At 51.3% G+C, this 57,894-nt stretch overlaps 1 protein-coding gene across 2 annotated transcripts; it reads right to left on the bottom strand.

Annotated features, from left to right (window-relative positions):
• Window positions 1-29,406: 29,406 nt before the first annotated feature.
• Window positions 29,407-56,265, bottom strand: SLC49A3 (solute carrier family 49 member 3). 2 transcript variants are annotated; one of them, XM_054810397.1, is made up of 10 exons: window positions 56,090-56,265; window positions 45,853-46,011; window positions 44,673-44,892; window positions 38,616-38,692; window positions 38,361-38,498; window positions 37,676-37,792; window positions 35,939-36,091; window positions 33,962-34,119; window positions 32,819-32,931; window positions 29,407-31,346 (listed from the first exon to the last, which is right to left on the bottom strand). In XM_054810397.1, exons 1-10 carry the CDS (start codon window positions 56,216-56,218, stop codon window positions 31,192-31,194), a joined length of 1,419 nt encoding a protein of 472 aa, XP_054666372.1. In that variant the 5' UTR covers window positions 56,219-56,265; the 3' UTR covers window positions 29,407-31,191. The 2 variants fall into 2 exon arrangements, with proteins under 2 accessions (XP_054666372.1, XP_054666373.1); XM_054810398.1 differs by lacking the exon at window positions 38,616-38,692 and having other exon boundaries at window positions 38,361-38,476; window positions 56,090-56,248.
• Window positions 56,266-57,894: the final 1,629 nt, after the last annotated feature.

Raw genomic sequence — 57,894 nt, 5'->3', positions numbered from 1 at the left:
TCGCGCAATGAGGTCACAGTCCATCTCTCGGTGGCATCAGAACCCGTCGCTCGGTGACGTCACCGTCCATCATGCAGGCACATCTCAATGGGCTGTCCTCACCTGCGACACTGCCCCTGGCAGCAGTCTGGCCGCAACACATGCGTCTTGGGTTACCACAATGACACCGCCCACTCCATCCCCACATCTCCAGTCTCATGCTCGGCATCGGTGTCTCACGCCAGTCACCGAGGCCTCGGCCGTGTCTTCCCAGCGCCATGTCAGGTCATGCTGGCCGTGGCAGATGACTCCAGGCACGTGCGGCAAGAGGCTTCATTCGATAACACCTCGTGCCTCCCTTGGAGGCTTCAGGACAAAGTCACACGGGCTCGCCCCACACTCCAGAACTGCTGGCCAGCCCTTTGGCCTCCCCTGTCCAGCCCCAAGCTCTGGCTGTCTGTTTGATGGAGGTGGTTGCACCCCTCACCCCACTGTGGAGCCACCACAGGAGGCGCGCACTTCTCCGAATGGGTTTTTGTGTTCAGGTCCTGAGGCCCCTTGGGCTGGGGGGGACGTAGTGCTTGGGCCCCAGATCCGATGTGGGGCAGGATGGGGCCCAGCATCCCCCGCTTGCAGTCTGCAGGGTGATGGGGCGATCACTGATGAAAATGATAATGCTGATAGACCTTGGGCTGCCTGGGCCTCTGAGCTGGAGGACCACAACTGCGGGAACAGTGACTTTCCATTTGTGGACACTGAAATTGTAAGGGACCGGTTGTATCAGTTGAATGTTTGTAAGTCCGCGTGGCCAGATGGGAGTCATCCCAGAGTACCGAAGGAGCTAGCGGATGTTGCGGCAGGACTCCTCTCGATCACCTACCAAAGGTCTTGGGAGTCTGGCGAGGTCCCTGCTGCCTGGAAGCTAGTCAGCGTTTTTCCTGTTTTCAAGAAGGGCATGAGGGAAGACCCAGGAAACTACAGACCTGTTAGTCTAACCTCAGTACCTGGAGAAATGATGGCGAAGATCATACTGGGTGCTGTTGAAAGGCATTTAAAGGACAACGCAATCGTCAGGCACGGCCAACGTGGGTTCACAAAAGGAAAGTCCCGTTTCATTCATTTGGTATCCTTCTACAATAATGTCGCCTGCCTAGACGATGAAGAGAAGGTGGTGGGTGTAGTTTTTCTGGTTTATAGGAAGGCTTTTGATACTGTCCCTCACAGCATCCCTCTGGACAAGTTGTCCAGCTGTGAGATGAGCAGGTACAGGCTGCGCGGGGTGAAGAACTGGCTGAACGGCAGGGCTCAAAGGGCTGTAGTGAACGGGGCTACATCTGGCTGGCGACCAGCCACCAGCAGTGCTCCTCAGGGCTCAGTTCTAGGGCCAGTCCTGGTCAATATCTTTATCAGTGATCTGCAGGCAGGAGTTGAATGCATCATTAGCAAGTTTGTCAATGATACCAAACTGGGAGGTGCTGTTGACTCTCTCGAGGGACAAGAGGCCTTGCAGAGGGATCTAGAGAGGTCGGAGCATTTGGCAGTGATTAATGGGATGAAATTTAACAAGTCCAAATGCCGGATTCTGCACCTGGGACAGGGGAATGCCGCACACAAGTATAAATTGGGAGAGGAGTGGCTGGAGGGCCGCCCTGCAGAAAGGGATCTGGGGGTGCTGGTCAACAGCAGCTCAACATGGGTCAGCAGTGTGTCCTGGCCGCCACGAGGGCAATCCGCATCCTGGGGGACATCAAACGCAGCGTAGCCAGCTGGTCAAAAGAAGGGATTATCCCGCTGTATTCAGCGTTGGTGCGGCTTCACCTTGGATACTGTGTGTGGTTCTGGGCCCCACAATTCAAGAAGGATGTTAAGGTACGTGAGTGTGTCCAGAGGAGGGCAACAGAGCTGGTGGAAGGGCTGGAAGGCATGTCCTGTGCGGAGTGGCTGAGGACACGGGGTTTGTCTAGACACCAGCAGGCTGAGGGGCGACCTCATTGCTCTCTGCAGCTTCCTGAGGAGGGGACGTGGAGAGGGAGGTGCTGATCTCTTCTCCCTGGGACCCAGGGACAGGCTGTGTGGGAACGGTTCAAAGTTCTGTCAGAGGTGGTTGTGACTGGACATGAGGAAACACTTTTTTACCAAGAGGGAGGTCAAACACAGAACAAGCTTCCTGGAGAGGTGGCCGATGCCCCGTGCCTGTCGGCGTTTATGATTCATTTGGACAATGTCTTAATAACATGCTTTAATTTCTGGACAGCCCACAACTGGTCAGGCAGTTGGACTAGATGATCATTGTAGGTCCATTGCAACGGAACTATGCTATGCTTTGCTATGCTATGCTATGCTATGCTACGCTACGCTACGCTACGCTAAGCTATGCTAAGCTATGCTATGCTATGCTATTAATTGCTATGAGCTCCCATGGGAGGTGGAAGGCAGCATTTGGCTTGCTGTCTGGGATTTCTCTTATTTTTCTCCCCTAGCCCGTACTGGCAGGGTGATGCCCTCTCTTCAGCACCCATCAGGCCTCATCTAGGCTCTGTGTCCTGTTTGGGGTCTCGGTCAGGAGAGACGTCAATAACAGCACACCCTGCTGCTTGTGGGGAAGAGACCAAGGGGATAGGGACAGAGTCTTCCCAGCAGTGCCTGCCTGGCAGGAGGGTTGAGAGGCAGTGGCATCAGCTGAAACTACAGAGCTTCAGGCTGGAGATAGGGGTGGTGGGGAGGATATCACCGTGAGGATCATTAAGCAGTGGAGTGGGTTGCCCAAGAAGGCTGCGGGATGCCCTGGGACCCTGGAGGTCCTCAACAGCGGAGCGGGCACAACCCAGAGCACAGCTGTCACAAGCCTGTGAAGGGATGCCCTGTGAAGTCCGGGAAGAGAAAGCACTGCCAGTGGGAAATGTGCGAAAGGTTTCCAAATGTGCAACCACTTCTAGGAGGTGCAATGTCAGAAAACCACTTTTTTCATTTGGTTCAACAGCTTTGGAGAGAATCTTTCAAATTTGGGAGGGAGAGGAGGTGTGGTGTGGTTGAGTATTTGCTCGTTCTGATTTGCTTTTTAAACAAATTTCTGCAGCCAAAACATATGTTTGGCAGACTACCTAGATTTGACGGAGGGAAAGTGGTAGAAGTCACAAAAGAGATTCGGGTTGATTTCTGGCACTATTTAGTAGCTGACTGCGGTTATCTTGATCTTTCCCACAATACTCAGAAGGAAACTGGGAGGGCGAGAGGCTACGGACAGTAAGCAAAAACCCAGAGGGAAATAAAGGGGGAGAAAAACCCTTCAAAAAGAAGTCATTGATTTGTGTCAGACTGCTGCAGCCGCTTGCATGAGAGCAAATATGAATTCTTCCTGAGCCTGAGGAGTGCGGGAAGACCCCATGACACTTCCCTGAAGGCGGCTGCTCTCATGCATCGTGTGGTCTCCAGAGAGAGCCCGTGTCTTGCAGCTGGGTTCTCCTCCCAGGGCAGACCTCTGGCCCTCTGTGCAGCCCCAGAGCGGTGGGGCCTGGCCTGCTCTCGCTGTTTTCTGCCTGCCTGCCCGCAGAGCTTCACCCCGCTCCGCTTCTCCCCAGGTTCCTGCTGCGTGCCCCAGGCATGCAGAATCACCTGTGGGCCTGGCATTGGGACCCGGGTCTTGATTTGGCAGCAGCTCTTGGTGCCAAAGGCAGTGGCCGTCTTCTGTCTCTCCCCTCATCTTGCGTGGCTGGCTTGGCTGCAGAAGGGCTCAGGGAGCGGTGTGAAAGAGGCGGGCAAGGGGCCCGGGAGAGCACGGAGAAGGTCCACTGTCATTTCTACAGGGTTCACTCACAGCAGGGAGGAGCTGTGCTGGGGGAAGTCCTGCAGAGAGCATGCAATGGGGAGCGGGGGTGGGGGGGTGGGGGGGTGGTGCGTGGCGCTGGGGAAGTGACAGTGCCCATCTGCTGAAGAATGGTCCTTTCCAAGTGGGGGAGCAGAAATGCCAGTGCCGTGGCTGGAGCTGGGAGAGCGGAAAGAAAGCCTGTGACTGAGAGCAGCAGCATGGTTCATCTTCTCAGCTTGTGCAGAGCCCCTTTGCTCTGAGCTGAGCGCCATGGGGCCCGGCCCTCTGCTCTCTCAGTGCCTCTTCTGTGCCTGCCTTCCTGCCCTGCCCTCCAGCACTCTGCCCACAGACAGTCAGCGACAGAGATGTTTTGGGACGGGCAGAGGAAGGGAAACTCGACAGCCCTTGAGGGTAATGCCTGTATCACAAAATCACCGAATCACAGACTGGCTGAGGTTGGAAGGGACCTCTGGAAGTCACTTTGTCCAACCCTTCTCCTCAAGCAGGGCCACCTAGCGTCGGTTGCCCAGGACCAAGCTGAGGCTGCTTTGGAAGATCCTCCACCACCTGTCTGGGTGACCTGTGCCAGCGCTCGGTCACCCTCACAGTGAAAAAGTGTTTCCATGTGTTCAGAGGGAAGGGTCCGTGTTTCAGCGCTTCCCCTTGTTGAACTTCTTGTTGGTGCTCCTGCCTCGGCAGGGTACATCCCTAGGCGGATGCAGAGAGCAGCGCCAAGTTGCGACTCTGCGCAGGAGGGATTTGGGCGCTGCCGTAGCGAGGCCGCACCGGGCAGTGCAGGCTGGAAGGAGAGCAGAGCCCCAGGGGGGACGTGGGGGCAGAGGGTGCGGTGAGGAGGAGGAGGAGGAGGACAGGCCTGGGGTGATGGGCGATGGGGCACGGGCTGGCCCTGGAGATCCCCCCGGCTCCAGGAAACATCTGCCCGGGGGCCAGCTGCAGAGATGCAGGCCTGGAGCTGGGCAGCACTTGCCTTTGGGGGCAACAGCAAGATAGTACGCGGTACATGTAGAAGGACCCGTCCGCATCCACGTCCCACTCCTCCTGGCCAGGGGCTGCATTGCTGCACCCCCTCTCCCGCCAGGCTGACCCCAGTAGCTGTAGCACCCGGGGCACACGTGAGGAAAGGGTGGCCGCAGCGCCAGGGGAAGGGGCAGAAAGCAGCACAGGCGGCGATAGCAACGCCAACGGGATTGATAGTAATCCTGAGAGCTTCCCTGCAGTTTTCAGGCTTTTGTTTTCTTTTATTAAAGGCCACGAGGGGCTGGTGTGTGCCCCAGCGGTGGCCTGGCCCTGGATTAGCCGGCCCCTGAGGCAGCCCCCCAGTGTCAGCGATGACGGCGTGGCTTCCTGGGGGGCTGTGAAGGGTCCTGGGAGCTGCTGGCCCTTCTCCTTGGGGCTCGCCGGGGCCCCCCAGGGGAGCGTTGGCTGCCCCGGCTGCGAGTGGAGGGCCCGGGCACAGCCTCCTCTGGGTCCTGCTGGGCCTCTTCTTGCTCCCCGCGGGTGGGAACGGGGGCAGAGGGGGTGCTGCCGGGACCCCCACGAAGGGCTGGGCTGGGGGCCGGAGGCCCCCCTCGGGAGGCAGCGGGCCCAGGGGCAGCTGCGGGGCTGTCCTCCCGTCCCCCAGCAGCACGGCCGTCCTCCAGGCCCATCCGACGTCGGGCCTCCCCGCCGCACCGGTCCACGATGGTGTTGATGAGCTGGTGGACAAAGCTCCTCGTGTGCCTGCCCAGGGAGGCCTGCAGCAGCTGGATCAGAGCCTCCTCATCCAGCCCAAAGTAGCGCAGGCTGGATGTGATGAGGCTCTGCGCTGCTGCTGCTTCCTGGGCATCCTCAAAGAGCTGCCCCAGCTCCTGCTGCAGCCAGGGCAGCAGGGGCTGGAGGACAGCGGGGTAGATGCGGAAGAGGGATGCCCAGAAGTAGGCATGGAAGCCGCCCACTGGAGCCCTGGGCAGCGGCCCCGCGGCTGCTGGCCGGGGTGCTGCAGGGTGATGGAGGCTGCGGGCGGCCGGGTGTCCAGGACCTCCTCCCGTCAGGTGGACGACGACTGAGGGTGCCGCAGGTGGTGGGATGACGTGCTCCTCAAAGTCGTCGTCCTTCCGCACCGAGTGCAAGATGGAGCTCACCCTCCTTTTGCAGAGGGGGCACTCGGGCTTGCTCTCAGCCCACCGCAGGATGCAGGTGTAACAGAACTGGTGGAGGCATGGCATCACGTAGCTGGCCTCCTCCCAGCTGTCCAGGCATATTGGACAGCGGTCCTCCAGCTCCGTGGCCATGGCCTCCATGTTCTGCGGTGGGCTGGGGGGAGCTGGCGATGACAAGACGCTCCCTCTCGCTGCCGCTGCAGCAGCGGGTCTTGCGCTAGAAAGGGAAGAGAGGCCACGGTCATTCGCTGCTCCAGGGAGGGGTGGAAGAAATGCCCCGGTGCCTCAAGGAGGAAACCCTGCCAGCTCGCCACCCCAGGGTGAGGCGCCCCCTCCCAGCTCACCTCTGCTGCTGCGAGCGTGCCTCCTGGCTGCCCCGGCTGCCTGCACCTGTCAGGGCCGGGGAAAATCCTCCAATGGCTCTGGGGTCGGGCACCGAGAGCTGCAGAGAACAACTCCCCGAGCACGACACCAGCACCAGACGACAGCCTTGCACGACACCCCAAACCTCGCGTACTCGCTCAGCCGGAGTGCAGGCACGAGCCGGCTGGGTGAGACTCGGCGCCCGGATATAAGCAGCGAGGGACGTGCGGTCACAATGCATGGCTCGGTGACGTCACAGTCCATCGCTTGGAGATGTGGCAGTCCCTCCCTCGGTGACATCAGAACCCATCGCTCGGTGATGTTGCCCTCCATCGCTCGGTGATGTCACCCTCCATCGCGCAATGAGGTCACAGTCCATCTCTCGGTGGCATCAGAACCCGTCGCTCGGTGACGTCACCGTCCATCATGCAGGCACATCTCAATGGGCTGTCCTCACCTGCGACACTGCCCCTGGCAGCAGTCTGGCCACAACACATGCGTCTTGGGTTACCACAATGACACCGCCCACTCCATCCCCACATCTCCAGTCTCATGCTCGGCATCGGTGTCTCACGCCAGTCACCGAGGCCTCGGCTGTGTCTTCCCAGCGCCACGTCAGGTCTTTTTCAGCAAGAGGGACGTCAAACACAGAAGAAGCTTCTTAGACTGGTGGTTAATGCAACATGCGTTTTAGTGTTCAAGATTCATTTGGACAATGCCTTAATAATATACTTTAACTTTTGGTTAGCCTACAAGTTGTCAGGCAGCTGGACCAGATGATCATTTTAAGTCCCTTGCCTTGCCTTGCCTCGCCTCGCCTCCCCTCCCCCTCTCTCCCCTCACCCCTCCCCTCCCCCCTCTCCCCCTCCCTTGCCCTCCCCTCCCCCTCTCTCCCCTCCCTATCCCCTCCCCTCCCTATCCCCTCCCCTCCCTATCCCCTCCCCTTCCCTTCCCTTCCCTTCCCTTCCATCTTCTGTTTTATTCAATGTGGTCACCATGAGTTGCGTAGCAATGAGAGTGTTATTGCCTGAAATGGTAGGGGCTTTTCAGCTCCAAAAACACTTTCAAGGACACATCACACAAAGGTTACAAATGGAAACAGGATTTTATTTTATTTTCCTGAATCTTTTTAGACTCAGTGCTCACAATCATGAAGACAATGCACGTGTGTATCCAGGAGCAGGCTTATGCATTCTTCCATTTAGAAAAAACATCTCTTGCAGTCTGGCAAAGGGAAGTTACAGAGCTGTAGAAAGGAGCAGCAGGAATACAGGCCAAGCAGTCTCTGTTTCCTGAAGACTGAGAGTGTGAAGAATGAGAATCAGAACCAACCACACACAAAAGAAGAAGTAGTAGAAGAAGAAGAGGAGGTGGTGTGTGGTACTATGGGATATTTTCCAAAGTGTGGCACCTAGTGATGAGAAAAGCATACTTTTTGCATTCCAAAGCTTGCTGCACTGTGTTTCTTGGCCAGTGATGCGTGAAAAGTGCTCCTGTGCCTGCCCTGCGCTTGTATTGCCTGCAGGGAGAGCTGCGAAGTGGCCGGTGGTGATGGTGCAGCAAGGCTGGAGCCCTTCCAAGCACAGGCTGTTTTGCAGAAGCAAGAACCCCTGGGGAAAGGGAGCCAAGGGAAGAGAAGAGCTTGCTCCCGCTACAAAGCTGCACCGGGCCAGAGAGCCCAAGAGAGCCAGGTCCTGAAAGAGTGGCACCTTGGAGGTGCAAAAGCAGCAGGCAAGACCCTAGCTGAAAGGGCCCAGAGAAGCCCCACCAAGGGGCTGTGCTCAGTGCTACAGAGGACAAGAAGGAACCCCTGGGGTCCTCCCTTGGGGTCCACCCTGGGGGTCTAGAAAGCTTCCTCCCCCCTGGATGTGGGGCACGAGAGCCACCTTCGTGGAGCATGAGCAGCAGGCACCTTGCCAAAATGGCCCAAAGCAGCCTTGGCAAGGGGCCGGTGCTCAAAGCCACAGAGGAAGGCAAAAAACCCCCAGGGATACTTGCTAGCCCACTGGGCGGGAAAAAAAGCCTTCCTCCCCCCAGCTGCAGGGCACGAGAGGCCATCTTTGTGGTGCATGAGCAGCAGGCAGTAACCAAGCCAAAATGGAACAGAGGAGCCCTGACAAGTGGTCCTGCTCAGTGCTGCAGAGGAAGGCAAAAAACCCCCGGGGACCAGTGCCAATCTGCCCAGGGGAAAATTCCTTCCTGACCCCAGCGGTGCTGGTGATCAGCTATTCCCTGAGCATGTGAGCAAGACTGGCCTCCTCCTCCTCAACAGGCAGGCTGGTCATGCCTCCCAGGAGATAGATGCCCAAGCCCTGTTCTCCCTCAGCCTGCAGCCACCTCAGGGGCTTCCCAGAGTGGCCAAGTGCCGCCAGCCTGATTGACCTTGGGGGCAAGAATCTTTCCCATGGGTGTCTGGCAGGACACCACCGGGTGCTCCAAAGCAACATCTCTGCATCCTCCCATTTCATACGGCTGCTGCCCCTAGCTCCATGGGGGATGAGGATGGCGAGCTCTGCAGTGCTTCTCAAGAAGGCATTCCCTTGCTCTGGCCATGGCTATCCAGTGGAAAAGCCCTGATAGCCTTGGGCACCTCCAGGGGTTGGTGGTGGTTCTCATCTTCTGGGGGGCTTGCATCTGTTCGCTCAAGGCTGAAGCAGGATTTCCATCCATCCATCCATCCATCCATCCATCCATCCATCCATCGGATGGGCTTTGAAGGTGGCCCCACCAGAAGCTGGCCTTGCAGTGGAGAATCTCCATCCAGCAGGCTTGTCCAGCCTCCATTCTTCCTCAGCCTCCACCTAGGAATTCCACTGGCTCCTCAAGGACTTCCTCTTGCATGCCTTCAAGCTGCCCCCAGGCCAGCTCTGGCAGCGGCACATGAGAGGACGCTCCATTTATCCTGTCCCGGGACATTGTGACTGCTGCATTGCTGGGCAGTAGCACCGTGACATGGCGGTGACAGGGCCCCCATGTGCATCCCCACCTGCCACAGCCCCGCCCACTGCCCCTCCACCCAGCATCCTTTGGAGAGAGGGAGGAAGGGAGGAAGGAAGGCCTTTGGGGTGCAGCCTCTGAGGCGGTGCCTGTACCCAGGAGGCCCAGGGGGCTATCCCTGCCCTTGGTGGCCATGGACTGGGCACAGCTGCTGAGCATTCCTGGAAATTCATCTGTACCTTCAGGCTATGTCAATAAAGAAGGGCGTTCGTACCACAGGCATTCGCTTGGTCACGGTGATGCTAAAGGTGAAAGAAAGGGCTTTGGTTCCCTCTGCATGAACTCTGCAGAGACATAGACAGCGTGCGTGATTTCCTCAGCATTCCCTACCAATGCGCCAAGGGACCGTTGCTACTACGCTCTTTACGGTGAGGTCCTCTTCTGGGAAAGGTGAGGTTTGTTGCTATTTGTAAACCATATTATGATCAGAAACTTCAGAAACTTGCTTTCCTTTCTCTGCTAGTCTAGTTCAGAGACATCTGATCATTTCCCTTGCCCTTGGGCTTTCACTCTGCAAGAAATTGTAATGTGACCACTTCGCAGTTCTAAACAGTTATAACAGTCTGGATAATCTGTAAGTTGCAAGGTGGAAGACAAATAAATAGGCCAGATGGAGGGCGGATGGAGCAGCTGAAAGGCTGTTGGTTCTCCATACAAACATTTCCAAAAGTCATAACTAGGAAATTGTACCTTGACTGATTCCTATGATTTGATTGCCTCCTTTGAAGCTGAGTCACTTGCTTTGACAGCCCGTTTAGTTTTAGTCACTACTTCTACATCCAGCACCAGCCAAACTCAAAATGCTGATGAAATGCAAGAATCAGATCAGGTGAGGACATCTGCTCTGTCTGCAGGCAAGTGCAGCAGATGGGCAGCCTTACTTGTTCATAAGACTATTTAAAACCAAGTTACAACATGTAACAGGCTCTCTAGTTCATAGAATCATAGAATCATAGAATCACAGAATCACAGAATCACAGAATGGTTTGGGTTGGAAGGGACCTTTAAATATCATCTAGGTCCAACCCCCTGCCATGGGCAGGGACACCTTCCACTAGACCAGGTTGCCCAAAGCCCCATCCAACCTGGCCTTGAACATTTCCAGGGAGGGGACATCCACAACTTCTCTGGAAAACCTGTTCCAGTGTCTCTCCACCCTCATCATAAAAAAATTCTTCCATATATCTAATCTAAACCCACCCTCTTTTAGTTTAAAACCATTGCCCCTTACCTTTCTGGACTGACAGTTCTCTGAAATGTTTTGACCTTTCTTCTTAGGTGGGATTGGTACTGAACTACTACAGCCTGAACACTACAGAGTTTTGTGTGGTTTAAGTCCTCCTTCTTCTCCTCCCCCGATGTAACATCCTATGAATCGGCTGCATAGAGCCCTGCAGAACACACAGCCACATCCATGGACCTCTGCACAGGATGACTCAACTGTGGTGCAACATGAGGGACATTGGTCTGCTGAAGAGCAAGGTTCAGGGAGAAGAGTGGAAGTATAAGGTGCTGGAAGGTCTGTCTATGTGACAGACTAATGTATCTGTGCATGCAAATAGCCAGCCCTACCAACAATAACAAGACAGAAACATGAAAAATGGTAGAAAGGAGAAACACCAAAAAGGACAGTACTAGTTTAAAGAAGCTGCTGAGCAATGACGGGTGTTACAAAGACAACCACATCATGAGTACCAAGTAAAGTTATAAAGTCAGCAAACCCATGACCACTGGGGAATGAGTCAGCATGGTGGACTGCTTATTTGGAAGACGATAAAGATGTTAAAAAGAACATAGCAAGAAGGGGGAAAAGAGGATATAAGGAGAAGCAAATCACGTGGGTGAAGCTGAACATGGAAGCAACTTCTCTGCGCAACCTATTCCAGTGCCTCTCCACCCTCATCATATGAAATGTCTTCCATATATCTAATCTAAATCTACCCTCTTTCAGTTTAAAGTCATTACCCCTTGTCCTATCACTACATGCCCTTGTCAACAGTCCCTCTCCAGATTTCTTGTAGACCCCCTTCAGGTATTGGAAGGCTGCTACAAGGTCTCCCCGGAGCCTCCTCTTCTCCAGGCTGAACAACTCCAACTCTCTCAGCCTGTCCTCACAGGAGAGGTGCTCCATCCCTCTGACCATTTTTGTGGCCCTCCTCTGGACCCACTCCAACAGGTCCATGTCTTTCTTGGACTGGGGGACAGAAAGCTGGACACAGTGCTTCAGGTGGGGTCTCATGAGAGCAGAGTGTAGGGAGGATCACCTCCCTTGGTCTGCTGGCTGTGCTTCTTTCAGGCAGCCCAGGTTACAGTTGGGCTTTCTGAGCTGCAAGTGCACATTGCTGGCTCATACCTAGTTTTTCATCTACCAATATCCCCAACTCCTTCTCAATCCATTCATCCTCCAGTCTGTATTGACAGTGGGCATTGCCCCCAGGTGCAGGACCTTGCACTTGGGCTTGTTGAATTTCACAAGGTTTACACTGGCCCACTCCTCAAGCCTGTCATGGTCCCTCTGGATGGCATCCCTTTAGCATATCAACTGCACCACGCAGCTTGGTGTCATCCACAAACTTGCTGAGGGTGTCTATGCTATTAATAAATTTATTGAACAGTACCGGTCCCAGTGCACACCCCTGAGGGACCCCACTTGTTACTGGTCTCCATTTGGACATTGAGCCATTGACTGCAACTCTTTGGATGCAGCCATCCAGCCAATTCCTTATCCATGGAACAGTCCATCCATCAAATCCATATCTCTCCAATTTAGAGGCAAGAATGTTGTGGAAGATCTTATCAGAAGTCCAGGTAGATGACATCTGTAGCTCTTCCCTTGTCCACTGATACAGTCACTCCATCGTAGAAGGCCACTAGATTAATCAGACACAATTTACCCATGGTGAAGCCATGTTGGCTGTTATGCCATGCACTCTGGACAAAGCCCTTGTGCTGCTGCTTGCAGCAGAAAATGCCATGTTTGGGGGGTCAGATCCAGAGAGTGATGTCATTACCACAGGACTGCAGATTAGCAAGACAGTTTTCTGGACATGAAAAAAGCAACCCCTAAATTTCATATTCAGACCAATGGCTGAAAGGATCACAGTGTATTTTTTACCACATCTGTATCTGGAGGGAATGGACTCCTTTGCAATGTGACATGCTGAGCAATCCCAACACTGCTAATGGAGGTGGAAGACAAAGGATTTTTGCCACTTTAGGAGAGACACCCTGCTCCATTCATCCAGCCAAGACTCCCGAAGTACATTTGACTTCTACTACAGCTTTGGACAAGGCCACATCTCTTTCCTCCCAACCTCATCATTGGCCTTTAAGTTGCTGAGTGTGGTGGATGGTGTAAATCTGCAGCACATTTCCTCCCATGGAGGCTGGGGGACCTTGTCATGGTTTAACCCTGGCTGGCAGCTAAGCCCCACGCAACCTGGCAGGATGGGTGAGAGAATTGGAAGAGCAAAAGTGAGAAAACTTGTGGGTTGAGAGAGAGACAGTTTAATAGGTAAAGCAAAAGCCGCACGTGCAAGCAAAGCAAAGCAAGGAATTCATTCACCACTTCCCATGGGCAGGCAGGTGTTCAGCCATCTCCAGGAAAGCAGGGCTCCATCACATGTAACGGTGACTTGGGAAGACAAACACCATCACTCCCAACGTTCCCCCCCTTCCTCCTCCTTCCCTCAGCTTTATATGTTGAGCATGACGTCATATGGTACAGAACATCCATTTGGTCAGTTGGGGTCAGCTGTCCTGGCTGTGTGCCCTCCCAACTCCTTGTGCAGCCCTAGCTACTCACTGGTGGGGTGGTGTGAGAGGCAGAAAAGGCCTTGACTCTGTGTAAGCACTGCTCAGAAATAGCAAAAACATCTCTGTATTATCAACTCTGTTTTCAGCACAAATCTAAAACACAGCGCTGTACTAGCTACTATGAAGAAAATTAACTCTATCCCAGCCCAAACCAGCACATTCCTGTTGGTGCCATGCATCCATGACTTATTTGAACACTTAAATTATTTTGCCAGGGCAATGAGTTGTCAAAAAGCTGTGCTTTCAGCCACTCCCAACTCATTGATTTCACCCATTTTGATCTGGGCTTCCTCATCTGCTCCTTTTTCAGTAACTCTACATCCCTGGACAGAAGGCCATGAGTTTAACGAGCAGCCTAGGGCGATGCACCTTTCAGGGACAGCCATTGTAAAATGTGAAGACTTACTTGTGCATCAAGATGTCAGACCTGGTCCTTGAGTGTTTACAGCTTGGGGATGTTAGAAACAGGCCCATACCTGGCCACAAACCCAAATCTTCAAGGGCTTTCTTCACCAGGAGTAGCACTATATAGTGACAGGGTAAGATGTCCCCTAAGACAAGCCGAAGCAGGCGCAAACACGGTTACAGGCCAGGACACATGTTCTCCCTGGGGTAACCACAGCCCTCAATAACACTGCACCATGAAATGATGCTAATTGAACTGCCATCCCTGCCCAGAGCTGCTCGCAATTCTGATTCCTCCACTGTCACAGGGGAACGGTGCTCAACTCACGTGGCTTAAAACCAGCCAGAATCAAAGAGGTTTACTGGTTTCTCAATTACATGCCAATAGCTGTCAATCAGCTTGTACTTCTTGTCTCCTAAAAGGTCTTGGGCTGCAACCAGGGAGGGAAGTTGGGACTTTACCATAATTTGGGTCCCAGAGCTCTGCCAGAGGGCATCAGCACTCAAGGCAGAGCAGGAAGGGAAAAGGCAGCTGCAATTGCTCCCTGCAGCAGGAAATGAACAGCCTCATCACCATCCTGACCCAGGGTTAGGTACCCCCAAGCCACAGCGAGAGAGAAAAACACAGCCCTGGAGCATTATTTCCCTTCCAGGTTTAGGGCCACAACGTGTGACAACTCTGTGTTCCAGGCACATCTGCCTCCAGTCCTGAAAATGAGAGTCTTGAGATGCTGCCTGCTCATGGGGGATGGGAAACGTCCACTGTGTGTTAGAGCAGTGGCAAATGCAGGCTCCTGCACTCACAGCAGGCATGCAGGTGACGAGCCCTGAGGACTACCAGGAGAGGTAGGCAGCAGAGATGAGCAATTCACTGAGGACAGGGAGGATGCAAGGGGCTGGTGGGGACAGACAGAACTAGCCCTGAGGCTCTGCCCACGTAGGGGGCATCTATTCCTCTCCCCTGCCCCACAGCAATCAGGCTTTTCTTTGTAGGCAGGGCTGGGGCATGCAGGCACTGCAGAGCCCCAGTGAGGTCCCTGGGATCGGAAGGGCTGGGAGCTGGATGGTGGCCCTGGAGAAAATCCCCAGCACCGGGATGCTGAGCTTGCAGGTGCCCCCTCAGCTGATATGGGAGGCAGCTCGGCACAGCCCCAGCAAGCACCACATATTGCCTTGCCTTTGACCATGTAAGCTCAGGGATCCTCTGGCTCTGGTGAGATATGCAGGGACCTGCTGGCCCCTGGAAGTGTGGGATTCTGCAGGAGCTTTCATTTCAGACCTGTTGGGACACTCAGCAGGAGGCAGCAACCCTCACAGCAGTGCTGAGAGCACCAGCCAGCCTTGGGCCTGGGACCCTGCTGCTGAGCACAGGCTGGGGCACGGGAGGCATTTTGTAGCTGGAGCCAGAGCCCTGATACATGCCTGGTGGCAGAACAGACTTTTTGTGCACCACAGCCAGGCATTCGGTGCTTGCAAGCATGAGAGCTTTCATTTGAAATTAAATCAACTTCCCCTCCTGTTTGCCACCCTCCACCCCCAAATAGGTATTTGCTATGCTGTGGCTTTGCAGTGACCGTCCTTCCTACCCCCTGCACTCTGCTACTGCAAGGTATTCTTCCTGCTGTTGTGGCCAACGGTCGCTACAGTTCACCTGGAAGAGTTTGTGATCCTTCATGCTGCCCTGTCTGCCCACAGCCTTAGCTGCATGAAGGATTCCCCTTGCTTTTGATAGCTTTCCGCATCTTGTGAACAGGAGCCATTGCTAAACCTCTTTTCCTATGCTATGAGCCTTTCATCTCATATGTCTGCACCGTGCTTCCAGCACGGGGTTGTCCACTCCTCAGGACAGGGCTGGAAAACACTTTTCCTCTCCAAGAGCCAGGAAGCCCCAGTTTGAAACTGACTCACCCAGGGCCAGGCTGAAGGAGTGGTTGGTCCCCTGAGGATGGCAAATCTCCCTACGTTACAGCTCCCTGCAGGTGGGAGACCTGGTGCTACATTTTCCCACTTTAAGCCTGCAAATGCACTCAGCTGGGATCCTGGGGATTTGCAGTCCAGCTGCTTTCTGCATTCCTCAGCCCTTAATCATGTTCCAAAATTACGCTACAAGTGAATCCTTAGAAATGCCTGGGTTGCTTTGCCCCACTGTCATTTAACCATGCCAGGCAGCAGAAACAAACATGTCTTACTACCAAATACACACCCTGGAGCCTAGAAAATCACACTGAAAAACCATCCTTTCTGACTCTGGTCCTGGGAGGCGGTGGTGGACAGGTACCTATGGATGCTTTTTGAATCACGTGCTTGGGGAGAGGGAAGCTGGGGGCCAGTTCTGGTGCCCTGGAGTCAGGCTGTGAGCAGCAATGACCAGCTTCAGCACAGGGATCGTGGCAGGCCAGGCAGGTGGAGATTGAGGATAAAGCATGAACAAGTTTTCTCTTTTGAAAATCATGAGAAGGCACTGGTGCTACAAGGCAGAGCACATACTGCACTGCCAAGCTGGAGCTTGGCTTCTTGTCAGGCTCATTGCTCACATAGGCTTGGTCATCAGTGTAGAGGCCTGGAGGTGCAGTTCCCTGCTTACAGGCTGCTGACAAGAAAGGAAACAGCAAGAGCAAACCCTCTGTGCATGTCTGTTGCTCCTTCTCTCTCTTGTTCATCTGAACTGTGCTGCCATCGCAAAAGGCTTTGCAGGAGATGATAAAAACAGGGTCTTCTGGCTGAGATCCTACAGGAAGGATGCATACCTGCCCCTTAGTCCTGGCTAGGTTCATTGGTTGTCCTCCCTCTCCTACAGAAGCAGATGAAATTAATACAGAAACCAAGAGCTGTGAGGCAAACATTTTTTTTTTGCTGCCACTTCCCTCTGTCAAAAACTGGGAGATACCACTGCAGACAGGGGCTTGTTGAGAAGGTCCATATCAAAGCTTTACCTACAGGTCCAGGCTGTGCTCTGACCTCATGAAGTTATGTGACTTGTTCCTCCTCTTCATGGAGTCTTCTCCTGCTGCTCACGGCACTGCACCTCAGCAAACTCAGCAGTGGGCATCCCTCCCCTACAGATGGGTGTGCCTGCAGGTGGGCCAGCTTTGCTTCTTCCACCACCTCTCCCAAAGCTTGCTGCTGAGTTTCCCCAGTCAGTCCCTTCCAGCATTGGCTTGACTTCCAAGCCAAACTGCAGCACCTGAGGCTGGGAGTCAACACAGATATAGGGTGGTCGGCCACAGTCATACTTAACAGCAAGGAGAAAAGGGGGACGAAGAAAGCACTTGTACTGAAAGCAGCACTGCAAAGTGCAGCTGCTGGCTTTTGTCAGGAACTGCAGCCTCCAGGGAAGAGCAGAGGCACAAGATCCTATGCTTTGATTCCCTGGAAAAGACGTGGGACTGTCTTGAATCTTCAAGAGAGCCTTTGATTTTCAAAAAGCTGTTTTTCCCCAGGAGAGGTTTAAGTGTGTTATGAGTGGTTTTGGGAAGTCTGGCAAAGGTGTCAAGTGCTGGCGTGGATGTGCTCTGCAGTGCATTGGTCATCAGTAACATTGCCAAGGTTTCCCCCTGCATGTCAAGCTGCACAATCCACTCACTGGGTTCAGCTCCTCTGCAAGGATGGCAGATGGCAGGGCAGTGCTGAGATCCCTCTGGCACACCAGAGCATGCCTGCACAGGCTGAGCGGCCTTGCTGGTGGGGCTGGAGATGCTGGAGGAGGACAGGAAAGCGCTGCAGGATGCCAATGCCTGGCTGGTGGAGCAGGGAGCCAGCTGGGGTGATCCCACTGCTGCTGGGTGCGGGGACGGAGGAGGCTGGGGAAGTGTGTGATGGGGGAGCCCCAGTGCTGGTGCGAAGGGAGGCAGATGGTGGAAGGAGGGTAGGCATGAACTGGGGATCTCACTGCTCCCCATTCCTGCAGGCAGCAGAGGCCCCAGTGGGCGGCCAACGTGGCAGTGGAGCTGCTGCCTGAGCTCTGCATGCTCCAACAGCAGATGAAGCAGAGCTGCATGATAAAAGCAGGGAGCAAGGAGCTCCAGCAGTGCCAGACAGGTGTGCAGCTGCCTCCCCATCCCTGGAGGGTGAGGCTCTGACACTTCAGCCCCTGCTCCATCCTTTCCCCATAGAGGAGAAAGAGAAGCAAGAGGTGCCACAGCACCACACCAGAGTTCAGCTGGGAGGCTGAGGTGCCCTCTCAGGCATCAGGAGCTCTGGAAGCTGGAAGATCTGCTGTCACAGCCACAGCTGGAGGTAAGGGCCACCCCTGTGCCCAGGGTCCTTCTCCCTGTCCCCCAGTGCTTGCAGAGCTGTCTGGGAGAGGGGACCCAAGTGTGAGGGCAATGCCCAAAAGGATGCAGGAGGGGAAACGCCAGGACCTCCTCCTAGGCAGAAGTGTCACAGGAGTGCCACCGCCTCTCCTTCACTTCCCCCATGCCCTGCTTGGTGCTCCAGTTGCCTCTCTCTCCTGCAGAAGCACTTGCAGACAGTGAAGGAGGAGAGAGCCACAAGGCTGGAAGAGCTGGATGAGGTACAGGGGTGAAGTGGATGGATCCTGGCAGTGCCAGGGATGGTGTCTCAGTGCTCGGGCCATGCGCTCCAGCACTTGCAGCCAGCAGACGGGGATGACATCAGTCCCAGGGTCCGTCACTTCCCTGTGTCTTGTGTGTCAACACCAGGTATCCCTGAGCCCTGGAGCAGGGGGCAGGTAGTGAGTGGGTGCAGTGCCAGGGTTGGAGAGGGTCGGCTGTCGGGTACTCATCCAATCAAGCCCTGTGGACTGTGGCAAGCAGCAGAGCAGGAAGCCAAGGTGCTGAGGTCTGTGCCGCTGGGGATGGTGGAAGTGCAGATGGTGAGGGGGCACTGCCAGCCCCTGCCCCAGCTGGCAGGGCCTCAATGGGGACAGGGGCCTGAGCTCCTGTGCAGTGCAGAGGCAGAGGGCTCGTCCTGGAGTCAGCTCTTGCTGTCCTGGCTAAGTGGCAGGGTCCAAAACGCATCCCTGCTCTCTGTTGACCTGTGGTAGAGGGACACACTGCTCAAGATGCAGCACCACTTTCTGCCGCATCAGTGCTGGCCCTGAGCTCCATCCCTCCCTCCTGGCCTTGCCTGCCAGGGGCAGCTGGAGAGACAGTTTCCCCAATGCCTGTGTGGGGTGGTGAGGAGGGAAGGGAGTCCTTTCCCTGGTTTGGAGGGGAAACAAGTGATGAATCCCAGGACACAGCCCTGGAACATGTGCTCCAGAGGACTGTGGATCTCCTTATGTGTCCTGTTCCCCATCTCTGTATTTCCTTCCCCATCTCAGTGTCCATCTCTTTCTTTCCCTCTGTCCCTTTCCTGCTCTGCATCCCCTTTATTCTCTGTCCCACTCCCTGTTTTTCTCTCTCTGCCCCTCTGTTCTGGTCACATCCCAATTTCTCGCTTTCCCCCTGTGCCCCGCCTCCAGACCTTCTTCATCCTTTTGTTTGGTGCCTCATCCCTATTCTTCTGCCTCCACCCACCTTTCTCTATCCCCATCGCTCTTTCGCTCTCCCCACCCCCTCCATTCCTGGCCCCATTTCATTCTCTCTATCCCACTTTTGGTGTCCCCATCCTTCTTCCTCTCTCGGTCCCAGGGTCCTCACTCCGCGCGCATTTCCCACTCCTCTGTCCCTTCCCCGATCCCTCTCTCTCCCGCTCCGCTGCTCCTGCCCTCTCACTCTGCCTGCTCCCCGTCAGGCAGTCCTACTCCGCGGCAGTGTTTCTCCTTCTCTCCATCCCGCCGCGCCTCCCCTCCCCCCGTGCTGGGGCCGCCGCCGCCGCCCCCCTGCTGCTACCGCAGCCGCCTCAGTCCCGCGCACAGCTCCCCCCCTCTCCGCACGCACGCAGACTTAGCCGCATGCGCGCTACCCCTCTTGCCTTCAGTCCGCCAGACTGAGGGCACAGCCATGCGCATGCCCCCACCTTCCCCTCAGCACTGCGGGCAAAGTCGTGCGCATGCGCACTGTCCACCTTGCTGCCCACTGCAGTACTGCGGGCAGATCCCTGCGCATGCGCACTGCCTCCCCTTGCCCGCAGCACTGCGGGCGTAGCGCTGCGCATGCGCACTGGTCCTCCTGCCTTCAGCCCGTAATATGCGGACACAACACTGCGCATGCGCGCTGTCCCGCCTGCCTTCAGCCCGAGGTCTACCGGCACAGCACTGCGCATGCGCACTGTCCAGCCCGCCCTCAGCCCTCGGTATGCAGGCACAGCACTGCGCATGGGCAGCGCGGAAATCGGCGCCCGCCAGGACAGCCTCGCCGATCGCCACCCTGCCCCGGCGCCATGGTGCAGCACAGCCGCCAACCCCTCAAGGCGCGGCCGTACCGGGCATGCTTACTGCTTCCCCGCGCCTTGGGGAAAAAAACCAAATTGACTGGGCGCAGCGGCCGTCGTCGCCGCTGCTCACTAGCAGGCAGCACTGCATTCCTGGGGATCATTGTCACCGGGGGGGGGTGAGCGCAGCCCAGAGCTGCTCCGCCGTGTCCGTGCACCACGACTGCCTCTCTGCGGCCACTCAGCCCCCCGGGGACGTACAGCGCTACGGCTCCTCAACGCAGTTCCAGCGTGTCATCGCTGAGGGCCGCGTGGCCGACGGAAGTGCGCATGCCTGCAGGCCGTGCCTGCGCAGATTCAGGAGCCGTGACCTACGCTCCGGCGCGCTCCCACAGCGGCGCAGGCGCGGGTGTCGCGTCGGGGTGTTCTCTGCTCGCGGGGACTGGCACCACCCCGTCACCCAGCCGGCCCTTTAAAATGGACTCCCGCGCCTGCCTCAGGGCGCTCGGCGGCCCCTGAACGCACCTAAACCGGCCCGATTGCCCCCAGAAAAACCCAAGCCAGCCTCAGGGCCCCCGAAACCCAAAGCTCTGCTTGAGACACCCGGAGACTTCAGGGCCTTGAATCCCTGCCTGACTAACCCCAAAGACACAAAAGTTGCCCCAGGACCCCCAAATACCCCCCAACTCTGCTTCAGCCCTGACCCAAACCTTTCTTAACAGTTCTTGGCTCCCCCCTCACTGCCCCACACCCTGCTTAAATGTCCCCAAACACCCCCATCCCTATGCTGGCAGCCCAAAACACCCTGAACGCTGCTCCAGGGTGCCCCCATTTACCCCCACATCCTGCCTGAGTATCCTCGCTATTCAAAACTCCTGTCCCAGTACACTCCCAAAAACCCATTTCAAGGACCCCAAACACCTCCGAGCGCTCCTCAGAGAATGCTGTACAGATGTCATGAATACCTGCAAACTCTACCTGAATACCCGCTAAATCCCCCAAACCTGCCTCACAGCCCCAAAAAATCCCAAACCCTGTTTCTTAGCCCCTGAAAGTCCTCCTCCAAAGACCTTCAGACCCTAATTTCCCACAGAGATCGCACAAGCCTTTCTTTCAGGCCTCAAAACACCCACAGGTCCTTTCCAGGAGCCACCAAACAACCCCAAACTTGTCCTAGGGCCCCCAGAGTCCCCAAACCCCACCTCCAAAGACTTCCCCCAAACACCCTGAAACCTTGTTCTTGGGCCAGGAAAACATGTCTAATACAAGTGCCCCCAAAGACCCGCATAATATGGCCCAAGCGGCCGCAAACACCCTAAACCCTGCTCCCAAGCTTCTCAGACCTTACCCAGGCCATGCCAAAGGGTCTAAACACCGTCCCGAAGCTCCCGCCAAACCGAAAATATCCCCAAATGTGCCATAGTTCTTGCTAGCTCCAAGAGACCGTGTACCCTGCCCATTTTTATTTTTTTTTTCCCAGGCCCCCAGCCAAACCTTGCCCTGCTTCAAGACACTGAGAAAGAAACCTGCCCAAAATCCTACTACAAGACACCAAATGCTGCCACAAAAATTCCTGGCAATGCTGAAAGCCCCACACCCTCCCCAGTGACCCTATAAACTCCAAGTCTGCCTCATGCTCCAAAGCCCCCAAAGTGTGCCCCAGGAACACAAAAATACCTTCAGTTGACCCTCTCCAAACCAGGGCTACTGAAGACCCTCAAACCCTGACCAATAGTCCCCAAAGTTCTCCAAACCTGCACTAGGGCCCCCAAACACCCCAAAGCCTGCTTCAGGTCCTCCAGAGATGTTTCCCAACCCCCAAATCCTGTTCCAGGTTCCCCAAAAGCCTGCCAAAATGCCCAAAAGACCCTACAACCTGGCCCAGTGCTGGGAAAAAAAAAGCCCAAAACAGTTTCACAGGCTCCTAAGATCTCTCCCAAACACTGCTGAATCCTGTCTCAGCATTCCCAGTCCCCACAAACTCTGTGCAAGTTCTCCCAAAGACCACTGCACCCTTCCTCAGGTCACTGTAAGACTTCCCCAAAACCCTACCAAACTGTGCTTCATGTACCCGATTTGCTTCACACAGTGCCCAAATATTCCCAATGTCCCACGGTCCTGCCCAAGAACTCCAAACCACCACCAAACCTGCTTCAGGACCCTCAAAGACCCAAAACCCTATCTCAGAGCTGTCATTGGAACACGCACACCCCCAAACCCTGTCTGCATGCCCTCACAATCCCCAAAATCCTACTCCCAGGCCACAACACAAACCCTTCTTCTAAGCTTCCCTACCCCAAAGACTCCCAGACTCTGCCCCAGAGCCATAAAATCCCCAGAATCCCAGGCCCAAGTGCCCCCAAAGACCTCCAGACCCTGTTTCATGTCCCCTTAAAGCCCTCCTGCAACCCAACCCACATCCTGCCCCAGGGCTCCCAAAGGACCCCCCCAACCTGCCCAGGTACCCTCAACCCCTCCCAAGCCAGCATCAGGGTCCTGAAACACCCTGATAACTTGCTTCAGGACCCTCAAAGACCTCAAAATCATCAGTCCCTAGACTCGGTCTAACTGCCACCAATGACCTCCAAACGCTACCTCAGAGCTCCCCAAACACTAGCAAACCCTTTCCAAGAGACACCAAACACCCCCAAGCCTGCCCCCAAACCCCAGAACACCCAACCCTGCTTCACAGCCTCAGACCTGTCCAAGCCATATCCCAGACCCTGCAAAGATCCTAAACCACGCCCAAGTGCCTCCAGAGATGCCCAGCCCTGCCATTGGTTGCCAAAACCTGCCCCAAGGTCCCCATGTCACCCAAAACTCTGCTTCAGGGCCCTCAAACACCTTCCTCTGAACCCACCCATAGCCTGCCCAGCCATGGTTTCCTGCCCTCCTGGGCTGCTTACACCAACTCTGACCTCCCATACCGACCTCTCCCTGCAGACATGCCCCAGGAGGGGATAGCAGCAATGGACTCTCCCACAGAAGCACCTTACTGCCTCGCAGAGGTGATGACAATATGCTTTCAGGGCCAGGTTTGGTCTGCCACTAGGCTCGTAGCCTGAGGAGTCTCCAGGGGGTCCTCCAGCACCCAGAAACTCTGGTCATATGGCTTTTGGGACTCCCCTTTGTGGATGACAGCATGCAATGAGGGAAGGAAAAGCTCCTTCTAGGAGGGCAAGGGCAATGCAGGAGCCTAGAGACAGGAGGGGACTATGCTAGAGACTGCCCCCAGCCCCTCTGGCTGCCCTAGACCTCCTCTGAATGTGCCGCAGCAAAGTCTGAGGTGAGCCCTGGTGGGAGGCAGAGCAAAGGCTGCTTTAGGGCCTGACCAGCATGAGGGCTCCCGAGACTCCTGGCTGTGACACTGGCCCTGGGGGCGGGACACGGCTTCACTATCTACCCCGAGGGGGACACCCAGCAACATCAGTCTTTGCAGCCTGGAAGGGCAATCTATTTGAGAGCTGGGCATTCCTGCCAAACCCCAAAAGAGTTGGCCACCTTTTAATTTGGGATTAGCTAATTCTAAGTAATTGGAGGCTTTGGCTTTTATGGATGAGATCAGAGTCTTCTCCTGGTAGTGTGCAACAGATGGGAATTGCTGAGAGCAGCCTGGCAAAGCTTGGCATGTACGTGGAGGCAGGTCACAAGCAGTGATTAAAAGCTGTGGTTTCTTGCAGAACCAGGAAAACTTTTCACCATGGCACCTTCCTTCAGTCCCCTGTGCTGGAGCAGTCAGTGCAGAGCTCCTGTGGAGGCAGCGAAGGGGCAGTGGCATACACGTTCAGTCTTTCATTTAAGAGCACTGCAAAGAACAGCAGAGTCTGAAGGAGTGGATTTGTGCCACATGTAACTCTGCTTAAGCTTGAAGTCCCTCCAGCTGATTTCAGCATTTTAATGTGGTCTTTCTGCTAAAAGAGCATGTGCAACAGGTGCTTTCCCTGGACTTCGGGGGGGGATTTTCTGAGAGGACTGCTTTCAACACTGAGGTGTGCTGCTATTCCACAAAACGGGGTCACAAAGACTGAAAAGTTGTACAATTACCTGGCAGGTTCTGTGGGACTTTTCCGTAAATGTGATATGTGATCACACCTCCCTGCAGGGGAGACCTCTTGGGCAGAGCCCACTGGGCCATCGCAGGGATGCCTGTTCCTGCAGCTGATTGTGCTGATTGCGGAGCAGCTGTACCAAAACCTCTCCTTCTCTTTTCCCCCTCCTCTGCTCCCCTCACTTCCCCACAGTAGTACAACATGGACCACAGTTTTGGCCATGTTTTTGGGGGGTTTTGGTTTGGTTTGGGTTTGGGTTTGGAGTATTTTAAATTTCTTTTAAAATGAAAGCATTCACCAGTGGGCACAGCTTCACAGATGCTGCAGTTCAGGTAGCTGTACTCGCCTCCAGCCACTGGAGGTGGCTGTCCTCCTGCTTTCTGGCTGCAAACAGCAATGCCCTTGGCTTGATAAAAGCCTTTGTGAAACTCTGTCCGGTCCACAGGAAGCGCAGCTACCACAGGGTCTTGAAATTACCGTCGAGGGATGGAGTGATAGACTTAGGGAAGGATGCTTATGCTATAACTGATTTTTGGATATGTGTAACTTGCACGATTTTATTTAAGTCTTCTTCCCCCAAGCAAGGTGTCATGGCACTCATTTTGGGGGAGGCTGGGGATGAGCCCTGCCACATCTGGAGGATCAATGGAATTGCGCAGGGGGTGCACAGTCCGTGTTCTTGGTGCAAACGGAAGGCACCAAGTCAGAACACGTGGGAAGTGCTGCCTGCCCTCGCTGTGGGCAAACCAGGGCCACGGGGATGGAGAGTGCTGAGCAGGGAAGGGAGGGGGAGGAGAAGCAGTGAGCACATAAGGGCAACCCATCCAAATGGAGGGGCTGCTGCTTTGGCCACAGGAGTCACCTGCACTATGACAGCATGAGGGAGCCCAGGAAAGCCTGGGACCGTCAGCAGAGGAACAGCTTTTGATTGCCTCCCTGGGATCCTTTGCAGGGATTTGTCAGGGAGCCAAAGTCCCCCAAAGACCTTCAGGATGCTGCCTGTAAGCTCCTGCGCCCCTGCAAGGCTACCATCTCAGGGAGGAAGGTCTGTTTGGGGAGCAGAGCCCCTTTGGCCTCTGCCCCAGCTGAAGACTCTGCCCTGCTGTGGGTGGAGAGGCCACCGCTCCCTGGGTGACACTGGGAGGTTGAGCCTGCCTCTCTCCTGGAGTCCGGCTGACTTCAGCAGCTGTGGCCTGACTGCTTTTGGCTTGTCAGTGCTGACACTAGGCACTGCCCGTTGGTGACCCGTCCCCTGCCCCTCCATGTGTGTCCCCCACGTACCGCAATGCTCCCAGGAACAGCAGCCCCTGAGCAGGACCTCCCCTTTTCACCTCACAACTTGCCTGGCAAGGGGAACGCAGGCTAAGGTGAGGCTGCACGACCGGCACAGCGGCACCTCTCACGCCTTATTTTCCTCTGTGTTTCCTCAGTGCCAGAGGAAACCCAGTGAAGGCTGTCAGGTTTCCCAGACTTTTCTCAGAATATGTCCTGGAGTGACCTCCGAAGGTAAGACGCATGGAGACCCGCGAAGGAAGACTTGGAGTCAACGAGCCAACCCAAACCAGGAGTGATGCCTGAATGTGTATTTGTCTATCAGTTGGGGAATTGAAGAGCTATTCCTTAATGACGCAGTGCTTGCTAATGATTCATTCTTACACAATATTCATTATCCTCTCTTCATTTCCCACCCTGTGGGTCTGCAGCTCTGTGCTCAATGAGCTGCTAGTACCGTGGAGCTGATGCCATCTCTTTAGCACGGCTGGCTACGGTCCCAAGTGGCTGCTAGTCACAGAGGGAAAGGTGATGAGGCTCAAAAGCTCTTTGAGGAGAGAGGTCAGCACTTAAATGAGCTTGTCTTATCCCTTCTGATTTTCCTCCATCATGCTTGATGTTTTTATGTTACTGCCTCCCTCCCAAAATGGGGTGCAGCGCTCCCCTGTTCCTCACACTGTTTACCTTGGTTTTGGTTTTGCTACTGTGTATTCAGGATGTTTCTTATTTGCAGTTCTTCACACTTATCTTCTGGCAACATTTAGCTACCTGAAAACCTTCCTTCTGCTCCTGCACCCGCCTTTGCCCCTTTGCTGATTACATGGTTCACCTACTTAGCCACAAAACGTGTCTGGCTATGCCATCACAGTGTTCCCAAGTTCTTGGATACTCTTTGTGTCACACTAGTTGAGTATGCTTATACATGCCTTTAAGAAGAGCTAATATTGATTAAATCCTGATTAGTACATTTATAATTCCTGAGAAACTCAAACCTTTGTTTTGGTTACACATCTCCCTAACTGTGTTACAGATCCCTGTGTGGTGAGATGCCATGGGGGGTGTGAGACATGATGAGTCTTGCAGGAGGTGACTAAACCCAGAGGTGCCCAGACCCTGACCCATCTGAAGATGCTCTGGTAAGTCGCATTCCTGATGGTGGGGCAGGTGCAACCAGACACCCTCCATAGGACGTGCGACCTGTCAGCTGCCGGAACTGCTTGGCATCGCTTGCAAGCTGCAAAGAGAGATACTAGAAGTTTAGATCCCATGGTGCTTGAGTTACTAAAGGTGACTTGTGGTACAGACTTACAGTGAGTTAACCACACACTTGTTTTCTGCAACTGAGTCCCGTGTAGGAAAGCAGAATCACAGATGTGCTGCTGACAGGGCATCTGCAGTCTAGCCTCCTCCTCACAGCAGGGCCACCCCCAGCAATAGGTGTGTACATCATGCCTTTGCCAATGCCAAAGCACTTGTTCCTTGGCTGTGATTGAAACAGCCTGGCTACAGGGAGAAAAGGAAGAAGGAAGAAGAAAAGGAAGAGAAAAGATCTTGAAAGAGGGATAGAGTGGGGAGTAGTAGTGGTGGTGGTGGTAGTGGTAGTAGTCGTAGGTTGAAGTGGAGCTTTGATGATTGGAAGTGGTTCTGCCTAGATTTCTCCTTACAAGAAAGCATGTCAGAGAGATCAAGGAGGTTTTTAGCTCAAAAGAGCAGCTTTTCAGCAGGGACCAGGGAGAGGTTGGGTATTTTTTGGGGGGACCAGAAACTACAGCAGGTCATTTTTTAAGAGATAAGGCAGAATGGACAGGATGAAGCTCAGCCAAGTTTCTACAGAGTTTCTTCCTCCAGGCATGCTGTGTTACTCACTCTTTCTCCAGGGGTGATGCACTTGATTAAATCACTCTTCTATTAAAGGAACATGATGTAGCAAACTAAATAATGCCAGTACTATCCATCATATGTTAATAAAGCTCGGAGTTCCTGAAGTAGGATCACAGAGGGTGTACATGAAGGAAACGTATTCAGGCAGAAGTACTATAATAGATGTTTCACCTAAGTTAATATTTTGCCTACCACCCTTCTGGGCTCCTTTTCCACAAAACCTGCCAAGAAATCTGGTTTTGTTCCCATTTTGTAGCACATGTGGTTCTGGGACATATTTTTTTCCATTCTGAACCACCATCTCACCTGAGTCAAAATTACTGAGGGAGCTACCTGCAAAGCAGGCACACACGTGAATACATTGCAGCTGCGAGTAGGGCCATGTGTTATAAACACATGATAAAAAATTCCCTGGGGAGTTTTAAAGCACTAGTTGCTTTTGGTGTTTATTTTATTTAAGATTGCAGAGTATCAAGCAGAACTTGGACATGCTAGCTGCTGCTTTATGGTCCTCTGAAAAGCTCCAGCCTCACAGAGCTCCAGAAAGCTGAATTACAGTTTGCTTTAACTGGTAGGCCATGAAATCCTTGTGACAAACTTGATCCAAAGAGAGGTGTACATGAAGGTGAGAAGATAACAGGTCTTGAGACTCTGGGGGTTGGAAGAAAATAAAGCTCTATTTCAGAAGGGCATGAGGCACAAGAAAGTTTTCTGTAGCCCCAAAGTATAATTGCTTTTAACTTTGAAATTGCATCTCTCTTGCTTACTGAGTCTCTTTGCTCAGGGCTAAAGGTGTGTTTGAACACAGTGGTCCCAAAAAGGAGCAATAACAGCTGACAGAATGGCTAACTACTCCACCCATTGTCATAATTTCATTTTTTTCATGGTGTGTTGCTTTCATTGCCAGCTCTAATCACTACAATATTTTTATATCTATACAGTTTATACACAGGTTTGTATTTTTTTTCTACAGCATTTTCTGTCTTTTGAAGAAACAAAAGGTATGATCTTCTCTCTTAAAGCTTCTCTGGATTTTTTTTTTTTTAACATTTTGATGGCAAGTCTGCTTTTACTTACTTAAAAAGACATCACCAGTTTTAGTTTTGTTTGGTTTTGGGGAGGTTACAGGGTAGACAACCTCCACTCTAACTCCAACCAGATGAGCCAATCCTGTAGAGGCAGGCCTGGTATCTCACCAGGCAGAGTTGCTCTAGAGACACGCGGTGACAGTGTCCTGCAGAAAGTCTCTGGACTGAGCTGCTCCGGAGTCTTCAAGACTGGCTGCTGTGCAAGAGGAACAACTTTCTTGCAACAGAAGTGTTGTCTGGACCCAAACTGTGCACAGGATGGCAAGAATGCGTATGCCTGCCTGTGTCAGAGGGCTTCTCTAGGATCCACAGCTGTGACAGGAGCAGCTGGCTCACCTGTACATCCTTCTCCTTTGGCTTTACAAAAGCAGACAGCCTGTGGTGGGACTAGACCACAGCCAGGACCTTTGCAGGAGGCTTTCTGCAGTACCAGTGTTCCAGTGGCCCCTGCTGAGCTATTGTAGAGGCCTTAGCTGGGGTTACTGGGGCTACAGAAGGCTTGTTAAGGCAGCCAGACCACTCCTTTGGCCAGGAGAGGACATGGGTCCACCCTCTAGCTTACCAGGCCCATGCCTTAACATCAAAATCCCTCTGTCCTGCTAAGATTTCAGCTTCACGCTTTCCATAGGCTTTCACATCTCATTGTGAGCTGTGAGAGACAGATGAGTTGTGCAGAGGAGAAGGGTGTACAGCAGTAAGCTGACTTCAGCTATGGTGGTAATTACAGACTAGCACAGATTGAGCCTCTTTTGTTCTAAACTCAAAATGTGAAGTTAGCTGAGCAAGCAGAAACAGCTGATGGTGCAAGTTAGGTATTTGTCCGAGGTACCTGGCCTCACTCACAGCAACGCCATAACCCCTCTATGGCATGCTGCCGGGGTACAACAAACCATATAGTGGAGGAGCAACCTGCTCCACTACACATTACGAATTCAGAATTAGCCTCACACACCTATATGTCTGACGCATTAGTAGACAGAAAAAAAATCTCCCCTTTCAAATCTCTGTTATATGCCTGGATAAAGGTTAAGAGTGTCTTAGCTGGTGCAAGGCAGACTCTCTGACTAGGACAACGACAGGTTTTGGAGACATTTGCTAGCAGTGTGTCCTCACTCCTTTAACCTATCCTTTAAAATAGAGCTAACTGTAGCTTAACCTAATTTCACACTGTCATTTTAAGGATCTGAGATACCATTTCACATCATCATTTTGAGCACAACTTAATGCAGATCTGGAAATATGGAGACCTTTGGTTTGTGCTACATAGCATCTATAAAATACTTTTAAAAGTTTAATACAGTGAGCAAAGATTAATCTTTTCTTAAACCACCCTTTATTAAAAAACATAAGCATTTGTAAATATATAAAATTATAAAGTACCAAGTGCTTCTTGCTTCCCAGTACAGTAGGACTCAGGAGTGGCAGGTAAATTTGGTGTTAATCTGTTCAGTGTATTAGGTCCAGGGCTGCAGAACTGACAAGCTAGTTTTGCAAAAGCCAGCTGATCTCATTCCTCTGACAGGTCCAAAGTGACCTTGTTTCACCTCAGTTTCAGACTTCCTTCCTGCTCCGTTGGACAAACATCAAGGACAAAGCTGGAGCTGTAGGAACTGGCAGGCTCCCTAGAGGGATGCAGCTAGGTGTTTGACACAGGGAAAGCCTTAGAACTGCTAATGAGGAAGAGAATTCAGGCACTGAGAGACTATGCAGTGTTTCTCAGGGAAAGCGTACCCTGTGCTTTGGGACAGTACCCTGTGCTGGTCTGGACAAAGCCAGTCACAGGCCCAATTTGTATCAAGTTCCCTTAATCCGCAAGTACTCAGATCCCCTTGCAAAATGCATGGTATGAAGCATCACCAAGTCCCATCCATCTCATTTTTTTACCACTGAAATGTTATGGGGTAAAAAGTTCTCAGGTTGTACATCTATACCTGAACACCAAAGCAGAACATTGGACTGCGGTGAAAGTAGTGTAAAATGGAAAATCTACTTGTACCGTTGCAATTGTTAGAGTAACTGAACTCCACATGGGATCTTTTGTGTCACTACCCATCTCTTCTAACACTGAAGAATAGCTATCAGCTGCAGACAGAACTGGGAGGTGCTTGTTGATTTCTCTCACTTGGTCTTCCCCAAAAAGCCCCTGTAATCTGCAGAAATTTATGACAGGTCCCTGCATTCTCTAAGTGCCAGTTCTGCCAGCACCAACCACTGCTGTGTGCTTCCCCAAAAGGAGAGCTGCCCTCTCAGTGTTCCCCTATGCCTTGGGCTGGGGAGGGTACACTCCCCTAATCTTACACCAGCAGGTTCATCTTCTTGTGGAAAACTTAAACCACTGGAATTGCAGGAGAGATGAAGAAACAACAGAAACCCAAGTAACAAGCTTATCCTCAATGTCTCAGCATCTGGCAGGGGACCAGAAGGGTGAGGAATGCTGCCATATTTAACTTCTGCTGCTTATTGATATTTCCTTTTACAGGTGGCACTGCAGGCAGGGCTTTTATTTTCCTCTTGTAGGAGAGGACAAAGTGGCTCATTGTAACAGACTTGTACTACAGATCACATACCTAGACTTCCCTGCTGCAACAGAAGGATGCTCTGGCTCCTATTGCCCTTAGCTAAGAGGCACAATTAGCTCCAACCTTAGAGTGGAAGAGTTGCTATGCCATACAAGAACCACAGTCCTTATACAGAAGTTTTGCAGTAGGTTTGTGATAGGCACAGCTTCCACAGCTCCAAAAGCTTAACCCCTGATCCAAGTACATGAAAATGAAAAAAATGACTGAAATATGATGCTCCTCTCCTCTGCAACACTTCTTTAGCTTGAATCAAGTCAGCTAAAAATCCATGTTACCTGCATAATTGTCCAGTTCCACTCTGACCTTTCTGGCAGTGCAGCCTTACAGCCCAGACTTGCACATAAATACAAGATTGAGGGAAGCACAGCAAAGGCGTCCCGGTGACTCTGCGCTAGCCCTTGCTCGTTGTGTAACAGGACCTGGATATCCCAGTGTGCCAGCTGAGCATTTGCAGTCATAGTCCCTGCCCACAGGCCTGAGTCCTTCCCTTCCTGGGCCCTTGGCATCCCCTTTTTGGCCTGGTTAGGCTTCAGGAACATCTGCTGTTGGTGTATCTTCTGCCTTGACCAAATCACCACTGTTTGTCTCAGCGTGGAGCCGCTTGTAGTCAGTGTGGAAGAAGATGACGTAGAAACAAGCCATAGCACTGCAGAGGCCAGCTAGCACCAGCACTGGAGCTGCAAGGAAGATACACTTTTAGGTGGTGAATTCACAGCTCCCCATGGGTGCAGAAGTCTGGAGGTCAGCTCCCCAGCAGCTGCACAGCCTGGGCGATCTCTTCCCAAGGGCAACCCTTGAGGACAGTATGCAGCTCACAGTGGGGCAATGCCAGTTTGGTAACAGCCAAACCTTGTCTCGTGTAACAGTGGCATAGGAAGAGGATTTGGGTGAAATGTGGAAAGTTTCCAAGGCTCTTGTCCTGCATGACCCCACAGGTTGGGGGGTCTTACAGGGGTGCACATAGTGTGTTTGTGGGAGTGTGTGTTCCTGTGTATGTGTGCACATTTGTGTGTTGGAGGGTGGTGAAGACAGTTACAAGAAAGACTGAATCAAAACACTTGAGCTTCATAAGGGAACAAGTCCCACAGGTAGGAATTCTTGTTGTATCATCTGATAGCAAAATGTAAGAAATGTTCGCTAAGGATAAACTTTAACCAAAGAAAAATTTGTGTTGAAAGAACCTTTTCTGAAGAAAAAGAAAAAGAAAATAAAAATCTAAAAAGCAATGCAACAAAGCCTGAAAGTAGTTACATTCTCATTCCAGCAGTGTCTCAAAAATCTCCATGCCTTTCTCCACAGATGTCTCTGCATGTATCAGACTGCAAAATGAGTAGAAATGGGTACCTAATCATGAGATCCAGCTCTAATCTGATGAGATGGAGAATTGTGGGCTTTCAGACATGAAGCAGTCAAATTGCTTCTTTGGGCAATTATTCTGAAGCCTTGTTCCCTGCCAGCTAGTGGAGCTTGTTCTGACGAGTTTCTGCTCAGCCGAGGAGGATATTTTAAAAAGGTGTTTGCCAGCCTTTGTGTTATGGGGTGTCCCCAGGACCTGGTGTCAGCATTGCATAAATATGAAGCAGCTGAGAGATCAAGACCAGGATTTAGTCTGCAGTGAAAACACATTTGTGCTCCCATTCACCTCAGTTGCCATCTCTTCTCCTGACCAGCTAGGAAAGGAAGGAAAATGTGGAATAAGTCAGAACAAAGCTGTACTGGCATGTTACAAATCCAGGCAGCTGCGTGAAGCAAGAGAAATAACTTTCAGTCAATGCATTTGTAATCTTGGCCTTTCACACTGCAAAGCAGCACAGGCTATGCTATGTGGACAGTGTCTTTCCACTCAGAAGAGCTGCTTTCTAGCTTGGTGAAGCTCAGCTCTCTGCAGGGTGGCTGTAAGAGAAATTTTAACCTAGAGCCAGCAGCAGCATTCATGGCATCTTAGAGGTCTTCCCATTTCAATCATGCAGGCCTGTTTTAGCAGGAGCAGCAAGGAGTGCACCATCTGGTTGGGAAAGGAGGCTAAAAGACATTCTGCAACAGGAATTAGTCTTGCAGGCACCCTCACAGTGAGACCTGGAGGAGAGTGGGGGGCGGGTACATGGGGTGCAACTCAGCATCCAGCATAGTATCCCAAGGACATACTTACTTGTCCAGTCCAGGGCTCCATCCTGGTCAAGGGCGCAGGTGGAGGATGGGTCCTCAGAAACACGGATGGTGAGGGCTTGTAGCAGAATCATTAAAATAACTCCTTCAATCTGGCTGTGGGGAGAAACCAACATGCGGTCATGGCACGTGCCTGATTCATCAGCGCTGCAGAGAAGCCCAGCTTCCCCAGCGGGAAGAAAGTGAGGCCCCTTTCTGGAACAGGGTCCTTCTATCAGAGAAAGCTACTGCTGGCTTCCTCTGGCCCAGGTGCTTGGTTAGCTGGCCTTGCCTCACAGGGTGTCCAGGTCAGCCTTTCAGCACACCCCCAGACTCAGAGCCAGCGTGGCATGACTACTATACCCTCCCTCTGGAGGCAGGCAGGTGTTGAACTAGAGCTGTCAGGGAGCTGACGCTTAGTCACTGGGCAGAGACTTGGAAATACGTCTCACTGCAGGGCTGAAGATGGGAGAAAGTCAGGCTATGACTTCAGCCTCCTCCTCATTCATAGTTGGCTGGCAGCAGCAACAAAGTCCGCAACCAGTGGAAGACAACAGCCTTCAAAGACAGTGTCTAATGCCACTCTTTGACTGATGTTTCTTGCTGCTGCAGCTCCACCTGATACACACACGTGCGGGACCAGGCCACGTATATCACTGCTCAGGGCTCCAGCAAGTCATTCCTGCTGCAGTCCAGTGCCAGCTCTAGGCACGTAAACTGATCACAGGAAGGACTGTCACTGCCCCAACTGTTGTGGCCAGCTGCCCTGTGAGTGATGAGCCCCACCTCCCTCAGCAGAGCACTGAGACCTGACAAGTCCCTGTACTGCCATGGGAAGGGGTGCCCTTCTCAGGCATACAGCCCCCATTTGCTTCATAGGTAAGTGATGCTGGGCATCACTGAATCCTGCTTTGTGCCAAGCAAGGGAGACCTTCCTCTTCCTTCTTGCTTTTCTTGCACCAATTCCACATTCTCCTTCTTGCTTTAAAATCTGCAGCTCTTCCACTCTATGGCTCAGCCAGCCAGAGAGAAGTTCAGCAGGATGGCTAGCACTGAAGTCCATGCTCTTCTCTATCTGCGCATTTATGTGTGTGTGTGTTTTTGAACCCAAGCTCAGCTGTCAATGGCATTTCACCTGCCAGCTTACCTCGCAACAAAAATCAGGCCTGTAGATGTGCCCTCTCCCACGGGGTAGGAGCACTCCACTGCCAGCTCCATGGCAATGGGGTAGATGGCAAAACCAAAGAAACCAAAGAGCGAGCTGCTGATGGCCAGCGTGACAGCCTGGTGTCTGAACCTAGAAGCCTGCAGGCAGAAAAGCAACACCAAAGTCTCAGTGTCAGCACTGCTGTGCAGAAAGTCTCTGAACCCATAAGCTGCAGGAAGCCCCAAGGGCTCACTGTTCTCACTAGTACCTTCCCTACTTGTTCCTGAAATGTCTCTTTTACCTCCAACCCTCTAGAGCCAACAAATGGCTACACAATGGAGATTTATCTGTTGAATTTAAGCGAGGGGAGAGAGGATCAGCAGAATTACCTGAAAAGCGCTGGTGTGGACGCATTACTGTCACTTGACTTCCTGGTCAGTAACTTACCAGGAGTGTGCTCAGCGTATCTCCAGCACCAAGTGAAACACGCACCTTCCTCCCAGTGCAAGCTAACATCTCAGAAGTGGTGTTTGCATTGAGTTATGTATGAGAATTCACTGGGTTGCTGCAGATCATTGATAAGGAAAACTATTCCATATCATGTCAGTCTAATATTTGTAACCTTAGGGTTTTACCACCAAAACCCCCCACAAAACAAACAAAAAACCACCTGAAACATTCACAAATCCTGGAGTTTAGTGCCTAGAACAGCCTTGTCCCTAGCTCTGGAGGAAAGAGCATGACCTTGTCCAGCCAATGCTAGTAAAGTCAAGGGCACAAATCCTGCAGCCACGGTGCTGGTACCTCCTTCCTTAACCATGTAATAAATTCCCACAGAGGAACATGAGGTATCTCTCCTGGCATGGCTGCAGCAGGTCTGGCCCAGCTGAACTGGTAAAGTCAAGGAAAACTCGGTGTGTCTGAGTTCAAAGTGTCAAGGCATTAAGCAGATTTGAATGGGTGTTTTTGCATTTTCCTACTCTGAACTAGTAGTTCATCTGTATGGGACAAAGGGGATGGAGGGGAGGGAAGGAGGGAAAGGTTTGCTGGTTGCTCCTGACACATCCCCTTGCTTACTCTGTGCTTTACCTGAGCCCAGGCACGCAGAGCATCCCCCAACAAATGCCGGAGTACTAAAGGGGGAAATGCAAGGTCTGCTTTAGGCACCTTGTCCTACACTCAGAAAAGCATTGCATTTGTCTGTCTCTTCAAAGTGGAGCTAACATCACTGGGATCTCGGCCCACAGGAAAGTGTATTCAAAGTCTGGGTTTTTCAACACGCAGGAGAAATGCACAGCTCCAGCCTGCTGGGAAAGCAGAGACCTGCACTAGTCTGGGTCCTCCACAGTGCTATGAGTCCTGTTCCTCACACTCAGGTTCCTGCTGGGTGATGGCTCCCACTGGCAATGGCTACACCTGAGCGCAGTACTTGCACTCCAGCCCCATGGGTATAAAGTCTCCATGTTCTGCATTCCTCTCCTGGCTGGATTCACTTGTCCCCCTTTTCTGCGTCTCCCTTGTCTTTTCCTCCTTCAGGAAATACTGCAGAACTCGGCACATAATGGGGTCCTTTCTGCTAATCCTACACTCCTGGCAGCCACCACTGTTAAAGGCAGGTGTTGGGAAAACTATGGCATTCTTGTTCATTTTTCTAAGATGGATATTTAGCAATTCAATTTCTTTTTGGAAAGAATGGTCTCAGGGCTAGTAAACAAACATGGTGATCCAATGTAAGGAGGTAGAATTATGCCAATTTATTTATATCCTGAAGCAGTCTATCTTAGGCTCCACGGTGACCGTGAAATCCTCAGTAAAGGGTTTTTCTTTAAAACATTCTTACCCCAGAGACATAATCCCAAAGCATAACACATGGCTTAATAAATAATGACATCAAATGACCTTGGTTTGAGTTGATGATTCATCAGGTGGCAACAGAACTAAGCCCACAGGTATGGTGCAATGCAAGGGAGAACTCACCACTGCGAACACGATGCTGGCAAGTGCACTCAGGCAGAAACAAATCTTGGTGGACTCTATGAACTTCCTTGTCCTGTCGACATATAGGCCTAGCAGGAAAGCACCCAACAAACCACACACTGTGAACAGTGCACCGTTCAGGCCAGCAAATTCCTGGAGGGCAGAAGAACAAGTAACTGAGCAACTAGAGCAATTAGGAAAGAGGTTTTAATGTCACTGCCCTGTCTGCCTGCTGCTAGTGTGTCACTGAAGTAGGAAAAGTTTCCCTGCCCATTGCAATAGCTGAGGCCTCCACATGGCTCTGAGTAGCAAACAGCAGGGCCCAGGTGCTGCTACAAGTGTGTGGGGACAGCAGGGTTGCAGCACTCCCAAGGTCTCAATGGATGGCAAGTCTCTGCACACTGGGTGCAGAGCAGCAGCAGTTCCCTGGCATGAAATGCTCCAGCCCAGGCATGGACTGTTCTTGGCTCCTCCAGGGGCAATCAGGTGCCTTGTCCACACTGGTGGTAACAGGTCCAACTGCCTTGGGATCTCCTCCTGTTTATAATCATCTTCCTGGCCCTTTTCTGACCAGGGACCTGCACTGGTGGAATGCCTTCCACACAGGTGGCAGCCCCAAAACATGTTAGACGAGACACAGCATCACCCGGCTGCAGTGAGGAGGTCTAATTAGAGAGGCAGTGAGCAGTAGTTAGGTTAGGGGACATGCTCTGTTGCCTGCACTGACTATCTTTGCCTGTACTGCTCCTTCAGCTTGGTAAGAATACAAATGCAGACACCAATCCTGAAAGCCAGGAAGCTTTAGCAAATTTGGGTAAAAACTTTTGGGAGCCTTAGGGCCAGACTGGAATGAAAGGGTATCTGGAATAGCTTCAGTGGGCTAAAGGGCCAGGGTAAGCCAGTCACACACAGACAAAAGCATTATGATGCACAGAAAGTAAGGCTGCAAAGTTTAAAAGGTTTCCAGTTAAAAGCCAATGGACCTGGTGATGGAGCACTGAGCCAGGTATCACACCTGGGAGTCGAGAGGGAGGGGACAGAGACCAGATATGTAGATGTGCATACATAACAGCTGGAGAGGTGTTTTAAGAGGACCCCCATGGAGATACAAGTAGCAGGATTGAAGTGTCTGAGGGGAAACACAGGAACTGGGGCAGCCCCTTGCTATTGCAGGGAGAGAGCAGGAGGAACCAGCTATGCACATGCTGTGCTCAACTATAAAAGTGGCATCTGGCTGATGTCATGGGAAGGATGGGGAAACAGCTGTCACAGTACCTGTGACTTCCTCTGCTGCCCTGGCTTCATGCAAGACTGTGCAAAGAGGAAAAGACGCTTGCATCAGCCTGCCTTCAGCTTCACTCTAGGACCTGTCTGGGTCCCATCCCATTCTGGGGAAGGTGGCAGAAGGCTGCACAGACATGAGCACTCTGGAGTGGTTTAGAAAAAAAACAATACTCTTTTTTCCCAAAAAGTGTTTGAGGACTAAAGGCTTTCCATTTGCAAATGGGAGTCTGGCCATGGGCTGTAATGAAAATGCAGATCATCCATTATAGTGAGAGATTGTGCCCTGGATTAATGTACTGCTTAATCTATATTAGGTAACATCAGCAAATAAGATACGAGACAGTGCAGCATATTCAACTGTCTTCATTTTGCTCTGAGTTCCTTGTCAGGGAAAATAATTTTGATTGTATCATAGATGATGTGGACAATGGGGAGGAAAGGAGGAATACTCACATTAGAATACCCCTTTTCACAAAGGATCTGTTCTAGCAGAGCTGAAAAACAGGTGAACATCCCAATTCCTCCTCCAAAGCACACTGCTAGGATGATGTACGGCTTGTTTCTCAGGAGCTAGAGAAAGAAGTTAATGTATCATTTAAACAAGTGGAGGGGCAAAAAGGCCTGGCTATGATAGTAGACTTCAGAGTCAGTAGTTTTGACCCCTCAGCTGGAAATGTTGAGAGGGCAACTCTGTGATCATTAGAGGAGTTTGGCTCTCTCAGGTCAGTTCAGTCACAGGACAATTTAAAATGGGAACCACGTAGGGAGGAAGGATCTCTTCCATGCCCAAATTCTTCCTTCACTTTGCCATATGCTGTCCTACCTGTTACCACATCTGCTCAGAAGTCTCAGGTTGTGTGGTCCTCTTGGATGAGCCCAGGTGCACCTGTTTGAGCTAGCTGAATGGCATCCAGCCCATGGCTGAATGGTCAGATAGCATTTCTCGCAGCTTTGCTGTGAGCAGCTTCCACTCCCTGAGGAACGAAGGAATCCTAGTCTCCTTCAGAGGGCTTTCCATGGCGGGTTTGGTGGAGTGGAGTTCAGAGTCTGCTTTGCTGGCAGATTCCCCAGCATATCCCTGTCTGGCAGGGCTGTACCCCTCACTCCAGCACTGGTTTCTCTCTGTTACAGCACTTACCATTTTGAGCCCCGTGAGGAATGGTTGGGAGGTGGAGTTAGTGGCACTGGCCGAAGGAGGTGTTGGAGGAACCTTCTCACGAATCCCCACAGTTGCTAGAGCACAGGCTGTTACTGCTGGAACGGCATAAACACCCAGCTATACAACACAAAGACAAGATGTGTTACCAGTCTTTCCAGCTGCACTGCCTCCAAATAAATAAAGCAGCTGGACGCCAATCAGCCCAGCTGGCTGATTAAAGCAGTTTTCATTTACCATCAGTGGGATGTGCTTTCCTTCAGGAACTAGTGCAGGTGACAGCACATTTGCTATAAGAATACCCAAGGGATTGGCTAGAAGGAAATAAAACAGAGAGACACTTTTTTCATACAAGCAGTCAGAATCTTGTGTCCACCCCTACTGCCAGTTGGCACCAGAGCTGCAGTGCACAGCAGAGCAAAAAGTAAGGACAGAACAAGGCATATATAGGGAGAAACCAGGAGGGGAACACTTGGGAGAAGTTGACTGTGTGGTCTTGCTGTTGCCACATCTGTTCCCTCACCCCCATGAAGTCCATTCTATTAACCTGCTTCCCTACAGCCCTTAACTTATGTAAACTGGTTTTTATCTATGAATTGCAGTGTCCTGATCCTCACAAGGCTGCCTCAGTAACTGTCCCTAAGCTGAAGGGACAAAATGAAGATGGATGAATCCACTGAATCTGTCCTGATGTTATATAGCAGCACTAAAAAACACAGGTGCTTTCCCTTCTTTACTCCCCCTATGCCATTAGGTGTGCATCCATATGGATAAGACCCCCCTGAGCCTTCTCCAGGGTGAACAGTCCCAGCTCTCTCAGCCTCAGCTGGCATGACAGATGCTCCATTCTCTTAATTGTCTTAGTGGTTCTTAACTGGACTTACACCAGTATGTCCATGTCCTTCTTGTACTGAGGAGCCTAGAACTGGACACAGCTCTTCAGATGTGGACAGGAGACCTCCCTCAAGCTGCTGGCAATGCTCTTCCCAATGGTCATCAGGATGCCATTGGTCTTCTTTGCCAAAAGGGTATGAAAAGCAGGAAAGCCCTATGATAGCTTGCTAAAGTGACACTAGGTCATTCCTGACAGGTTTCAAACCAATCCATTTAGTCAGTAAAGCCCAATCTGGCATAAAAGTTGATCTCTGCTACCAACTACAAAAATCACATGGCAGAAGAGAGTCTTAGATGCTTGTCTGTACTGGAGTAGAGGGTTGCATTGTTATGGGGCTGGAGCTGAGCAGCATGTGAAGCAGCACTCCTGGGACTCAGCTTGGGAATGTCCAAAATTCCAGGAGACAATTTTCTAACTTTAAGGAGATGCTCTGCAAACAGTCAAACAAGTGAAGTTGATTTTCCACTAGTGTGAAGGGATGGGGTTAGGAAAGCCAAAGCCAACCTGGAATTGATTCTGGTGACAGATATAAAGGGCAACAAGAAGGGTTTCTACAAGTACTTTAGCAGCAAAAGGAAGGTTAGGGAAAATGCGGGCCTGCTGCTGGATGGGGCAGTAGACATGCAAAGAACATGGAAAAGGCCAAGGTATTCAATGACTTCTTCACCTCAGTCTTTTCTGGTAGGACTGCCCTTCAGCCCTGAGACCAGAGGTAAAGCCTGGAGCAAGGACTATTTACCCTCAGTGGAGGAGGAAGAGGTTAGGGAACAGTAAATAGACGAGACATACACAAGTCCATGGGACTGATGGGATGCACCAATGAGCATGGAGGAAGCAGGCTGTTTTCATTGCAAGGCCATTCCTGGTTATCTTTAAAAGGCCATGGCAATTCCAAGAGGTTCTTGAGGACTGGAAGAGAGCGAACATCACTCTCGTCTTCAAGAAGGGCAAGAAGGAGAACCCAGGGAACTCCAGGCCTTTCAGTCTCACTTTGATCCCTGGAAAGGTCATGGACCAATGAATCCTGGACGCCATTTCCAGGCACATGAAGGGCAACAAGGTGAACACGAGTAGTCAGTAAAGGAGAAATGCTTAGCCAACCTATAAAGCTTTTTACAGTGAGATGACTGGCTGGGTGGATGAGGGGAGAGCAGTGGATTTTTTTATCTCAACTTTACTAGGGCTGTTGACACTGTCTCCCATAACATCCTCGCAGACAAGCTGACAAAGTACTGTCTAGATAAGTGGACGATGAGATGAACTGAAAGTCAATTAAGCAGCTGGGCCCAGAAGACTATTATCACTGGCGTGAAATCCAGGGGCCTGTCACTACTGACGCACCCCAGGGGTTGATACTGGGGCCAATACAGCTTAATCTTAACAAAAAACCTGGACGATAGGGCAGAGTGCACCCGCCAATTTGCAGATGATGTAAAACTGGGAGGAGCAGCTGTTGAAGAGATGGCTATGCTGCCGTTCAGAGGAACCTCAACAGGCTGAAGAAATGGGCAGAAGGGAACCTTGTGAAGTTCAACAAGAGGAAATGTAACGTCCTGCGCCTAGGGAGGAATAACCCCAGCCACCAGTACACACTGAGGCTGACCAGCTGGAAAGCAGCTTTGCAGAGAAGCACCTGGTGTGGGGCGCAAGGGTCCTGGTGGACACCAACTTGACCATGAGCCAGCAACACAACCTCATGATAAAGGTCACCAGCACCCTGGGCTGCATTAAGCAGAGTGTTTTCAGTGGGAGGTGATCCTTCCCCCCTACTCTGCACTAGTGAGGCCAAATCTGGAGTATTGTGTCCAGTTCTGGGCTTCCCAGTAGGAGGGAGACACAGACTTACTGGTCCAGCAAAGGGCCAAAAAGATGATTAAGGAACTGGAGCTTCTGTCATGTGAGGAGAGACTGAGAGAGCTGGGACTGATCAGCCGGGAGAAGCTTCTGGAAAGCAGTTTTGCAGAGAAGGATATGGTGACTGCACGTTCACCATGAGCCAGCAATGCACCCTTGCAGAAGGGTGTCTAGCAGCATCTTGGGCCACATTAGGAAAATCATTGCCAGCAAGTGGAAGGTGGTGATCCTTCCTCTCTACTCAGCCCTGGTGAGAAACATTTGGAATGCTGAGTCTAGTGCTGGGCTCCTCAATACAAGAAAGATATGCCGTTAATGGAGCAAGTCCAGTCAAAGGCCAGAGACATGATTAAGGGACCACAGCATCTCTCGTATGTAAAGAGGCTGGGAGAGCTGGGACTGTTCAGCCTGGAGAAAAGAACCTTGATCAGAGGTTGTACAGTAGAGGGAGCCAGACTTTTGTCAGTGGTGGCCAGTGGCACAAACTGAGGCAATAGGCACAAACTGTAACACAGAAAATGGTCTGAATATAACCTTTTTCACTGTGACAGTGGTTGAACACTGAAACATATTGCTCATATAAGCTGCAACCTTTCCATCCTTGAAGACAGTCAAAACCTGACTAGACATGACCCTGGGAAACCTGCTCTAGCCAACCCTGCTTGAGCAGGGGGTTGGACAAGACAATCCCAAGAGGTGCCTTCCAACTTTGTCTGTTCTATGATTCTGCTGAGGCATCATTAATAGTGCCATAGCACACAACAACCATAGCATTTCTGCTCCGCACTTGGGAGCACTTTTTGATCCTGGTGAAATGTTACCTGCTTCTAAGTACATGGATACAATTAATCAACAGTTTCCAAGGAGATGGATTAAAGCTTCTCCACTGGGGTAAAATGCATCTGGGCATTGTAGGGGACTGCCTGAAAACTACTGTCAGGTGTTTCCATCAACTATTGGCATGCTGAAGCAGTTCCAGACAGTATGGGTGAGGGATGGAAATGTGAGCATTGGGCTAAATTTGAAAAGACTAAGTGAGCCTATCTGAGCAATTACAGAGTTTCAGGTGCCTTCTCTTCCTGGGAAGAGAAATTATATGAGTCTAGACTAAGGATGGAAAAGAGATCATTGGAGTTAATCAACTGTACATTATGGTCTGGGGGGTCCTGGTGGATTAGCTTGCAGAATTAGCTTGTGTGTTTTGTGGACAGCAATGCTGGTGCACTAAAACTCTGCAGGGTGCAGAAAATGGAATGCTGACAGATCACAGTACGTTAAGATCCCATGGATGAAGCAGAGGCCACTTCAGTGGACTCAGACAAGTACTTCTTCTGATGTGGGAGAATTTATCACAGTCTTCACAGGGGATCAGTTCTTGGCCCTGCACTGCTTCTCTCTATGTAAGTCCCTGCGAATGATGGGGAGGACCGAGAGACAATAAATACTCAAGAGCAGAGCTGAGTCATAGTGATTTCAGCTGCTCAGCAGGATCTGGGGTGCAGGGTCCATTTTTTCCTGCACACAAGCATGGGAAAGCCTACCCAGAAGCACTAACAGGAGCAGTGGGGATACTGGCAGGAGGCTGTAGGGCCAGTTCCTGTGTGCAGCACTGATACCAACAGTACTGCAATGATGAGTGCTGCTCTGGCATTAACACAGGAAATGGGTACCAATAAATTGGAGCAAGCTGAGAGAAAAAGCTTGCATAAGCAACAGGCAGACATGGAGACACGTGGGAAGAGGCAAAGGGAAATGTGCCTGTAAAGCAACTGGGTTGGAGCCGTTCAGTCTTTCTAGACAAAGGAGAGAAAAGGTGACTTTGTCCGTAACTACCTGACAAACAGGTGCAACAAGACTGAATAGCTGGGGGATAAGGAGCATCAAGATGAAAAGTAACATGTAGACATTTGCCAGTGAGGTAATTAAACGCCAGACTGGGGCTGTGGCGCATGCTCCTTCTAGGCAATATTTAAACTTTCTTGAAATGAAATCCTGATTTTGTACAACAGACAGTAATGGGTGTAACCAGGTATTATTAATGGAAGCCCTCTACACAGCAATATGCAGGTATTGCAGCAGATAACAATCACAGCCCATTCAGTCCTCATGCTGGTATCTCAACATGCCACAGGTTGAACAGATTCAGGTATTGGGTTTCCACTGTTCCTTGCTCTTCAGTTTTATTCTTTCCCATAGTTAAATCCATTTGGTCCTGTAAGGACTGAGGAAAGTATGTGAAAGAAATGCTCTTTGGCTGCTCTGGCTGTTCTCTCACTTAAGTTGTCTGCAGGCTGGAGTCCTTCAGGGCAGTGAAGGACCGAGTGCCCAGTGGCCCCTGGCAGTACTTGTATTGCACCACACTGACAACAGAGCTCCTTCTCCAGGAGGGAAGGTGAAGGTCTATCTCAGCCCTGGGAAACAAGGTGAGCCATCAGGCCCACCCTATTCTAGGGAAGAGAGTGCAAAAAGAATTTATTTGTTCTGACATTATAAATCCATTCTTGCTAAACAACAGTGCCTGTGCTCTGGGTTTGCAGCAGAACTGGGAAAGCTGTATAGGTGTGCTCCTATACTGCCCTTTTCCCCATGCCTACCCCTTCCCCACAACTCCAAAGCAGTGGAGAGGGAAGGTGGCTGCTGGCTGTTTTGAGGGAAGGGCAGGTAGGGCTCCCCCGCACATGTAGGTACTGTGAGATTTCCCAGCTGCAGCCAGTGAGCCTGTTTCTGGGACACCTCTCGAGTCCTTGGAGAAAGGAGGAACAGATTTCTTCTGGCTGCTGGGGAAAATGTCACATGGAGGGAGGAAACAGGTCTGTCAAGTGCAGTATCCTATCTCTAGCAGGGCCCAAAGCAGCCAAGAGAGACATGAGATCAGATCAAGTGTATCTGGTGCCTCCCCTCGTTTTCCAGCTTCCAGGCATTTTGCAAGGCAGATGTGGTTTCTGCGTGGGTAGTCTTGCTGCATTTAGCATCCCCAAAATGTTTTTGTGGCCAGCTGAGTATCTCTTATCTGTGTATCCATACATACCAGCTGGGAATACATGCTCAGCCTTGCTACTGGATGAACCAGTGGACAAAACTGCTGCAGCAGCATCACCTCTATCCAGTTACGGAATCTGGCAACTGTGACCACTAGCATGACATGCAATTTGGGCACCTTCCTAACAAGCTGCAGAATTAAGATCACTACAGACTTTAGATTTAGTAACACTGAGGGCTGTCCTCAACCTCTATGATATTTAGGCAAAGATGATCATGGCAGAGAAGAAGAAGGTTGGGAACCTGAGAGGCTTACTTTGAACTTTGCACCTGGATGTGGCTAAGGCCCACTTCTTCTCCCCAGAGTGGAAATGCCTGCCTATCTTGTGGGATAGTGAAAGCACTGTTTTATTGCACATGGCTATGAGGCTCTTCGGGAGAGCTGAATTTGCAGGGCCAAATGGCTGTAGTACAGAGGGCTTCCTCTGCCTGGTGCATCTCTGAAAGGCAAACAAATGCTAGCAAGGTCTGGGAGGCAGCTATATTACTTTGCAGCTATCACTTACACATTGATGCGATCATATTTGCTGTCGCTCTCTGGTGGTCTGGGAACCATAGTGCTGCCAGTTTTGTCGGTGAAAAGATGATAAGGGGCTGTGCCAGAGCACAGAGGCATTGCCCAACAAACAGGTACCAGTAATTCTGGGAACCCAAGCTCAGGAACTTCAGGACGCTGAACATCCGGATGATGCTACCCATCATGTTCAGCCATGCGCTCAGGATCACCTGCAGCAAGCAGAAACAGCCAGGGATTGTGTGCTGAAGCCTGAAGGGCAGAACTTAGTGCAACAGGGTAGCATGAGCAGGGTCTGAGATACACTGCAGGAGACAATGAGGTCTTAGTAATTCACTGCATGGAAAATTCCCTGCAGACCACACCCATCCCTTTGGGTCACTGTAGGATGCTCCTGATCAAACAGTGAGTTACCTGTCTCCTTAGGGAGCGAGGTGGCTCTCCTGGCCCCAGATGAGAACTACACCACAATGTAGCTTATGCAAGACAGCAGACACTGTCATGAAATTGATGAGAAATCCAAAGTTCACTAATTACACTCTGTTTGCAACTTTGCGCCATAACCCATATTTTGCTGTGACAATCCAAATATTATGGCAATGAGTCATCCAGCATACGGATCCTACTAATGCTCTTCTATACCACTAGCATGCTAGTGTTTCAGTACCACATTCCACAACACTCTTGCTTCTGGGAAGACTGTGTGGAGATCCCAAGCTGGCTTAGCACAGACCAAGCTCTGAGCAGACAGGTGTCCCTTGCTTGCACCCTGCCCTGCTGCTCCTTAAACTGGCCCTGCAAAAAAAAAAAAAAAAAGCTGTGCTAACACTTTTCCACAGCAAACCCTACACAATTACAGCAAGCTCTTCACAGAGTCAGGTCACAGAATCTGTCCCTGTCAGTTGGCTAAAACAACAAAAACTGAAGCAGAAAAAGGCAAGTAGGGATGCAACATTTTTCTGACTTTTCCCACTGCTCCCCACCTCCGAGGCGATGTGACAGCTATTACTAAACTAGGACAGAGCTTTCAACATGCTCATCCTCTGCAGCATTTGGCAAAACTCCCATTCACAGTATGCATGTTAGTGCTTTGTGCAGCTAAACCCACAGAGATGTCACCCCTGCTATGTCTGGCTGAAACACCCTCAGGGAAACAGAACAGTTCAACTCACAGCACATCTGAGCCCCACGCTGTCGAGAACCCATGTTGCCACCAGACCAAATGGGATCGAGATGAGGAGGTACACTATTGAGAGCCAGTTGACCATCTCCAGGGAAATGGAGAAGTAGGCAGCTGTCTTATCAGCCACTGGAGCAAACGTCAGCCACAGCTGCAGAATAGAGAGCAAAGAAGGGTAAGCATGAACACCTCCACCAGAACAGAAATCTGAAACATCCCCGCTGTCTAACTGAGTTGCAAAGGGTCTCACTATCTTAGTCTCTCCTTGCAATTAGGATGTTAAGGCTGGTAATACAAATTCCAACCCCCAGTGTCTACAGTTAACTCATGCTACGACTATCTTACCACTGATATTATCATTATCTTGGCTCAGAGCACCTCATCCATTTCACTACCTCATCCCCAATCCCCTAGTCCTGCTGCTGGGAGCTGGCTGAAGCAGAGGTCACTACCTTCTTCTGTCCCCAGGTTCAACATGTTGGCCCCTGATGCACCTACTTACCTGCTGTAAACCACAAGCAATCCTTCTATGTTAGCATAAACACAACAGAGGGTGCCATCTCCTCTCTGCAACTAAAAGCCTCTTAAACTCAGCCCGATATTTATGGTTGCATTAGTAACCCCCGGATGTGACCTTGTAAGAACAACTTTGCCATGTGTCAGCCAAGAGACACAGTATTCCATGCTGTCCTACACACACTCAACAGCTAGGAAGGGGCCTCAAAATTTGCATTATTCAATATACGAGAACACATAACAGGAAAACACAAGAGGTACATTAATAATTACTGATCTTTTCCTTCCAGTGTCATATCTGAAAACATTTCCCTAAACCGTGTTTTAGGCACTGGTTTCATAAGGTTGCTATGTGCTTCTGGTTTCTTCTGGGAATGACAAGACCTGCTTTGATCCTCAAATCAGGTCTTGAGATCATGCCCAAGGGAAAGAAATGAGGGTACTACCCCAAATTTAAGGATTTTTCTGTGGATTCTTTGCGAAGATGCCCTCTCTGGTGCTTTTCAAAAAGGCTAGCCTAAGCTGACAACGGGTTTCAATATTGTGTACAGAAGCTGCTCCACTGTTAGAAGATGATATTGCAGCTGCTAAATACTCAAGATGATAAAAGTTTGCAGAAATGTGAACAAAATCTTCAGCTATAGCTTCCTACAAAAGAACTCCAGCCACTGCCTCTTTCCAGGTACCCCTCTCTGCCATTACAACATTCCACTTCACAGCCTGCATCCTGCAGACAGCATCAGCTGGCGCGTTAATGTGTAACTGAAAAAGGGCTCGGGTAACCCCAGACGAAGGTGTGTCCCTGCACTCTGCTACTTGTTATTTCCAGTGTTCCTGTTTACTTCTTACATGCTAGAGACCACAGAAACTACAACGTTAAATGGAAGCAGCAGGGGAGGTGGGTTTTTCTTCTTTCTTAGCGTCACTGTGTGAGAACAGCCGCACACAAATCATTGCTCAGCTAAGCTTTTCTCCTGGCAGGGATGCAATAGGTAAGTGGCAGTAACAGAGAAGCTTTGAATGTATTACCAATGTCCTAGCAAGCACTCCTAGCATCAGCCCTTTTCTCTTCTCTGAAAGGAGCTGACATGCCAGGTCTCCTACATTCAACATGAAGCTTGCATCGCTGTGCTGGGCTCAGACACAACCATGTGGGATCAGTCAAAGGTCTGTCGGGGGGCAGATTTGGTGTTTACTCAGTTTCTGCAATCAGGTGGATGAAGATGCTGGGTGCTGAAGGAAATTGTACTCATTAGACAACAAGGAGGCTACTCCAGGTCACTGAGAGACTTGCAACGGACTTCTAATAAAATGAGCTTTTTAAAAATTCCTTGAAATGTGGAATGATGTTACCATCTTGTCTCAGGAAGAAATTTCACCCACCTTTTTTTTTTCCAGAACTTATGTCATCACATTGGGATGGGAACTTAAATGTGTAATGCTAATGTAACTGTTTAAATTTACGAGCATCACTACATGAGCATTAGTTTGATTATGGGATGTTAAACTCCTGCTAAACAAAACCCAGCTGTGTGTTTCCAGCAACAGCAATTCTCAGTACCTCACTGCCTTCCAGATGGTGATGAAACACTGTACCAGGAAACAGTGTAATTACAGAGATGATACATTTTGCAAGCCAAGTTCAGGTACATTTTCACCCCTCCTGTTCCTCCACACAAGACACTCACCCATGCATGACATCATTAGGAGACTGATGCCACTAGCCAGAGCACTGCATTTTGTGTTCAGTGGCTGTATACATGTAGGCAAGCTGGGATCAAGCACTGTGGCATGTTTCCATTAGACCTACTAAAACCATTCCTTGCTGAAAACCACACATTTGGGCTGCCCCGTACTTCTATCCTGAGCAAGAGCTCCAGTTCTACTGTACATGTGGGAGCGCACAGAAGGTGGGTAGTTGCAGGCTGTCCAAGCCTGAGTTTGTTCTTCGGAATAGGAAGTGTGTTTATTTAGGGGTCTGGAGAGAAGAAATATGGGTCTGCCCCCATTCAGGCAGGTGTTGTTTACCATGTTTAACAGAGAAATTAAGAACTGGGCAAGGAGCTGTGGTCAAAGTGGCTGCCAAATGCCCCTGCAACAAAGAGGTGGCATTGTGGGTTCTGCCAACACAGGGAAATTGCCATGCTAAGCTAGTGGGTATGCTACCTTCTGCTTTTGGTTTTCCCAGCTATGATGACTTCATCCACAGTAGTTCACAAGCTCCTCTGCTGGGAGCTAGAGCTGTTATCCCACATGTTGTTTCTGAAACTCTGCACTGCCAAGGCTGGCACTTACGCAGGGATTACCCTGATACACGTCGCCTCGGGCAGAACACAGTGAGGATGATGCAGTTCTTTCCCGGCGAGGTCTAAGCCCTGTAACTTCTAAAGACGTAGAATAGAGACTGAGAGCTTCCTCTCTTCACCACTCCCCAAGGGCCATAGTCTTAACTCAGATTTGGCACACCAAAACCAGTATCAAAGCTCCCCACTGTAAGTCACAGTGACAGAGGCAGGAAGTGAGATAATGTGTGGGGTTATAGGATGCCAGCCCCCAAAAGCAAGTTGCTCCTGGGATAGATAAAAAAAGGAGAAATAGACTGAAACCTCTGTCCTTGCAGGGTTGTCTACACACTTGTTCAGTCCCTGCACAAGCCTCACTTTGTGGAAATACTTCCTTGTGGTATGGTCAAGCTGCACTCAGCTCCATTGCTTGTGTAGCCACACAGACCTAGAGCCTCAGTGTGAGGTGCTGAAGGCATCAAACGGAGTCTATGTTCTGCACTGCGCTTCCATGTCCATGTCCACATGCATTCCTCTGAAGGCAGCTCAATGGACCTCACAACAGCAGAACTGAGAGAGTCCAGGGCCTTGTCAACATCCCTTCTTGACTTGCAATTGTGACAAGCAATTTCCACTCACCCACTGTGGCTTATGTCCCTTCTGAGCCCTGTCAGGGCTACAATTAACCAAAACCTTTTAGCAAACTTCTCCAAAATTCCCAGCTTGGCACCCTACAGATCAAGAATGCCTTGTCTCTAAGGCTTCAGGTGCACCCAGCTCAGACTCCCACACTCTGACTGCTCAACAGCTACCTTGTTTAGTCCCCACAGCAGAATACAGCTGGGCTGCTTAACAAGTTGGAGACGATGATGTTGGAGGTCAGCAGGAGTCCACTGTCTGGGCCATGGCATAGTTCACAGAATCATAGAATCACAGAATGGTTTGGGTTGGAAGGGACCTTAAAAGACCATCTAGTTCCAACCTCCCTGCCACAGGCAGGGACACCCTCCACTAGACCAAAGCCCCATCCAGCCTGGCCATGAACAACGTCCCTTCCAGGGACGGGGTATCCACAAGCTCTCTGGACAATCTGTTCCAGTGCCTCACCACTGGTGAACTGGAATTCTAGTGAAGAATTTCTTCCTAACATCTAATCTAAATCTACCTTCTTTCAGGTTAGAGCCATTACCCCTTGTCCTATCACTACATGCCCTTGTCAACAGTCCCTCTCCATCTTTCCTGTAGATGCCCTTCAGGTACTGGAAGGCTGCTATAAGGTCTCCCCAGAGCCACCTTTTCTCCAGGCTGAACAACCCCAACTCTCTCAGCCTGTCCTCATAGGAGAGGTGCTCCAGCCCTCTGATCAGCTTCGTGGCCCTCCTCTGGAGTCGATCCAAAAGCTCCGTGTCTTTCTTGCATGGGGGCCCCCAGAGCTGGATGCACTCCAGGTGGGGTCTCACCAGAGCAGAAGGGGAGAATCCCCTCCCTCGACGTGCTGGTCACACTTCTTTTGATGCAGCCCAGGACACGGTTGGCTTTCCAGGCTGCAAGCGCACACTGCCAGCTCATGTTGAACTTCTCATCAACCAACATCCCCAAGTCCTTCTCCTCAGGGCTGCTCTCAATCCATTCTCTGTCCAGCCTGTAGTTGTGCTTGGGATTGCTCCAACCCACGTGCAGGACCTTGCGCTTGGCCTTGTTACACTTCATGTGGTTTGCACAGGCCCACCTCTCAAGCCCGTTAAGGTCGCCCTGGACGGCATCCCTTCCCTCCAGCATGTCAACTGCACCACACAGTCCAGTTAGGTCAAGGCATTTACACAGAAGCCCACGCAGAGCCACTCAGGCACAGGGTCTCTTGTGTTTGAACACCAGCCAACCACAATGGGTTTGTGAACTCAGCCCACTAATACTTCGCAAAACTTGCTTCCCTGCATTACCTCACAGATTTTGCATTACTTGTTCTCAAATAACAGCTCCTGCTGTAGTACAATACAATATCATTGGCCATGGTCACTCATGTTGCAGACCATAGTATTTGATCCTTCAGCATTTGGGATGGACTTTTCCCTCCCTCCAGACATGCACCTAGCAGGATGTTGAAATATATATGTAATAACATACATCGTTCCTTCTCTAAATGCAGGAATTGTAGTTCCCACACTCCTCCTTTCCTGAGCTCAAGCCTCAGAAGCATGTTCATCTCCCTGTGATTTCTCAGTTTAGAGACAGAAAAGCTCCAGTGCATGCTAGTCTGGGCAAGAAGTCATACCTCAGCACACACCCTGCACTATAAAAACTTGTGCTCTACACAGTGGGCACAGCAACTGATGAAGAGGACAGAAGGTCCCCTGAAGACCCGTGAGCACTGGAGAACAGCCGCAGCTCCCACTGCTTTCAGCACGCAGCTGGATGATTGGGTAGCCATGCCCCATCACAAGAAGAAAATGACAGAAATGTTTTCCACCCAGAGTCTATTTATATACACAGCCCCTTCCATACTTCCTTTACGATGGAGCACATGGGACCACCACGGAAAGCAAGTGCACTGGAAGTCAAACCATCTGACTGGTACTGGTGTTGGAGGGGTACTGGCTCCACTTTCTGCTCACCCTCCCTTTGCTTTAACTTTCTTCTAGCTGACATTTTGTTTTATCTTCTCTTACACCTCCCAGAGACTGCCTGCTCCCTTCCCCATTAATTGCAGGCTTGCTTGGGCACTCCTGTAACCAAGAACAGGTTACAGCTGTTCTCATCCTGCCCCCATTTCTAAGCTTCTTTGTTGCTCTTTCTGATACCCTTGTACACCCTTAACTGATTCACCAATGTGGATCCAGTCCTCTTCCTCCCAGAATCAGCCCAAATGCTCTAGTTTTCTTCCTGCTCTCATTCCCCTTCTACCTCCATCTTCTCCAGGTTCAGTTCCCCTACCCTATTGCCTTTACTGTTTTCACTCCCACACAGACTCTCCAGGACCTATTTCACCTGCAGGACCCAGTTTCCCCCCACACATTCCAAGGGAGCCCAACATTCACCCTCCCTCCCACTTCTGCAGGAGGTTACTGGTGGGCTGTGAGCCACACCAGTTCTCCATCTGCAATGGTAGCAAGGTGATGGCTGAAAGCAGGACTTCCTGTAGACTCTACACTTTGGTAAGCAACAGTTGTGAGCCAAACAAGGCAGCATGACTAAACACAGCCCCAGGATTTTTGGAGCTCAAAGAGCAGTAATGACATATTGATGCATCACACGTATAACCAGGTGTAGCCCTGCCAGAAGCACTACCAAAAATGTTGTTTTCCATGAAAGGCAAGCTGTTAACCAACGTCTACTCTCCTCACCAACAAAACAAGATGCTAAAAGTGAAAAGGAAAATCATTTGCAGAGTGGCAAGCACATGTAATCAGGCAGAGTGGAAATTAAGCCATTTTGCCACATCAATGGTGGTATCAGCTAGCAAAGGCTGCCATATGGAGTGCTCTTCACTGTCTGGCACACTGTATAGCTGTGTACAGTGTAGCAATGCCCCTGTAATACCTTTTATGTACAGCTTAAAAAGGAGAAGCCAAGGGGGACAACTTACATGAAACGAGACCTTCTGCTTTGTAACAGGCACAGGTCGCCAATCCCCTGTCAGGCACTGCCTGCAGCAGTTCTCGCAATCCCAGCATGCTCTCTCCCACACACCCGGACACTGCTTTGCAGGTGAGGTAGGATGTCTTTCTGAGACACGCAGGCTGCCTCCTCCTCCCCTGGGACTGGGCTATGAAGCCCTTACACCGGACTCCTCATCTTCAAGGTCAGAAGGGCCACACAGTCTGGAAGCAAACAGCCTTGCCCTCAAACTGAAGGCACCCATGCTGACTTAGCAGCCTAGGAAGAAAGGACAGAGGCGTGATCTTTAGATAGGACAGATCCCCGCCTAGATGTCACCTGTAGCCTCTACGTGTCTCAGAAGGACTAGCAGGATCCGACAGCCAGGCAGCAGCAGCTGTGTGTGCATGCACAGTATCTACAGGGCCACTGCTGGAGCAGACAGGTGTAGGCAAGAAGCGTGCGCACCCTGCCCTGGAGCATGCCAGTCTCCACTTGTGCAGCTCTCCTTCCTCTCCCAAGTACACTAAGCAGTGGTAGAAGTCCTCCAAGCTGGTGAGTCAGGAACCACGCAGCCAAGTGTGAGCCAGCTCCAATTCTCTGCTCCTCTTCTCCTCCCTAGCTTGCTCATGCTGACAAGCACAAAACAGGGCAGGAAACACTCTTAATTTCATTCTTCTGTGCATTTCTCTGTCCCTAGTGCTAAGGCAAGGAAAAGTTCCTCCTGTGAAACACAAAGTTCCCACATGTTCAGCTTCACAGGGAGGAGGCAAAAAGGAAGGAATTTGCCTCAAAAGTTTACTGCTACAGCAGCTGTCAGCACACCATGAATACTCTTAAACACTGAGTCTTCAGATTAAAAAACCCACACAAAGCCACAGCAACAGTTTCACAAAACAAATCTGGGGAGCAACTGCAGGCATAGTTATGTCACCCCTCACCAGGAGTGTTGCAAGAGACAGCTGAGGAGCAATCATCTAAGCTTAGCTGTGGTCAGAACAGCCTCTCTGCCCAGGACTTAAGGCAGCAAGTGAATTATACTGATGCCTACTTATGGCCTTCTTAAGACAATGAAAGGCTTTCTTACACTACATTATCAGCTCAGGAATTTCCAGAATAGCTGTATTTAGGAAATGAGAGCCAATCCCTGGTAAGATAGTACCCACTTTGCATAGTAAGGAGAGACAGAGGCTTTTAAACTCAGGTCAGTAATAGAAATTTCAAGTAAGGGGCTATTTATTGTTGGTGTAAAAGCCTCCCCTATGGCATATTTATCCCACTGTGCTCTGGTTAAAGAGGGAATTTCACATGATGATGTGTAGCACGAGGAAGTAGGGAAGTGTGCCCCTTTCATCACCACATGGTCTGGCCTGGCTTTGCTCAATCACAATCCTAAAACAGACTGAACAAAGAAATACGTCTTTCTCAGCCTGCCCTTGCTGCATGACCAAGTGTGTTTTCCTGCAGTTAAGTTGCTCCTACCTTGTCTTCCTGACACTGACAGTCTCTCCCTCTCAGGACTGTCTCCTGCCTCCCACTTCTAGTGACACTGAAGGCCACTAATAGAAAGCTGCACGGGTGCAGGGGTAAGAGTGGGGAATACAAGGCATCGTCCTGGAAGCTTCGTCCAGCACATGAGGTGATCTGTTCTTTCCGAGTCAGACCATTCAGAAGTCATGCGTCCTCACCAAATGCATTTTGCAGATAGCCTGACACAGGAATACGTAGAATGAAGTGCTGCATGCAACATCTGCACAGGAATTGAGGACACACCTTAACTTGCAAGGTAATTTTCACACCACAGAACTTGTAAACTAATCTTTCCATCTGGAACTTTTAAATGGTAACCAACCACTTTGAATTCATGGCCTTTCAACCACTCCCTCTATTTCAATATGATTTTTATCAGGCAGATTTAGGATAAACTTTAGCATCAGGAAATGCTTGATTACAACTTCATATGTCAGCATACTTGCCATTCCAGACCTTTGCAGTGGCTTAGAAACAGTATTTCCACCCTAGGATATTTATTAAGCACCCAGTTTTGAAGTGGTGAATTTCTGGCTTAAGTTCACACCAGGGGAAAATAATACTGTGGACAGTCAGTAAGTTGGCAAGAGACCAAGCAGACAGACAACAGTACAATCTTTCAGGGCCACAAAGTTTTCAGCAATGTGACTCAGGAGACAGTTATACTAACAAATGCATTGAAAGGATCTTTTTAAGTAACACTCCAGTTTCACTGTGAAGGTTTCAGCAAAGTCAAAGACTGACAAGACATCCTGGAAAGGTTTTGTACAGCTTCTTACACCCATACTGTCAATGTCCACTTCCAGCAGGGTGGGTTTTTTCCTGCTACATAATGTTCTTGTGCTGTGCCAATTTAATTGTAAGCAAGCAGTGGGGCTTCACATTGCTTTTCTGCGGCGCTTTTTTACGCTTTTCAAGGATACAGTGATTTTCCCTTGAGAAGGCATATTCATTTTTTGTTTTCCATATACAGCCAAATTCTCCCTATGTTTTTCCTTTTCTTTACTCCAGCACTCTTGCATCATGGAATACCTACTCTTCCTTCCCAGCATTTAAATGTTTGCAGGTTGCAGTGCCTGATGTTGGCTGTGAGACAGTCTGCATTCGCAGCATGGTAATCCTCAAGCACATAAATAATTCTACATCAGTCTGATAATTATCAACAGTGTCCTCAGTGACTTGGTGAGCAAAGATGTGGGCTTCCATCTTGCATACTAGGACCTGGTAAGGGGAAACTTCATGTGTTTATCTTGGTAATTACTGAACTTAGTTTTAATCTAACAGGTGGGGTGTGATCTGGTATCCTTTTTTTTTTCAGGTCCTTCAGACTAAAGTATCTGTAAGCAATACAAAGTTAACATACTAGTATGTTTAGTGCAGAATCACTCCTGTACTGTTCTGTATGTGCAACAGACACCAAAAGGAAACCTACTTGCTCCTTTTTCTGACCAGATAAATCTGCTGTCATAGGCCAGCAATAAGGCAGAGCTAACTCCTGCTGCTCCACCCAAAGAGTTTCAATACAGTTCTCCTATTCTTAGGCTTGAAACATGTGACCCTTCACAGACGCTGCATATCTTCTATTCCACCCCATGGCCTACAAAGTGGACTCGGCAGCAATTTGAGGTGTGCTCCAGAATACATTTTGCTCTATCCCAGTCTGGCTTGACGCTGCGGTACTTCCTGCTGTGCACTTCCAGATCACACACCCCCTCCCACTCCATCCTGCCCTTTCCCCATCACCACCCCTCTATGCCCCGGAACCCACCGGTCAGAAAGAGAGGTGCGCTGGCCGAAGTTGTAACCAGAGAAACAAGGTTAAAAAAGGAAAACCCGCTTATTCGGTCCCTAAGGCACGGCCAGGCTGAGGCTTCTCCGCGCTGTTCGAGTATAACTGAGTCCCGGTGCTCCAAGGATGAGGGGGTGGATCTGAGACAGGGCACTGGGGCAGAGCCCTGAAGATTGCGTGGCTGCTTCTAGGAAGAGATCGGAGGTGGTTTTGGCTCAGGTGAGCCCTGTCACCCCATCCTCCCTCGGCGGTGGCAGCAGCAGCCAGAGTTGCTCCCAGAGCTCCGTCACAGGTAGGCAGGAGAAAGGGCTGTTTGCCCTGCCTGCTCTGCACCGCCCTCGCCCCTCCGGAGGAGCGTCCCCGATGCCGAGTGTCGTCGTCCCCCCGCCCCCTCCCCAGGCCGCGGGGGCTCCGCCAGCCGCTCAGCGGGAACGGCTCCCGGCGGCGGGGAGGGTGCGCGGGGGCAGCGGGGGAAGCCGGGGCCGGTCGGGCCGGTGCCGCCCCCGCGCCGCACTCACCATGGCGTTGGAGCAGTTCAGCAGGCAGACGGCGGCCAGCAGGAACCACCGCCGCCGGTAGGTCTTGAACTGGGCCAGCCCCCCCAGGCCGCGCTCCCCCAGCAGACTCGCCGCCTCGGCACCCTCCATCTCGGCTGGGCTCGGCTCGGCACTGCTCTGCTCGGCACGGCACTGCCCCGCCTGGCCCCGCCCCGCCGCGCATCGCCAGCCTCCCCGGGGCGGCCCCGGCCGAGCCACCGCCTGCCGCCCGGCACGGCACGGCACGGCACGGCGCGGCAGGGCACGGCACGGCCTGCAGCGTGGGGCAGCGGTGCAGGCGCCCAGCGGAGCCGCGCCAATCCGAGCGACAGCCGCTCCCCGCAGGTGCTGAGCCCGGCCCGGAGCTGGCTGCTGCTGCCCGGGGAGCCGGGTTTGCCCTGGGTTTCGCCTGGCAGAGGGGAAAAGCCCGGTGCTCCGAAACGGGACTGCTAAAGTGCTCCGAAAGTGGGTTGCTAAGGCGCTCGGGGGAGGAAAGCGCTTTTTGTCCCCGTGGGCCGTGAAAACAACAACAGCAACATCACTAATGTCCGCTGATAGCTCCGCTGTCGTAAGAGTTACCGTTAACTCTTGCCTCGGGCAGCGCCGGAGCGGCGGCTGCAGTGGTTGGGGGTGCTGGTGGCTGGAGGAGGGAGAAGCCTTGTGGGAGCAGCCCTGTCCGAGGGTGATCGCTTACTGGAGTAGCGAAAGGACTTGAGGAGAATAAAGGGAGGATGTTAAGACCCACAGGGGTCTATCAGCCACGGGATGTATAGTTTTGTCATGGTTTTATACGACTGGTTATGTTGCAGAGAGCAGTATCTTCTGCCCCCAATGCAGAGACACCTTACACTAGCTGTTACTCTCCTTCTCAAAAACTCACCAAGGGAAAAAGCCAAGAGTGCAAAGCAAAAGCCTCCTCCACTCCTAAACAAGACCTGTCACTTCAAGTTGGTTGGTCTTTGATGGTGCCTGGATGTAGTTCTTGCAGCCCTGAGATTTGATCACCCCCACTGTTCAGACTCAGGAGTGCGGAGCCGACAGGCCAAGGGATTCCAGAAATTACTCCAAGGTGCTGTCATCAGTGCTCAGTCCTCTGAAACCCTTGTGCCATTCCTCACCACGACCTGCTAAGAGCACAACACCCTCTCAGCCAGAGGCTGGGGTCATTTACTGTGAGAAGGACTTTATTTCAAATGCTTTGGGCATATTCGGAAGAGTGGATAGATGGACAGGGAGCGTTATCCTGCATGCAAGTATTCTCTCATGAACAATTTAGCTGAAATTTTCCATGCTGGTGGGAGTGGTGGTAGGGAGTGGAGGGAGGGTGGGGGGTGTGAGAGGGAGAGAGAGAGAGGAAGGAGAGAGAAGAAACCATTACAACCCCAAGTCAAGCCTGTTGTTGCAGGATAGAGAGAAGCATGGATTGTTTGTGCTAGTGAGCAAGCTTTACTGACTGATAGATTGCACCTTCCAGTCTCACTCAACTGGAATTAGGGGTTGACATTTAGTAATAGCATTTAGTGATATTAATGATTGTCCTGTTCCTATGTCTGCAAAAGCTTGACCAGGTTTGCCTGGTTTATGAGCTGCTGCCCTGCTCTTTGTATGCTGTAGGCTGATGCACAGCAACTTTTGTCCTGCTCTGAAGAGACACTCTGTGACCTGGGTTGTGTGCATGACTTAACTGCCCTCCTGACCCGTCAGTGCTGACACAGGGGAAGAAACTTGTACATCAACACACTAGAAAGAGGCCCAGGTGTATGGGACAGCAGAAGGACTCAGTGGTC

This window comes from Grus americana, chromosome Z, assembly GCF_028858705.1.
Source record: "Grus americana isolate bGruAme1 chromosome Z, bGruAme1.mat, whole genome shotgun sequence".
NCBI lineage: Eukaryota > Metazoa > Chordata > Aves > Gruiformes > Gruidae > Grus > Grus americana.
Note: the sequence above shows the minus strand (reverse complement) of the source record. Positions and strands in the feature narration are given on the sequence as shown.

What these genes read in the sequence shown, in the direction of transcription:
- SLC49A3 (XM_054810397.1), bottom strand. Translation starts at nt 56,218, where the DNA reads ATGGAGGGTGCCGAGGCGGCGAGTCTGCTGGGGGAGCGCGGCCTGGGG. An exon ending in GAAAGCACATCCCACTGATG is followed by an intron (nt 38,499 to 38,615) that starts GTAAATGAAAAC and finishes TGTGTTGTATAG; the next exon opens with CTGGGTGTTTATGCCGTTCC. An exon ending in GGCCTGATTTTTGTTGCGAG is followed by an intron (nt 32,932 to 33,961) that starts GTAAGCTGGCAG and finishes TTCTCCCCACAG; the next exon opens with CCAGATTGAAGGAGTTATTT.